The sequence below is a fragment of the Chelon labrosus genome (assembly GCF_963514085.1).
Source record: "Chelon labrosus genome assembly, chromosome: 10".
Taxonomy (NCBI): domain Eukaryota; kingdom Metazoa; phylum Chordata; class Actinopteri; order Mugiliformes; family Mugilidae; genus Chelon; species Chelon labrosus.
Genome location: NC_140360.1, coordinates 26056073 through 26128161, shown reverse-complemented (window position 1 = coordinate 26128161; position 72089 = coordinate 26056073). Strand labels below are relative to the sequence as shown.

At 41.0% G+C, this 72089-nt stretch overlaps 1 protein-coding gene across 1 annotated transcript; it reads left to right on the top strand.

The window, feature by feature from the left end:
* Positions 1 to 15336: 15336 nt before the first annotated feature.
* On the top strand, positions 15337 to 67867 carry LOC311494319 (PDZ domain-containing protein 4-like; the record flags this gene model as incomplete). Its single annotated transcript, XM_084553308.1, has 17 exons — positions 15337 to 15830; positions 39471 to 39524; positions 48214 to 48316; positions 49530 to 49770; positions 49868 to 49952; positions 53490 to 53588; positions 53881 to 53943; positions 55772 to 55873; positions 60243 to 60727; positions 60816 to 61011; positions 62157 to 62580; positions 64019 to 64439; positions 65062 to 65129; positions 65271 to 65617; positions 66085 to 66225; positions 66814 to 66926; positions 67624 to 67867. Exons 1-17 carry the CDS (start codon positions 15771 to 15773, stop codon positions 67865 to 67867), a joined length of 3246 nt encoding a protein of 1081 aa, XP_084409434.1. The 5' UTR covers positions 15337 to 15770.
* Positions 67868 to 72089: the final 4222 nt, after the last annotated feature.

The window sequence follows — 72089 nt, the reverse complement described above, 5'->3', positions numbered from 1 at the left end:
CATCTGTTCCTGGCCAGTGTGCTATGATTGGTAGAGTGTGTAGTATGTAGGAGTATGATGTCTCCAAGCCAAGAATTTTTATCACTACCTGACACAGAGATTATCTCTTCAGACATCATTCCAAAGAACAGAAATTAGCAATATTAATTAACAACAGACAAATGAATGATGTGCCGGGTATGCAACAGGCTGGATCTAATTATTCTGTATGTGTTGTGTTTAAATAATTTATGGCAAGCAGGATGAGTGATGTTTAACAAGTGTTTTTCTTTGTGCAGCACTCTGAGGGCGGAGACTCAGAGATCCAGGGGATGTGTGGTCACAGGTGTTACTGCGTTACTGGAGACCCAACATGGGATCTTGTGTGTCTGTGATTGTGCTGACAGAGGTTTGGCCTTGTTCTTGACAGTGAGGTACTCAGACCAGGATCTACATTGTTGCATTTACATGCACACTAGTACTAAATAAAAATACCTCATGTAACCACCTCAGTCTGAACAGACAGGACTGAACAGAAGGATAACCAAAGCTTCAAACTCAAGAAATCCATTTGCCTTTGTGTTTTTTTGGGGGGAGGGGAAACATCAGGTGGCATCAGTTTCCAGGAGGGGCAGATACAACCAGATGTTCAATGTTCAAATGTGAATAAAGCTGGAATCAGTGCAGGCGGCAATACTGAAAACCACATTTGGTTTTCGGGGAAAATCTTCATCTGTTATATTTCTGTCAGACTGGATGCTCTACAGAGGGCAGAGGCACTTTTCAAGGTGGAATCTCTTTGAATCAGGTTAAAGAAATGTGACCATGTAGATGAAGCCCATGGTAACAGGGACTGGTACAATCTCTGCAAAACATTTTTGCTGCATAACACAAGCATTCTTTGTCATGCATGTTTCATTTTACATAAATAACATGTACATGAATAGTGATTATTGTGTGACCAAATGTGGGTTAGGTAAGTGCCACTGTTTGTTCCAGTTCACACACACTCATTAGGCTCAGTGGTGATCTTAGGTTCTGGTAGGGCCCAGGCGAAGATAGGCTTGTGTTATCCTCCCAGTCCAAACTATCTTAATCTGCCATAGGGTAGATCGAAGGCTCCTAAGAGGGTGGTGGCATATTGTCAATGCCCTGTAGGGCCTTCATATGGTTTAAGGAGGTTTAGTGGTTGTCTTTGCAAAATATGACAAAGGTAACCTAGTAATCTTTTCCCCACATGGCCCTATCTGCATCGTTTGCCTGTCCTGATGGTGGGCCCCTGATTATACCTGCTAATAGAATCCTCTGAGATTTATCTTACATGTAATGGTCTTTTACATCTTTGTATCATTAATAGTTGGTCCAAGCTTGATTTTAGGATAAAAACAAATCACTTTACTTATTGTTACTTCTGTTGCACATGAAGGAACCTCTTCTGCTGAATCATTGACCATGGTGGTTCCAGTAATAACTGGTGAAAACAGTCTGGTTTATTGGATAACAACAAGAATCCAGAACAGAACCAGCCTAAGGACCAGCGCTGATTCTGTGGAGTTACGACATTTAAATGAGTTTGCACTGAGACATATTGAATCTAAAAACACATTTTTTTTTTTTTTTAGCAGGTTGTATTATGTGCTAAAAGTGTTTATATATATAAACACTTTTAGCACATAATACATCAAGAGTTTACATGCAATATGATTTAATTACTATTATCTGGTGGTGGTGTGAAGACCCATGTATTTATTTTAATGTTAAATTAACACTGTTAAAGTTCTGTGACCAGTCATCTCCTCTCCTCTCCTCTCCTCTCCTCTCCTCTCCTCTCCTCGTCTCTATCTGTCTGTAATTGCTTGTCAGAACCCACAGCCTCTGTCTCTCTCTGAGTGTGATTTAAAGGCAGAGCCTCCAATCTGCTGCTGTTGAACTGTCAGCCTGTCAGATCATCCCCTGCTGTGTGTGTGTGTCTACAGCATGTAGCCTGTTTGTGTAATCGATGATGATGTCTATACTGTACGTGTGTGTGTGTGTGTGTGTGTGTGTGACCTTTAGCCTTCAGAGTGTGTACTGAGCCGGCAATTGTTGAAGATTTCAGTTTGTCAGTTTGTGGAGATTACAGCCAGTGTATGTACTGCTGAACTTTATTTATCTACACACACGCACCCACGCATACACACACACACACTGACACACACACTCGTCTCGTCTTGACTTGTTCTCTACAGTATGCTCTTTGAGCACTGTCTGAAAGCAGAAAATGGATTTCAAAATGTCAAAAACGAAAAGAAAACGACACGAAGACATCTGAATGTTTCAGTGGAGTGTTTCTACAGGAGCAGTGTTACTGGTCAGTGATGAGGACATTCTGTCAGCTTACGTTTTATGGACAGAAGAAAACAGTGTATAAGTCCAGTATTTCAGATCTGCTAAACACAGCTGGTGATAGTTCTGTACATAGAGATTTGTTTCTGTATAGTAGTATATTATAAAATTATTCAATATAAAACTATTTAACACAACCGCAATGCTAGAATAATTACCTGCCATTGTGTTAACATAAGCCAGTGTTAGTGCTAACTATAATTCATATATATATTAGGGCTGTGAATACATAAAAATATGTAAATGCAATTATCGAAGTGAATTCCTATACTGAACGTGCGATTAAAGCAAATTAATTGCACATTTTTAATGTATCTTAATTAATCTTATCAACGTAGGAGTGGACAAATATGTATGTTATTATCGTTGCAAAAAACTAAACAATGACAAATACTGTTCAAAATATTGTTGTGGAGGTGTCGCAATTCATCCAGCTGCATATTCCATTGGGAACTTCATTCACATTGACAATTAGATGATAATTTTAAGACTGTCAGTCTTGTCTGGCTTTGTGCTAAACTTATCATTCAAAAGACACATTTCTGTTTCTGTTCTTTTCTGCTTTTTTTTGCTTTCTTCTTCCCTTTTCTTCTTCTTTTTCTTTCAGGATGTTTGGCGGTTTTGACACTACAAATTATTTACTACAACTGCACTTTTGACTCTTCCTGCTTTCCACATGTTAAACTACGGTCAGGCCGAGGTTAAAACAACCAATAGTGGATTTTGAGTTAATGTGTTATTTATGCATTCATTTTGGCAGCTCTAATATACTATATATTAATAATATTCTGAAAATATATATTGCTAAAATATAGCATGAATTTAAAAGAAAGAGTATGGCATCATAGTGTATCAAAGCTACAGTGAGATCTGCTGCTGGAAGATTCTAAGTCTAGAACTGAATAGACTTCACCTTGACCAAGGAGAAGCAGGTCTCTGTCTGGTTTGCCTCTTTGTGTAGAAGGATTTATACTGCACCAGTGTAATGGGCCCTAACACATCTCTAAGAAGAAAAACTATCCTCTTTGAGGACCAAAGAAGACCAAGGAGTGCTGAAGTCATAGACTTCCACCACAGACAGCTCCCCTTGACCTTACTGGACATTTATGTGGTCTAAAAATAATCTGCACATGACCGGCACAGCAGCAGACAGCAGAAGATGCAGTTAGAAACAGGCTGGTGAAAATAAAAAACGTAGAAACATATAAAACATTAATCATATAAATACGAAGTTGGAGTAAAAGCAGGAAGAAATGAAGCACACATTTACAAAGAACAGAGCCTGAACTGCAAACCGGCTTATACGTGTGTTATACATACATGTATATGGGTTATGTACACACAAATATGTTAAATGTTCGTGGGTACATGACGCACACACAGACACATACACACGATCACACGGTGTGTATGCTAAAGTGACAGAGATAAATAGATGTTTGGGCAGCAGGCTCACTTCAGTGCACACATCAGCAGTGACTTTCAGTCAACAGCGACACACACATATACACAAACCACCGTGTGTGTAGACAGTGCTGATTCCATGTCTACCTGTGTTTGCATAGTATGTGTGAGTGAGCAGAGCCCCATCAAAAACAGTGTATGTGCATTTGGGTTTAAAGATACGTGTGTTTGAGTATTTTAACCTGTGTGCGCGTGTGTGTGTGTATATTATAGGTGAGCGTGACAGAGTGTAGACACTGCAGAGGCGTCCCCTCTCTCTCTCTCTCTCTCTCTCTGTCGGTGTAATTACTGTGTTGAGCTGATAAAGTGCTCTCACAGGACTCACCGTCGGCAGGGGAGGAGGAGGAGTAGAGGAAGATGAGAGGAGGAGGAGGAGAGAAGGGAGAGGTGGATGGATAGTGGAAGGACAGGAGTGGAGATGAAAGAGGGAGAGAGCCATAGGAGTCAGAACATGTTGTCTGATGGAGAGAAGACCACTGCAGGGGGTGGTGAAAGGAGAGGCAACGCACAAACACAAAGGATGTGAAAAAGGGTGGGGGAGAGGAGGAGCGAATATGAAATGAAGGATGGAGAATGAGAAGATGAGGAGAGCGGAGTTGCATTGATTCAGTGCTCTGACAGTAGTCTGTATTTCATTTGGACAGAGCCACACCATAAATACACGCACACACACAGGGTCGAGTTGAAAACACGGTTAGGATTAGGGTCAGTATTAGGGTTAGGGTTAGGGTAAAGGTTACAGTTAGGTTATGGTTAGGATCTCAACATAGTTGAGATGATTAGGGTTAAGGTAAGGGGCTAGGGAATGCATTATGCCAATGAACGTCCTCACAAAGATAGTCATACAAACATGTCTGTGTGTGTGTCTATGTCTGTGTGTGTGTTTATTCTCATAAATGAACTCAGCAGACATTTATATGTATCTGGTTTAATTTCATTTTGTCCTCCCTGTGTAACTCACACAACATGTCACAGAAACATTCATGCATTACTTCCACATTAAAATGAAATGAACATTACAAACTGATGACCATGCGCTAATATGAATCAGTTTTTAATGACTCTTCGTAAACACTAATGCGTATGTGTGTGTCCTGTTATAAGGTATTGAACATTAAGTGTCTGTGTGAACACTGAACAGCAACACCAGCAGGACGAATCAGGACTCTGATCTTATTACTGAGCTGCAACAGCAGATATCGACTTTTAATTTATTTAATTACCAGATGAAGCTGATCACACAGGACACGCAGAGGTTGCACAGGTTATAGGAGCAGGAAGCATCCCCCTGCTGTTGCTAGGCAACTGCAAAAGTAGTCAATGTCAATAGTCAAGTTAAATTATGATTATCCTCCATGAAATCCACACATTTTCATATTCTATGTGCAAACTTTCCCGAACAAACAATTTTTTTTTTTTTGTTAAAGTGGGGGTTGTGTTCACAACAACAGATTCACTTTGAATAGAGGGAGTACTATCCTCTTGCCTTGTTCCATTCATATTGTTTAGACCATGATCACAACAAGCGGGGAAAACTCAAAATTCTAAGTTGGGAAATTCTGGCACAGATGACACAGACATGTCAACAAACCAGTGGGGCAGATGACTCCAGTACTATCTTTGTAGTGGATGTGCACCTAGAGCCTTGGGAGGAAGCCTTACAACTTGGGACAAGGCCTTGTTTCCCAGCTTGAGCAGCCCCTGTCCATTGAGAGCTGAATACAAATGATTTATGTGTGGTTTAATAACAAACAGCACATTAAAGTAGTAGGCTCTTTATCTGTAATGACTACTGACCTTTGGGTGAAATGCTAATGCCATGCCTTATGTAAGCTAACCAGCGCAGTAAATAGCTGATTAGAATATCATTAGCTTTGTAAAACTGTACTGGGTAAAAATCAAATGTGGATCTAATGATGGTCCTAACTTAAAATGGATACTATAATTTATCCTCAGGGAACATGACAACCTATATAGGGAGATTTAACGTTTCCTTGTCCTCATCATGTCAGTGTAAAAATATCACAGATCCTTTGGGATCTGCTATCTTGCTACTTTACCTTGAGAGGGCAGTATCATTCACCACAAATGTTTTAATTCATTCAAGTGTTTTAAGCTCATGCTATTATTTTTTTCTTTTTTTTTTTGGCATACCAATGATGGCCTCATGACGCTCCAATGATCCGATTCTTTGTCAGTCTTTTAATATCTCAAATATCTATTGTATGGCCATCCATTAGAGTTTCTTTTTTCTTTTTTATGATCCTAAAGGATGCACACATTGTATAGAAAAGTGGGAAGATGCTAGTACATACACTAATACTAGTACTGTGCCAAAAGTATTTGCTCATCTGCCTTTACACACATATGAACTTAAGTGACATCCCATTCTTAATCGATAGGGTTTAACGTGACGCTGGCCCACCCTTTGCATTTATAACAGCTTCAACTCTGGGAAGGCTTTCCACAAGGTTTATGAGTGTGTTTATGGGAATTTTTGACCATTCTTCCAGAAGCGTATTTGTGAGGTCAGACACTGATGTTGGATGAGAAGGCCTGGCTCACAGTCTTCGCTCTAATTCATCCCAAAGGTGTTTTATCAGGTTCAGGTCAGGACTGTGCAGGCCAGTCAAGTTCTTCCACATGAAGTTTGGAGGTCTGTAGTGGTTGGCGACCACTGCGCACTATGCATCTCAGCATCTGCTGACCCCACTCTGTCATTTCACGTGGCCTAACACGTCGTGGCTGAGTAGAATATTTAGTAATAAATATACAGCCAATAACCTGCAGCCGGCAATTAATTTCCCTCTCTGCGATGGCTTTTTTCTCCTCCTCCACCTCCCACTCCTCCTCTGCTTCTCCCTCCCACTCTCCGAGTCCCTGCTCATCCCCTCCCTCGTTTCCCTATTCTCTATCTGTGTCTTCTTTCGTATTGTTCTTTACCTGTTCATTTACCTGTTACCGCTAGTAGTAGCGAGGAAGTTTCACGACTGGACTTGTTGCACAGGTGGCATCCTATCACAGTTTCATGCTGGAATTCATGAGCTCCTGAGAGCAACCCATTCTTTCACAAATGTTTGTAGAAGCAGTCTGCATGTCAAGGTGCTTGATTTTATACACCTGTGACCATGGAAGTGACTAGAACACCTGAATTCAATTATTTGGATGGGTGAGGGAATACTTTTGGCAATATAGTGTATGTACTCTTATTACCTACATTAAGATGACAGGTATCATAATCAGTTAACATTAAACTTGCCAAAACATTGCATTTCTTGCAGTTTTGTGTAGTTCCCATACCACAAACACAGTCGATCAGCCTAACATAAACTCCGGATTTTATCCCTAATCCTGACCATGTTTTCACCTCAACCCTAATCCCAATTTTGGATTCTGCCCTTAAAATTTACTATGCTTTCAACTCGACACTAATCCCAACGCCCAATTCCAGATCCTGACACTTAACCTTAACCATGCTTTAATTATGCTCCTAACCATAAATCTAATTCCTGAGTCTGACCCTAATCCTAACCATGCTTTCATTTCGACACTAAGACGAGCCGCAATGCTGTCCCCAATCCTCACCGTGCTTGCACCTTGAACTCTAACCCTGAACCCAGTTCCAGATCCCGACCCTCATCCTCACCATGCTTTTACCCCAATCTGATCCTAATCCTAAAAGTGCTTTCCACCTCAACCTTAACCCTAGCCCCATTTCTGGAACCAGACCCTGATCCCGACTGTTCTTCCGCCTCAACCCTAACCGCATTTCTGGAGTCTGACCTAATCCTGACCATGTCATCTGAACCCTAAACCCAACCCCAATTCTAACTCTAATCCTAACCGTGCTTTCACCTTGACCCTAACCCAAACCCGAATTTTGACCTTAATTCTAACTATGCATTTACCTCAACCATAAAACGAGTCTTAACCCTCAAACAGTCTTGTAAAGAAGTGAGGAACAGCTACAAGGTCCTCACTTTGCACAATTGTTCTCACTCTGATGTTGTAAAACTGGAACTGGTCCTCAGAAAGATAGTTGTACAAGAACACAAACACACACATACAGAGCTGGTTTGCTGCTGTAATTCTGTAGTTAAATTGCTGCCGTGTTCACACTCCCTCCCCCTCTGAGCTATTATCTTTTGCCCTTTATGTCTCTCTCCTCATTTTCTTTTGCTGTCACTATGTGTCTCTCTCTCTTTCTCACACACACACATATTCCATAAAAGAGGACACGGCTGTCCAGGAAACAAAGAAAGAGGCAGGAAGCACATTGAAAGAACAAAAGAACAAATAAAGATAGAAAATGAGAAAAGAAAGACTTCAGAGTAGGAAAAGCATCACAATGTGAATTTTCATTGATTTTAGCTGAGATTTAAATGATAAAAAATGGCTTTTGGGTTATAAAAGTGAGGACTTGAACAACAAGGTGATAACTATACTGTTTCTTAGATGGATCAATGAAACCCACAGGTTTATCCCATGCAGAATACAGATTTTCATATTTATTATATCAAATAAAAGTTTTGCTTTGACAAAGGAATAGTTGAGACTTTAGACAGACCTGTTAGGACGATTGTTCTGGAAAACAATATCTCGACAATGGATCAGCTATACTTCTTGATAATGAAAGAGTTTTTAACGTCTCATTTTAAAAATCGTATCCTGTGGTGAAAGCCATACACTTAGCACTGTAGCATTACTTGAAATTAGTATTTTCATGAAACAATCTGTGGTGATTACAACTGTACATTTAGCACAAAATAACTACTACTACTAATTCTTTTGGGATTAATTCTTAAAGGTTTTGTCTAATCACTGACAGATGTGTCCTCTGAGGCAAATGACCATCAGAGCTTTGACTGAACAAGATTCAGGTTCTGATTTAGTTGGGAAGTCTCCATGAAATCAAATTAGACCTTTAAGTATTTTTGCATTAAGTATTCTCCAGTATCTGACCTGACACTGATAAAAAGGCTGGTTTGAAGGTCATTTCATTGGTATTTTAGGGTTTGTAATTTCCTGAAAAGTTATTTAAAAATGTTGATGACTCACCCTGCACTCAGAGGCGTGCACTCATTTTACATCTAATTAAGCATTTAAATTTTCATATCTCTCTCTCATTCACTAGCAACACTGCCAGATTTGGCTCTCAGCTCAAACTTACATGGATGGAGCCCATTCGGGCCATTGGATCTGACCGATCAGAGTAGACCGGGCATTTTTCGCATTAAGCTTTTCTATATTCATTAAAGAAATCAAGATTTGCCTGTAAAATAAACCTGAAAACACACCCTGACAAACAAAGAACAGACTTTAGAAACATTATTAGAAATGTAAGCCATCTATAAATACAAGAGGAGTCTCTCAAATAGCCATACAGGTTGGTGTAAGTCAACTCACAGACTCATAAATCATCTTCTTTCTTCAACTGACATGACAGACGTTAAGTCAACTTCTGCTGCGCTGACAGAAAATGACAGTGGCTGCACGAATACGTCCCTGAAGTCAAATGAAATGAATGAAAATTTCTTCTGATTCTTATGGTGGCTTGTTTCTTCCTCAGACAAGACGAGCTGACACACCTCATGTACTTATATACCGCTGTGATAGGTGCAATATGTGGTCTTTAGGAATCTTCTGAATATTTAAATAAATATACTAGTTGCATTAAATGTTACCAAAAAAAAACAAAACAAAAAAAACCTAACTGTTATCCCTAAAGGCTGCTGGTTTAGTGCTTTTAAAAGCGCTTTAAAAGAATTTCTAAGGTTAGTGTTCAGTGTTTAATTGAAGTTTTAGTTCAATTAAACAGTTCTATAGGCACAAAGTCTTGGGCTCAAACCAACAAAATGTATTGCCAATATTGCCAAACAGGAACATTATATGCATCACTGGACTATGAAACAAAATAAATCTCTTGCGTTATTATGAATTATAGCTGGCATGTTCACCTTCTGCTACAGAAGGAAGGATGCAGCCATCAAAAGTGAAACGCTGCATTAATTTAAAACATTAAAGTTGACATTTTGAGGATGTAAGAATTTCTCCTGACAAACACAACATGCAGACGTAGATAACAGTTTGACGGGCCTGTTTTAAAGCTCTAGAGAACACACAGAGCACACATGTTTACATGTGTGAAAGCTCAAAAACATTTGAATGTCACAGAGATAAATGAACAGGTAAAGAACAATACGAAAGAAGACACAGATAGAGAATAGGGAAACGAGGGAGGGGATGAGCAGGGACTCGGAGAGTGGGAGGGAGAAGCAGAGGAGGAGTGGGAGGTGGAGGAGGAGAAAAAAGCCATCGCAGAGAGGGAAATTAATTGCCGGCTGCAGGTTATTGGCTGACTGTGCTGCCGTGGAGGCTGTTGTTGTTCCAGCGCGGGGTGAATGCTGCAGAAGAAGAGAGAGCAGCGAGCAGAGAGCTGCAGATCTGTCTGCTCGTTGCCGGTCCACCACCTGCTCATTTTCACATCCCATCGCATATCTGTGAAGAGCCTGGGCTGCTCAGACAGGCAGAAAACACTGGACCTGTGTCATTATACTGAAGGAAAGAGGGAGCAGAAGGAAGAGGAGGAGGGGTACCGGTGTGGAAGCTTTGCCCACTCAAGGCAACCTTCTGTGGGAGGAGAATTCCCCCAAGGGAAATCAAGGAGTGGATGGTTCCTGAAACATCTGGAAAGGTGCCACTGAGCTCTTTAAGAGAGATTTAAAACGAAATTACTTGATTTGTATTGATATATTTATCAACAGGAGCAGAAAGACTGAGAGGTATTTGGAGTTTATATTTGTAGTCGTACTTTTTGAATCACATTTTTATATGTAATTTAAATTCTGAAGTGACGTTTTGTTAAAAATTTGAAAAAAAAAAACTGAACACTAAATTTTCAGTATTTTCTCATATGTTATATTAGTGCAGCAAACTCTTTCTCTGTGTGGGAAGCTGATTAGGTTGAATAAGGTTTTCTGTTATCAGCTAATCTGATCTGAATCTAATTTAGAATTTTTAGAAACAAATTAACATCAGCCTTTTTGTGTGGAGTTTGCATGTTCTCCCTGTGTCTGCGTGGGTTCTCTCCGGGTACTCTGGCTTCCTCCCACTGTCCAAAGACATGCTGGTTATTCTAAATTGGCCGTGGGTGTGAATGTGAATTGTTGTCTGTCTCTCTGTGGTCTCTGCAACCCTTCGCAGAACCAGCTGTTACAGAAGATGAATGAATGAATGAAATTAACATCAGCTTGTGTCTCACACATCAACCAATTTTAAGGATTTCAACCAAACTATATTCCCCTATTTAGTTTAAATTGTTCATAAAAGCTTTCAAATATCTAAAATGAATAGTAAACAAGAACAAACTTTTGTGCTGCTACCAAGATCCATTAGTCTAATAGACAGGTTGCAGCTCTGAATTGGATGTTTAGTGGAAACAGGCTGATGCATTCTTACTTCCTTCGCTTCTTGAAAAAGACTGATGGAATAGGAGATTTTCTGTGGGTATCAAGGGTGATCTGCCCAGAGGAACTGTAGCGGGAGAGATATCTCAGAGAAACTTTTCCGTTAGACAGCCTTTAACAGAAGACATGTGATCCAATTCAAAGCTCAGAGCAGAGGCATTAAAATTTCAAAGAAATTCTGTGAAATTCTGAGACAAGGCTGTGTCTGTTCATGTCTTTCATCCAATCAGTGTGTAAGACCAGTAAGAACCTCTTTCTCTCTGCTTTCTGTGTCTGTGTGTCCAGGAGCGAAACTAAGCCGGATTTAACCTTTGTGTAGAAATGACGGAGCAGCAGAGGAAATCGAGGGATGAAGGGAAAGAGAGAGGAAGAGAAAAGGGTGACGGTCAGAGGATCTAGCTCTCCTCTGAAAAAGACAACAACCTCGGACTGCCTTGCTCTCCTGGAGGAGGATTTTTGGGGGATTACATGCGGAGTAAAGTGAGTTTCACCTCAGATAGAGGGCGACTGTTTGACCCAGAGGTTTGACCCAACAAAGCCAGCCTTCACCTGTTGGGATTATCAGTGGTGGAGGAGGATTTCGGGTGTTGAAGAGTTGAAAAATGTGTTATTTTCTGGTTGGTTAAGGATGTGAGAACAGCTGGAATTCAATGGGAGAACCTGAACAATAGAAGATGAATTAAAAGACAACGTCTGAGCAAAAGATTGGACACAAGGATTTAGAAAGTTTTTTGTGCAGTGACAGTATATGGGAAGAAACAAGACTACATTTAACAGTATCTGTATGGGCTGACTACATTTTTTCAATAGAGGAAGAGACCAGAAATGACCTCACTGGCTGTTGGACAAAAAGAGCACAAACAGACTTGAATATAAGGCCCTGAATGACAACTCCTCCTTTCATGCCTGATCAATCATCCTGATTCTATCTCATTTTGCCGTTTTTTCCCCTTTTCTCTGCTGGTCTTTGAATTTACCCCTTATTTCCCATCTGACAGGAATCCTTTAGAGGATCGAGTTGTTTAAAGCAGGTGTTGATGACAGATAACAGCTGCAGAGAGGCTGACTCTGATGCACCCAGATAAGTGATGTTCACTGACAGAAGCAGCAGGTAATGCAGCCAAGCTCGGGCTGAACGCGCTGCTGCAGTGTGTCTGAGCTGTCTGTCATCTTCCTGCTGGCTAATTCTATCTCAAGGACCGTCTGTGGCCGAGCTGGGCAGCAATAAAACCAGAGGGAGGGATCCTGTGCCCTGCAGAACTCCAACATGTCAGACTGGGAAACAAATGTTGGGTAAAACAAGCTTCTAAAAACTAAACAACTTGCAAACCTCTTTCTGACATAGTAACATATCTTTGGAGTGGCGGTAAATGCTCTAAACACCAATTGGCTGTAGAGCTCGAATTTGTTTTTAAAGATTCTTGAGTTGTTGAATGACTATAGAAGCTCTGCAGCTAGTTTCAGATTGAACATTTTAAAAGAGCAGATCAAAAAAAGATCAAACAAGGTCGAGACTGAATCCAAACAGAAACCAAGACTGAAGACTGAAGTCAGTCTAAGTGCAGCAAAATCTAAAGATAAGACACTTTTTTTAATCAGGGTTTCCTCAGAATAGCACAGAAATCTCATCTGATGTTCAAATAAACTGCTGAACAAAAAATTTGAAAAGATTTTTGAAATGGAAACCATGCTGTTATAAAGTGAGAAAAAGACAATCACTGAAAATAAGAAGGTGGAAAATGAGAGCACACAAGTCAAAGTGAAATTAAGAGACAAACTGAAGCTTTGAGAGGAGAAACTGAACGGAGCCAGGTGTCTTCATAATAGTGGCCAAATTATTGATCCAAATCTGGCTGATTTAATTTGCAGACATAAAATTACCCTGCAAAGCTGCGGTACTTTTGACAGAAACGCTACAGGAATCAGTCAAAGACGATCAAGTTTTTACAGAAGCAGTTCAACTCAGTAAACTCATACTGCTTAAAGCACAAACTCTGCTTTCTCACTCCAAATTACACATTCAGGTGCATTCTGAGCTAAGCACAAGTTTACCAATGATGCCATTATTAGGAGTAAGAATTTCCTGAAATTTGTTAATTAACAAGATAGTTCTATTAGGTAGTTTGTTAGATGAGTGAGTTGAATATAAAATCACATTTTCAACTACAAGTTAAAGGAAAAATCCTTTCCTACAAACATGTGTCCAGGTGCTAAAAGCTGTTTTGCTCATTATGCTATTTATAAGACTTAAATCTACACCTTCAGTTCTGAAAGCACAATTTGTAAGTAAAGTAAAGATTTCAAAGCACAAGCAAACAGCTGGCCCATTGACTCAGTAGGGTGGGTATTTGGCTACAACATTAGACTTGACTTTAACCCAACACTGTTCACAGACTGACTAAATGCTTTAAATATTTATACTACAGCATTTCAATTCAAATCAATAATTTCCCTCAGAGGCTCTCTTGTCTTCTCGGTCTAAAAACATGCTGAAGCAGTTACAAACGCTTAAAGGATCTGCCAGAAACTAGCAGTCTATTTTTCCCGGTATCTGTTGTCAGTCTGAACGTCTTTTTAAACTGATGTTCACATGAATTATTGAACTGATCTGAAAACTGCTGGAACAATTTACAGCCCGGAGGAGTTTTCTTCTCTTCTCCTTCATGTCTTATTAACCATCACTGGCCTCGTTTCCACTGCGGCTTAAAACAAACCTCAGGAGACAAAACTCAACAGTTTGCTGTAGATTTCTTTTTCTTTTTTTCTTTTTTTTTTTTACATGAAAGTGCTTTGTAAAGATTTGTGTTAGATTATAGCTTTGAAGAAGCACAGCAGAGCGGGTTTCACTTTGACTCAGACAGGAGTTAACTACATATTTGTTTTAGCCTCAAGAAACATTTTTTTTTTTTCTAACTTTTGGTTTATAAAATGAAATATATCAATCATTTCATAAGCGAATAATAGGTCTTAGCTGTCACATTTAGAGCACAAAATTGAAACACCAAACAAAGTTTTCTCTTTGGCCATTTGAACTCCACACTGCACAATTTATAAAGCTGCACATACATTTATCCATCTGTCTAAGAGCAGTTACCAGCGGTGAAAAGCTATACTCGGTCATTCAGAACATTTTTGGCTGGAAAATCATCTTTCCTGCCTTTCCTTGGATATTTGATCATCATACTTCCAATAAACTCAGAAACTTGACAACTTCTGACTTTAAAATAACCTAAACTATTTAATATTTGACGCATTTTTCAACACCGAGTTCAAGTCCAAAATGCAGAGATCCAGATGAAGTGAAAGAACATCAGAAACATTCCCAAACTGGCTTCAGGGACTGAATGCAAGTGTGGACTGGATAGCACACAAACTACACCCCTCCTCTTCCATCCCTCCATCAGTTACTTTTCAACAGGAGTTTGGTTTTGGGCGCACCCACAAACCCAAACAATTACAAACGTTTCTGACTGAAGCACAAACTGGAGAGCTTTCACAATCTCTTCCTCTTCCTCCTCCTCCTTCTCCCCTGCCGGGCTGAAACAATCTGCTCGCATGAATAAGAATTAATTTTTCATCGTGATGAAAAGCTTCAGCATCTCGCCTCCTCGCAGCCCGCAGGACGCCCGATGAAAGCTGTTTTCAGTGAGGAGCAACAGAACGTGTCCTTCGTTATAAAAACATGGAGCTGAACAATGCCCTGCTCCTTTTGTTCGTCGTTTCATCGCTGTTTTCGCCTGTGAGCTCGAAACATTAAGGAATACAGAAGTGGGTTTTTCTCTTGTCTTCAGAGGAGAAAAGACGACAGAAGTGAACTCAGCTTGACTCTCAGCTGGGTTTTCATCAGAAGTGACACTTTTGTAAACAGGCAGATGTTTTTTCTTGGAGAAATGAGAAAAGCACTCGTTTAGAGTAACTTGATGAAGTGGCTACGTTATTTGTGGGAGGATTAACCTACTTTGGAGCATACTGGCCTAAAATTCACTTCACTTTGCTCAGGATGTCTCTGTTTACACAGGCAACAGTAGCTTCTATATGTTTACAGTAAACAGCAGAAGTGCTCTGACTGAGTTATTTGAAGATATATAGCAAAGATTTGACAAAGACCGAGGGACTACTTTGTCAACAGGATTTGTAAATTTCTCTTGGGATTTTTTCCAAAACCTGGAGAGAGACAATTGCCCATTTTGTCCAAATGAATTTATCTTAGCTCTGGGCATCAACACATGATCTCTTTGAGCCTCATCAAAGGTCAGAGGCTGATAAGGGGCAAACAATCACGACAGCACAAAGCGAGGACTGACCCGAGGCCATCAGATTTGGAGTTTAAGGGTCAGACAGACGGGCGGGATTATCAATACAGAGCGGCAGCCGTTTCCTGAGGGGCCTGCAAAGACGCAGGAGAAAAGACAGAAAGACAAAAAATAAGAAGACAACACAGGCCGAGATAAAAGAGGGCGAGTATCAGACATCATCATGGGCTGCAACATGTGTGTGGTCAAACGTCCGGAGGAGCAGTACAGGATCATGTTTCAGGTAAGAAATCTCAGCTACTAGTTTTATTGGGACTGATTCATCTTAAATGAAAAAAATCACAAATGAATTTCATCTAGTAAAGCACTGTTACCAGAGGCTCTGATTGTCTGATGACCTGTCAGACAGCTGCTGTAACATTTATATGAAACTCATCTTAAAGAGATTAAAAAAAAAAAAATGCAAATGAAAAGGTTAAAGAATCTACATTTCATCATGACTGATCAATATTCCCTAGATTAGTAAGACAGCGAACTAACCGCAGAAGCTGTAATTTCCTGCTGTTAGAAAAGGCAGTGAATTTATATAGACAGGAAATATACAGAATATAGACATGAAACTTACCATAGATATGGAACAAACCTGCTGATAGTGAAGGCAGTGAATTAACCACAGAAACCTGAATGTCCTTCTGTGATTGTGTATGTAAACTGCCCACAGACACTCAATTGTCCTGCTGTTAGTGAAGACAGTAAATTAAACACAGAAACTTGAATATCCAGCAGTTATTAAACACAGTAAACTACCTACAGACACTCAACTGTCCTGCTGTTAATGAAGACCATAAATTAAACACAGGAACTTTAATATCCAGCTGTTATTAAACACAGTAAACTGCTCACTAAAACTCAATGGTCCTGCTGTAAATAAAGGCATCTTGACCATCTTTATTATTTAGTATTATTTAACTTTTTGAAACGAACCCAAAATTGCTGCTTTCACTTAAGCTCTTGTTAACATATACACTATATTACCAAAAGTATTCGCTCACCTGCCTTTACTCATTCTATGAACTGAAGTGCCATCCCATTCCTAACTCATAGAATTCAATATGATGTCGGTCCACCTTTTGCAGCTATTACAGCTTCAACTCTTCTGGGAAGACTGTCCACAAGGTTGAGGAGAGTGTTTATAGGAATTTTTGACCATTCTTCCAAAAGCGCATTGGTGAGGTCACACACTGATGTTGGTCGAGAAGGCCTGGCTCTCAGTCTCCGCTCTAATTCATCCCAAAGGTGTTCTATCGGGTTCAGGTCAGGACTCTGTGCAGGCCAGTCAAGTTCATCCACACCAGACTCTGTCATCCACGTCTTTATGGACCTTGCTTTGTGCACTGGTGCACAGTCATGTTGGAAGAGGAAGGGGCCCGCTCCAAACTGTTCCCACAAGGTTGGGAGCATGGAATTGTCCAAAATGTTTTGGTATCCTGAAGCATTCAATGTTCCTTTCACTGGAACTAAGGGGCCAAGCCCAGCTCCTGAAAAACAACCCCATACCATAATTCCTCCTCCACCAAATTTCACAGTTGGCACAACGCAATCTGAAATGTACCGTTCTCCTGGCAACCTCCAAACCCAGACTCGTCCATCAGATTGCCAGATGGAAAAGCGTGATTCATCACTCCAGAGAACGCGTCTCCACTGCTCTAGAGGCCAGTGGCGGCGTGCTTTACACCATTGCATCCGACGCCTTGCATTGCACTTGGTGATGTGTGGCTTGGCTGCAGCTGCTCGGCCATGGAAACCCATTCCATGAAGCTCTCTGCGTACTGTACTTGGGCTAATCTGAAGGTCACATGAAGTTTGTAGCTCTGTAGCAATTGACTGTGCAGAAAGTCGGCGACCTCTTTGCACTATGCGCTTCAGCATCCGCTGACCCCTCTCCGTCACTTTACGTGGCCTACCACTTCGTGGCTGAGTTGCTGTTTTTCCCAAACGCTTCCATTTTGTTATAATAGAGCTGACAGTTGACTGTGGAATATTTAGGAGCGAGGAAATTTCACGACTGGATTTGTTGCACAAGTGGCATCCTATGACAGTTCCACGCTGGAATTCACTGAGCTCCTGAGAGCGGCCCATTCTTTCACACATGTCTTGTTTCACAGTCTGCATGCCTGAGTGCTTGAATTTATACACCTGGGGCCAGGCCAAGTGATTAGAACACCTGATTCTGATCATTTGAATGGGTGAGCGAATACTTTTGGTAATATAGTGTACTAACAATGTACTTTAACCTCAAGTAAGTACTCAAATACTATCCTGATTTAATGTAGCATACCACACCGTAGGAGTACTGCTGTAAAGGTGACAGTCATTTAAGAAACATTTAAGATCAAATATCTGCATCAGACTAAGTGCACAAAGTACACACAAACAAATGTCTCCCTGGGGATCAATAAATACTCTCAGTGATCCATTTATTGGCTATATTTTGTAATCTGAAAAGACGGCGTGAAGAAATATGTATATTTGCCTCGTAGAGGAATTGAACTATAAGTAACATAATTTTCACAAAAATGAAATAAAACCAGCAGCTGCTAGGAAGGAAGGAAGGAAGGAAGTAAATATAAACCAAGATCCTGTAACATTTTTTTTTTTTTTTTTAAATTGTTAATATTCTGGCAAAGTACAAAAGACAAAGAGAGAGGCGGAGTGAGTACAAATGTCTGAGTAAGAAAACAAGATTGAGGAAAGTCTGTGTGGCTAGTTGTGTGTGGAAACTATGGAACCATTCATCATTGCTGGTTGGTCTAGTTACTCTGTAAAGGTCATGTTATTCTGCTGAGGGTTGGTTTTGTCCAGTGCAGGCTGAAAGTCACAGAGGAGGTGAAATCCTGTTCGCACTCAGTTTGTTCAGTCTGATCTTGGAAACATAAAACACTGAAATTAATCTCCTCACTTCCCTGTATCTTTTTTCCTTTCCTGAACATTTGACTTATTCTTTTAATTACATCAAACCAAAACATTAATCTTGCAACTTCTGTCCTTATCATCACTATTTAGCATGGTTCAGTATTTTATATTGTAGATACTGATGTGTCTTCAATCCCCTTACTCTCTCTAACATCAGTATGCAGTCTGTCAAGACAAGATATAAATAGTTCAATAACCCACAGGTAATTCATTCATTCATTCATTTTCTGTAACCGCTTGTACTCTGGAGAGTCGCGGGAGTGCTGGAGCCTATCCCAGCTGTCATTGGGTGAGAGGCGGGGTACACCCTGGACAGGTCGCCAGTCTATCACAGGGCTAACACAGAGAGACAGACAACCATTCACACTCATATGACCCACAGATTATGTCATTAGTATTCATTTTTAGTGACTGAGTAGTGTTAGTATATACTCTAGAGGTATTATTTTTGTCAACCATTGACTGTATAAGTAGTGGAGAAAGGAGTACCAGGCTGTAAACATATTTATTTCTTCTGTGAAGTTGAATCTTCATGTGTGGTCACTCACATTAGGAACTTCTGATTCTTAGAAATGAGTTTGGGTCAGTATGAAAATGCTTAACCTGGCCATCTAAGCATTTAAGCAAACACTACCTACCTGATTAAGGGTGAAGATAGACATTTAAAGAAATCAGCTGACAGTGAACATCAGCCTTCCCTCTCCTGCCTGTGAAGTTTTAGTGGTGGGTCTGTAACAACATACAGTTTGACTGGTTTTCGTTGTACTGAGGAGCTGTCCATGGTGCTGAACTATTTGTAGGCCGCAACCAGTGCAGTTGAAACAAGGCCAACTGCTGCTCTCGTTTTCTCTCATGACTGACTGAACTCAGAACTCAGAACTCAGTCAGGATGATGTGGTTTGATCAGCCCAGGTTTGTGGCAAGTCAAATATCATTACATACAAGTCCTTTTTTTCTGACTTTACTCATGAAAACATCACAGTACCACTGAAGCACACACTGGTAACATTAAATGTATGAATTACTTTATCACCATGGGAATATACTGAATACACAGTATCTAATATGCTGCTTATGAATTTAAGATGTTGAAGCTAAATGTTAAGAGCTTTTATGGCCATCAAAGCTATTATTGCTTATAAGTGCAGTTTACTATAATACACTACTTAATGCCCAGATTACTTGTTGGGTCAAGTGAAGATGACTTTTCATTCAACAAACAAACTGGATAGATTCGGAAACAACCACATTTAGACAAATAAATCCTATTTAAACCACACTTCTCATTCTCTAAACGTCCTCACTTTCAACTAAGAACTCCTTTCTGTTTCTAGTTGCAGAATACATTCATGCCTGTGTTTCGTAAAAAGCTACAAGGCTGAACACAGTGGGAGTCAAGTGTTACACTCAAAACCCGCTCTCATGTATATTTATATGGATCAGATCCACACTGTTACACATGAGCACACCCTTGAATCTTTGTGTCTCCCGCTTATTTTGTTTTTTTTGCTTTAGGGTTAGGGTGTGATTAAAAAAAATAAAATAAATAAATCTCAGTCTTTTAAATTCCCAGTCTAATTTTAATTTTCCTCCAAAACAATATATAAATAAATATCTCAGATTTTGAGATCCTTTGAAGATTCCTTTGAATATTTTCTTTTACATTTCACTTGCACTTGTCATTAGAACCACTAATGATAATGACTTACTAATTACAAAATAACTAGTTAAACACAGATTTTTATTTTTAATTTCAGTCAGTCATTAAAGCATTAATCAGTTTTATGTTATTCTTTTGTCGCGACAAGCTTTCTTTATTGCTTTCCCCCCATTACATTTGGTATGAACCAAAAATAACTGAATGCACTCATACAAAGACCATAAACCCAAAACACACCAATCACAACGTGTGGATGATGGATTTTTACATTTGAATAATAAAATAATTCTTTGTAGATGTACATATCAGCTGTTCCCCATTCTAATGACACAGGTGAAATGCCCTCATATGAACTGGAAGTGTAGTTTGATCATGACGTGAATATTGCCCTAGTCAAAACACAAAGGAGCTAGTAGAGAGAAATAGTTCCTTGATGTCAGCATAGTAACATAAATCATCCCGGTTTCCGTGGTCACGCCTCCTGTCACCACGGTGAAGTGTGTGCTACACTTCACTGACTTGGAACTTGCTTAACAAAGCCTGGCACTTTGTTAAATCCGTTTCTATCATTTTTTTTTTCATGTAGGCGGTGACCAGTGATGGTTCTGCATTTTGTTTAGCAAAATTCTTCTCCTCCTTTCAGTTAAAAAAATAATGCACACATACGTTTTGATCTGACTGAAATGGTAAATCTCACACTGATGGTGTTTTGGCTGCTTGGCTTCCTTTGCAACATTTATCCTTCTCTCTCGTTTCGGTAGCGAGGTTCACAGCAAAGCCTTACACATATTGAAACACACACACAGACATTCTCAGAGGGTTTGGTTTCCACTCACACTGCTGGATTGTTCAACATTATTACCATCTCCACTAGGTCACCTTTGGAGAAACACACACACCTAGAGTTCACATTCATTATACTGCTGTGTTGTCCTGATTGATCTGAGCTCCCGGGGAGTTACAAGACTCCTGCAGACCCCAACACACACACATACACACAGATGGCCGCCTCTCCCATAGCAACAGTTATGTAGTTATCGCTTCATTATGCCAAACTATCTCACCAACACACACACACACACACACATTTTCTGAATGCCCCCTGTCACCTTGGCTGCATATGAAAGGATGTCGCCATCAGTGTGTGTGCGTGCGTGTATGTGTGTGTGTGATTAATTAGGTCTGTAATGGAGTCTGATGACCTCAGGAGATTTGAAGAGGAGATGATAAGCCATCACACACACACACACAGGGGTAGGTTCATTCACTCTGAGCATGTGGCTAATTTTAGACATTATATTACATCCTGCTTACAGAATCAATGGAAAGATGTGACAGGGTGCGGGTTATTTTCTGAGCAGAGGCACTGACACAAAGGAGAAAAAATAAAACCTAAAGGACTGCAGTGAGACAAGATGAAAGGGGAAGAAACTGTATCATCCAATGAATTCAGCCCCTTGCTTAGGTTGACCAGTTGGAATGAAAACCTTCAACTGCAGGCTCTCCACAGAACTGGACATGTGGTCGGCTGAGCTACGTTATAGAGACTCTGCCAGGAGAGTAATTCTGCCCTGAATTCAGTGGCTTATGCTGGGGGAGCTTAAATGCATCAATTTAAGCATTTAAGGGTTTTGATGAGCGGGCCAAACCACAACAGCTGACCTCCCATTGATTACACCACCATCTACCGGTCCTTTTCACCTCCCGCAGAGGCTACATTTCCACGGACAGCACTGGTGAAAACATTCTGATGAGAGATTTCAATATACGGCATACTGTATGTGTCTGAATCTAAATGGAATGATGGAGAACATGCACCATATACACATCTTTTCTTCACCTGTACAGTATTTAATTACACGTTAGAACCAGTCAGCATTTTGGTAAATCAGCTCCCAATTAGTAACTATTTGTACAGGAAGTATTGTTATTTTATATATAAGTGATAGTTGGGTTTTGATGTTTTGTTTTACGGTAAATGGAATCCAGTTTTACACTAAATCCGTTTCGATAAATAGATGGAAAGATGTTTTGTGACCGCTGCCAGCCAGCAGCCTGTGGTCTGTCCCACACCGTCTCCGGTGGCTTCAGGCTCCGTCTGTCTGACTGAAGCTAATCGGCTGCTGGGGAGCAAAGAACACCTCCATGTCTGAAGCGAAAATCAAACGTCAGGATTCCAAACCGGGCAAATCAAAGAGGCGCGTGCGTCCCTCAGGGCTCTAGTGGGGAGCTGGCAGGTGTGAGGGATTATTTCATTTGATTCCATTTCATTTGATTTCCTCGCTGTCCAGGCCTGTCTGGACACCACACAACTTGTTCAAACACATACATACACACTTGAAAATGTACAGAAACCCACACTCTCCTCTTTTCTTCTTCTTTTCGTTCTTAAAGGGGAATTACCGTTTTTTACAACCTGGACCTTATTTCTGGCATAAAATACTATCGTTTACTCACCCATATAACTTTGGTGTCATCTGGAGTCCTTCGGAATATATTTAGATCCGCGTATATCCATATAGTGGGAGTGACTGGGGCACCGAAACGCAGCCTCTAAATAACGCATTATCTGCCGCGAAACTTGTTCATTTCACCAATATTTTGTTATCATACGCTAGTGCTATTCCCCGTTGAGTTACCTGCTATCTGTTCGTGGATGTGCAGCGGTTTGTTGTTCTGTGGCCAGCTGTTCCTCTCTCTGCCTCCGCATCCTCCTTTCAACGAGCTCCTCATCCGTATACTCTGGCTCACAACAGTAAGGATGTCCATCATAAACAAAGTCGTCGTCCACAACCTCAGAATCGGAAAAATATTCAGCCATGTTGCAAAAAACTAGCAGTAGCAAATTACAGGTAAACAAGCCGCGAGGGGGGTGCGGTGGTGCTCAGAGATGATGTCATCCAGGTCAGAGGTCAGCAGGTCAATCTATTAACTCTGGACTTAACGGGGAATAGCACTAGTGTATCATAACATAATATTGGTGAAATTAACAAGATTCATGGCAGATAATGTGTCATTTAGAGGCTGCGTTGCAGTGCCCCAGTCACTCCCACCATATGGATATATGCTAATCTAAATATGGTTTGAACGACTCCAAATGACACCAAAGTTATATAGGTGAGTAAACGATTTTTATTTTATACCAGAAATAAGGTCCAGGTTGTAAAAAACGGTAATTCCCCTTTAAATATTTCTCTACATCTATTACTTCATCAGCTGTCCTGTTTCTTTTAAATAGGTTTGTCTCATCATTTCTTTTTTGCTTCCTCTTCCTGTGTGTCTTCCTGTATATTCTTATTTTGTTTCGTCCATTGGGCATTATGTTTTCCTGTTCCCCTCTCCTTAGAAATATCTTTCTATTTCTCATTTTTCCTTTATTGCTCTCTTCCTCCATTACCTCCTCTCCTTTCCCCTCCCCCGGACATACAGTGACTATTATTAAGACCGTCTTTCTCTCCCCCATCTGTTATTAATCTTCTATACTACCTATATTGGCTCTTTAAAAGACCTTCATTCATTTGTTTTTTGTTGTTTTTTTTTTTTTTACTTTACATCAAGATATTTTTTTAATCACTATTTTTTTTGCTTATACAATAATCTTTAAGGGACCTGTCCAGCGTGTACGCCCAATGACAGCTGGGATGGGCTCCAGGACAAGTAGTTACAGAGGATGAATGAATGAATGAATAATCCTTAAGGGGTGAAATAATGAGTTAACAAAGGAAGAGCATATTGGAGACCATAGTGCATCAAAGGACAGTGTGATAGATTATGCCACTTGGCAAGTCCTTCGATGTCATATAATGGATTTCAGAGCTCAGAGACCATGACTGAAAAAAACCTGGTCAGCTTTAATCTGTTGTCAGATCTTAGAAACAGCCAGACTCTGACTTGGATGCTGCATTATGATACATATGTCATGGCTCTGTGTTTTGATTCCTGTGTTCATGTTTTGAGTTTCCTTCATGTTTCATGTTTTCCAGTTTCTTGGTTTCCTGTCTTGTGTCCCTTCCCGCCTTTGTGATTGTCTTCCCCGTCTTGATTGGTTTCACCTGTTTCTCGTCACCTTCCTGTCCTGTGATTTCCCACCTGTGTAATTGTCTGCCCCGCCCTGATTGTTTTCACCTGTGTCTCCTCTGCCCTTGTGTGTGTATATATAGTCCTGCTTTTCCCTTTGTCCTCTGTCGCGTCATACTGTTTTTTACCGTTTCTCTGTGTTTCCAGTGTTTTCAGTGTTCTTGATCTCTAGTCTTGTGATATTACGTTTTTTGTCTTTTTGAAAATTTTGATTTTTGTTTTTGGAATACCTGCTGTCTCAGCAGCGCTTTCTGTTTTGGTGCCTGTTCAATACCTGGTCATTGATGACACTGTTCACTCTACGTGCACCATAATGGTGCATTCACACTACGAGTGACAAAAACCTGCAAGCAACATCACTGCAATTGGACTGTCACTTAAGCTCTCTGTGAGTTGGTTTTGGAATAGACGTTGACTGTATATATAATAAAGCAACAGGTGAAGCAAATGCATATGACTGGTTAATGCACCACAGCGACCAGCTCCACTTACATGTCAAATGTATTGTAGCTTGTTGCTCTCTCACTGCTAGTATGAACATACTGTAAGCAAGAGTATAAAGAGCACTACCCTGCTTTTTTCCGTTTTCATTTATTTTAGCCTTAAAATATATGTAAGCACACCCAACAACACAAAATTGCATCCGGCCAAACTTCCTGACATCTCACATCTCCAAAAACGTCAGCAAATTCTCAGCTATCTCAGTAAATTGAACTACAGATTTGAAGTTTAAACAACTAAGTTCCTTTAAGGAAAAACGTAAACCTTATTTTTGTGTCACAAAAACAATAATATGTTCATCTTGATACTACACTGCTGGGCACCCAAATACAGTGCTCGAAGATGACAATAAATCACTTCTGGGCTGCAAAAAATAGGAAAAATTAAAATATGAAGATTAAAGTTGTCCCGATTTTTCCCTGGGCCTGGTGTTTACATCTTATGTTTTTTCATCTGACCACAAAATCAAACATTTGATTAACTAAAAATAAAAAAGTAAGTTTTTTTTTATTTTTTTTTATTTTGGATTCCGAAAGGAATATCAAATGACACACAGACCCTTGGACAGCAGCTCTATAAATCCTCACTGTATTGTATTTAATTAGATATAGTGCAGAGTGATGATTGATAACAGGACTTTTTAAATGTTCACAAATTGATGTACACTTAGTTTTGCACCGTTCTCTCTAGAGGAACAGAGGTTTCAGAATGTGTTGCCACTGCTGCATAGTCCACACACTGAAGTCCTTGAACTGGTATCTTTTCCAGTTGTGTGTTTTGTGTTTTCATGTGGCCTCTTCCCTGGTTCGAAATAGTGGCAACATAGACACATATCGCTGCAGTGCTAACTACGTGTATGTAGCTCTGGATGTGAATCAGCATGCAAAACAGCAAATAGCAACAGCCTCGCACTTTGAGAGGAAACTGACAAAAGCTCTCACCTTCCGCTGCCTATTCGACACCATAGCTGCTAATAGGTGCAGAGTGGCTAATTCACAAAAACTCAAAGATCTGGATCTGGTTCACATTTTGCGGTGTCTCTTTTCAGCCTTCCTCACACCCTCTTTTCTTCATTTTTTCCATTCTTCAATTCATCCTCTTTTGTTTGTGTGCTATACACATACACATCCTCACCACTTCCCTCTTTCTTCCCTCTCATCTCTTCTTTCCCCAGTAACCTCCTACCTCGCTATCTCTCCATCTCCTTCTCCTTTCCTCCTCATTCTGCTGTCAGATTTGTCTCAATGGGATGCTGTTGCCGCGGTAACCCGGGTCATTAGGAAAACTGTATTTATGCTTTCTCACACTGGAGTTGGCAGATCTGCTGTAATGAGCACACACACACCCACACACACATGCACGCACACACACACTGCTTTCATTACAGAGGGAAGAGGAAACACACAGAAGGGAGAGAGAGAGTGAGATGAAACAGAGATGCCGCCATTTGTGTCATTAAGCAAAATACTACATAATGAAGTGTTAGCAGGCGGCTATCAAAAATTATGATCAAAACTAAACTGAAATAAACCGAGGGTGAGTGAAATAACAACTTCAGTTAAGCTCTATAAAAACATTCCAGGCATTCAGTTAAACCAAATATAACTACTGTAGCTTGATGCTGAAATGAACAGATAGCATGCAGAGATGTTCAACACATCACTGTCCTTTTTTCAATAACAATTTTACACATTTTACTGATGATTCCCAAGAATGAGCAATTTGCCATCAAACATTTTTACATTGGTGCTGTGTCTATATAGAGGGCGTAATGTCAGCCAAGAAACAGCGGCATCTGGCCAGGAGGTGTTCAGGAACAGTAATAAACTGTAGGCCATTTGTGTTTTGGAAGAACTCAGACCAATACACAATCACAGGAACAATTACTAGCATAAAAGTAGCATAGAAACTCATTTCAGGTCACTAAACTAAGACATTATATTATCTGTGTAGATAGATGCATTAATTCAAATACACAGCTGGACGATAGAAAAAACTTTCTGTTAAGCCTACAGCTTAAGCCTTCATCTTGTACTTTGTATCGGCACACAAACAGGAAAGAGAGAAAAGCAATATTTAATGAAGGTGTGTGTGCTGTACAGAAAATCAAAACCCGTGTTCACCAACCGTATCTGACAACCATACCCTGCACTGAACAGAGGGATATATGGCTGTTTGTCAAGTAATAGCTCCAACTCCCTCTGAAACCAACCAAGTTAGAAGCAGGCCAGCGGTTTCCTCTGCACTCAGCTCTTTATGCTAAACTATGCTCACCACCGCATATTTAAACCTCTCTCTGAAAGATGATAAAGAAGTGCTGCACCAACACGTTGAGGCTTTAAGTTGAATTGTGGAGTTTGACTAGGGTGGTCATGTTGTTGACAAGAGTATCTTAAAATCTAAACTCACTGCAGACAGTCTCTGAAATATCACAGAATAAGAAGTGTGTTTTCGGAACTTTGTTAACACTTTATTCACAAGAAGATGTTTTCCGATGTTGCTGCTCACATCAAGTCCACCTTTTTTCATCTTTTCAAACACTTGTTTGAACAAGAGTTTTGTTACATCCATGTTTCTGTCCCTCCTGAAAAACCCACAAACGTAGGCTGATACGATGTATTTATTTTAACCAATGAGAAATCAAGTGTTTACATAGTTACAAGATAATATATTCCTATTGAACCGATTACCTCCCTCAATCGGACTGAATTTCCTTCTGACTGGGCCATGCTATGCTACACAAGTAATTTCCCTGAAACTATGACCTACAGATTCATCAAAGGCATACACACAGAAACACAAGACGAAAGGAAATAGTAGATCCATGCTCTTACATTATAGTAACTTGACATCACTCACGTATTATTCTTGGTGAACCAGTGCTATCCTAGAGTCATCAAAACTTCATTAGTCTTAATGAACTGCCACCTCATTAGGCTTTCAGCAGAAGAGAAAAGCAGCACTCTGGAGACAGACTCAGCTTGTTTGTATTCAGCTGTGGGTCTGAGATGAATACCAGGTGGCAAACGTGTTGCTACAGAGAACTCATGCTGCACGCCTGCTGCATCCACAGGAGGAAAGGGTTGGAAAGCAGTCAAGTCATTTGGAATAGGCGATAGAAGGCTGAGGGTGACTTCAGCAGCTGGATGACATTTACCATTAACCAGCTTTGGGGATGGAATCCTCTGAAAGCTTTGTTTGATCAAATGATCGAGAAGTCAATAAAAATGAATCTAGCCGTTTGTCATTATATAGAAACAAATGTCCATGAGACCTCTCGACAAATTGTGAGCTGACAGAAGTTCCTGTAGAGGGTGAATTAATATTTAGAGATGTTTGGATTGAAGGTTTTGTACTGACAATACTGCTTTTAGTACCACATACGATGGAATAGAAATGAAATACCCCTTTCCTATCAGTCAATGAGTGATGCAAACATGCAATCAGCCCTGGCAACATAAAGTGATGAGTTTATTGACATTCATGACACATTTTTTCCCAGCTGTATATAACAGTTTCTAGAAATGTAATTAATCAATTGACACGACCTTCACTGATTATTAACACGCCTTGAGGCCAGATGGAGAAGAGTCTCTTTATGCAGTGACTATTTGTATTTGTGGTAAGAAAGCAACGGAGATGAATTAAAAGATGATAAAGTGACCCAAACTCCCACTACAGACGCAGAACCACAAAGGAACATGAAAACAAAACAACAAAAAGATGCAAACGGAGCACAAAACAGAGGTCCCAGAAGGGTTTATTTTCACGAGTCTATTTGCTCATAATCTTTTCATGTCTCAACCCAGATAAGCAGCAGAAAACCAAATCGTGGATTAACCATTAGAATCATTTGTAAATGTAAGCACTTGCAAAAAATCTGAATTTATTAGTGAACTAACCGTCTACAGCAAGCAAGATAAATAGACCTCTGTAAATGGAATATAGGACTACTGGATGTTTTCTACAAATACAGCATGTATTGTGGGGAATATAGAAGAAAGATCTCCAATGAAACATTTGTATGAGAATGGGTGTTTAAGAGACGCCGTCAGACTCTATTATGCATATAGACTCATTATGTGTAACGGCGGTTCAGATCATCAGACAGCCTGGGGGGGATTGATGGCATGGATCAGTGTTGCGTTTGCTCTGCAGTTATGAATCTTAAATACACAAGATGGGGGTAACCTATGTGTTAGTATTCAGATTTGGTCATGCAGCTAAACTCAGTGTGCATTATACTTCCTCGTGTACAAATCTCAGTGCAGACATGAAGCTCATAAAAAGCAGTAACGTAAGAGAGCTGCAGCATTTGTAAACTATTCAAATGGCCTGTGTTTCGTTTATCTGGCAAAGACCTCTTATGATGGTTGAGATTTCAACACGGGTTAATGCTATGCAGTAGCATGGTGTTATCATAAGCACCAGAAAACATCAGTCTGGATGGATAGGCCAGCATCTGATGTTTTACCAGTCAACGAACAAAGACTGTTAGAAATCATTTTTATGGGTCATGTTAAAATGTCACAGTAAACACTGACTCTGAGCTCCCTCTGAATGTCAGGGGTTCTCACCCTAACCTCTAAAGCTGAGCCCAGGCATTAATTGAGGAACCTCATTTTGGCCGAATGTTTGCAGTAGATGGACAGATAAATCTTTCGGCTCAGCTCCGTCTTCACCACAAAGGTTCAACACTGCATTTATACAATCAAAAAGTGAAAGTGTCATACTTAACAGAATAGAAGGTGTCTCAGACTTCAGTCCTTTCAAATTGTTACTATTAGTTAAAAAAGATATGTCCTCAAACCAACATTTCCGATGGTATCAGGTTTACAGGAGCTTGAAACATTTTCTTATACCTATTGTCCCATGCTAATCATATTTTCTCTTTTAACAAGTAGAAGTGATGACCTCTTGTGTGTTTGTTCTGCGTGACTGCAAAAATGCAAAGTTAATAAAAGAAATGGTTTTTGTATGTGACGAATCCGGAAAGCCATTTCAGTGATACATGTTTATGTGGAGGCATTTTCGTAGCGAGCTGCGTGGATTTACATAATAGGCACCAGACTGAGAATAAACCATGGAATAAATGCGTTTTGTAATATCAGTCAGTGTGCCAGCGTCCATCAAATATAGCTGAAAGCTAATAATGCACAGTTTAAATGATCTATGGCTTCATATCTGCATGCTCTGTTCTGTTTTTTCAAAAAAATAAATAAAATGGTAATCGCATGTTTGCTGGTACAGCCATGAGGGCAGCAAATGATTCTGAATTCCATATGAATGTTTCTGAATGACAGGCACAGTGTTCAGAGTTAAATCTGATGAACATGGCTGTCTGATGGACGGACTAAACAAAAATGATCACACAATGGGATGTTCTGCTGCTGCTGTCCTGCTAGCATAGGACGACAGTTTCTTATGGTGGCCATTTTGACTTGAAAAAACAGAAATCTAAAGATGTAACCTATAATATTGAACATATTTTCTCACGTCCCTCTTGTGATATCCACCCAGTCCACCCCACCAATTGATTTGTTTTTGTATTATTTGCCCAAGATATTTCGCCTTCATCTCAGTACTATGGTTTCATTTGTAGTTCTTAGCACTGAAAAACAATCTCAACATCAACAGTTTATAGTGAGTGTTCTTCTAATCTTAAATTCTTAAAGGATTAATCCTCTTAAAAGCACGATCTTGATTATGTATCAGGGTTTTCATTGACTTTTTGAATATTTCATTGCCTCACAAACATACCCCGATATGCTTGAGTGACAGCATAACATTAGAGGCTGGTATTTCAAAATTTGAAGTGGATCCGTTGGTGAGAAAACCTAAAACGCTCTGCTTGTGAATCAAATTCTACCACACCACTTAGTATGGCAGAAAAATTATGTCTCAATACATGGTCAGATGTCAGATGCAGTATTCCAAAAGAACTAGCACAGCCCACTGCCTCTTGTTGCTTTTTGCAGTATGCGAGCCTGGAGATTTTGTCATATCTCTGAGTTGAAAATGTAGCTCCACACTATTTGTGAACAGTATTCAAATATGATGCTATGGACTACTACCGATGACTAGGAGTGTCAAAGGTCAAAGTGCCAACATGTGATGGTGTAGTATGTCCTATTGGTCACATTTCTGGACTAAGCATATTTGCTGAAAATTGTGAGAATACAAGACATGGTTTCTGTCATCAGGACAGTCACGTCCCTTTAACCTTTTCTAGTATGTTTGCATTATTTGATAACAAAAGGTGCTGCTGATGAGAGGCAGGGTAATCCAAGAACACAAATCCAAAATACAGGTAAGAACCAAAACCAAGACAAAAACTAAGGAACGCAAGGAAGCCCAAGTCCAAGATAAACTGGGTAACATCGCAGAACAGAACAGAACAGAACAGAACAGAGATAACATAGCAGACAACTTGAGAGAGAGCAAAGGCACTGGCAGTTCTATATACACATGGGCAGAGGGGTGATGAGACACAGGTGAAACAAATGAGGGCACAGCACACAAGGAGAAACCAATGAAAGTAAAACAAGACAAGAAACACTAAGGAAGAACTTAACAAAAAAAATAAATAATTGAAAACACAGGAAAAGCCAAACAGGGTCAAATCCTCAAAACTCAGAACCATGCCAGTGTGTGAAACATGACTGACTGATTTAGTGTCGGACCAAGTAGATTTCATTTCCTAAACGTTAACAAATCTTAACCGCAAAGACATCAGGTCAGATAACAGTCAGGTGAAGGTGACAAACCGTACAAGGACGTGCTGCTCTGTGCAGTCTGTGACACAAACGGTCTGATCAGTCAGTCAGAGAACCAGGAGCAGATGTTCGTGTAGGAGGAAATGTTTTGAATCGTTCCTGCTCAGACAGAAACACCAGTGAAATGCCTGGAGGCTAAAATGGAAATGTTTGAATAGTGAATCATAATTAAGAGTGTTTTGAGGAAACACTGCAGGTTTCCTGCAGGTTGGAGCTCTGTGGAGAATATGTATGAAAATACATACACGTTTGATTTTTTTATTATTATTATTTATTTTTTTTGCCTTTGTGTTCTTTGACGGTGTCACACATGGACACATCTGCTTTTGTACTGTACTTTTGATGTTTAAGTTATTATTTATGCAGATATGTGAAGGGGTTGATTGTAATAATGACAATTTGAGCATAATGACTAGTGATGGAAGTTGGACCCAGTCCCTTGGTGTCAGCTAGAGGCTGATTCACAGTTTGTGGACTACGGTGGTTATAAGATTTTTAAGCCTTGGGTGTACAACATTACATACATAGAGTACATTTTCAGGAATAGAGAAACCTATACAGTATCTGTCACTGGTACTGTTTACATGGACAGTATTTCTTCAGTTGATTCTAATCAGAGATTCCAACTTATCTACATGGACACAAAATAAAATCATCTGATAAGATACATGTGTTTACATGGCCCGAAACATCACTCACAACAAAATTAATCTGACAAAGTGGTCCAAGCCTCCGCGAAGTATCAAAGCTGCCAGAAACATAACAGAAGAAGAATATTCTATTTACCTATAGACCTATTTATCTTACTTTACTGATAACACAAAGCCACGTTATCAACGCCGCTATACCCAATTACGACTACAACACTTGTGTGAACAAAAACGATCCGATCAAGTGTTTACATGGTTATTAAGTGCTTATATTTTTGTACTGAACAGATTATCAGAGGTTAAGACACCCCTCTCAGTCTGTTCAGTCCAGTCAGTTCTGAATTAGGTGTTTACATGAGGTGTTTTTATTCTGATTAGAGGAATACCTGTGTCCTTGTAGATGTAAATGCCTTGTTGATTGGATTTTTGATGTCACTGTCTGTATTTAAAATCTCTCCCAATCTTTCCCAAATATCTAAGATTTCCTGTCTACAATATTTTTTTCCTTCTCTTCCTTCCCTTACTTGCCTGATCTATGTGAACTGTAATTGGCTCATTATTGCTGACATATGTTTTTTGTAGAGTCACACGGCGGACTGATCTATGACCGCACTTCCTCTAGAGACTCTTTTGCCCGACTTGTCCTGGACTTTCTCTCTGAGGACTGCTGTTCTTTGTAGTTTGCAGTAATGGTCAGATTCGTTCCAAGCTTCAGTCCTCAGCTTGACTCCGATTAGAGTCTGAAAGTCCAGGTGATTGATAGAGGTTAGAGGTGAACGAGAAGAGAGAGATGAGACTCCTTCTCTCCCAGCCCCCCCTTCTACCGTTTTCCTACATTTTTACTTTGATTTCATAGTCATCGAGACCTAGACTCAACCTTCATCTCCTCTTTCTTCCATTCTCTCCCTCTATGACCGCTCCCAGTCTTCTCCTCCTCCTGCTCCTCTCCCTTGGGTATGATTATAGTATCTCTCCTTCCCCCTCAGCATGCTGGGAATGACAAATGGTTCCCTCATTCCATCTCTTTCTCCTGAGTGTGTGAGTGTTCACGCACTATGGAGACTGGGTGGGTGAAAGAGATAAATGACACAGGAAAATGTGATCACGTGGAACTATTTGTGTGTGCATGTTTGTGTGTGTGTCTGCGTGCTGCACATTGATAGATGTGGTGGAAGTGTGTGTTGATGGAATCAGTAAATAGTTAATGAGCAGGGAGGAGAAACATGTTGAATCCCTCAGGAGGTGATATTGATGGAGACTCTCACAAATTTAACAATACAGGACAATAAAAAGAGTCACCATTAGCTCCATATGTTCACATATGCAGAGATTAGAGGAGTTTAGAGCTGATGGGAGTCATTTTATTAAAAACAAAGCGGCCTTGTAAACTGAAGGCACCACTTATGTTTCAGTTTTGTCTTTCTGCCCGTCAATACATTTCCTTTAAATAATTCAGCTGCCTGTTTACCTGAAGAGTCCCATTTTGACTGAGATTGGTGCAACACGTTGGTCCAAAGCTAACCATCTCAAAACGGTTATGAGGGCAATGCCATAGAATAAGAGTCAAGTCAAGTCAAGTCACGTTTATTTATATAGCACACTTAAACGCAATGTAATTGACCCAAGGTGCTCACAGAAATAAAATATATACAGTAATAAAAACAAAAATATAAATGACAAAAAAAAATTAAAAAAAATAAAACATAAAATAAATGAAAATACAAAATAATAATAATAATAATAATAATAATAATAATAATAATAATAATGAACAGATTATGATTATAGACAAAAGAACATATGGTTACTGAAACCACTAGAGAAAGATGTACAGCAAAGTTAAAGATGCCAGCCAACATAACACTGGAAAGAAATAGAAACAAGATAAACAAACAAACAAGGGGAGAAATTAATGGACATCATAGGCCAAAGAAAATAGATGGGTCTTTAAATTTGATTTAAAACTAGTGATGGTGGGACAGGACTTAATTTCTATAGGGAGATTATTCCAGAGTCTAGGGGCAGCAACAGAAAAAGCCCTATCACCTTTCGTTTTTAGGATTGCATTTGGGACTGAGAGAAGATGCATTTAAACTTTTTATTTCAGTTGTGTGATGAAAAATCCAGATGAAATTTAAGATATTTTTTTTTGAAAGTTGTGGGACCATAGGGTCACAGGTTTGCATCCCACCTGCCCATTGCTGAGGCGCCTTGAGCAATCTCCTAACCCCCAAACTGTTCCAATTGTGCACACAACTGTATGAATGAAAGGATGGGTTAAATTCAGAGAAAGAATGTCTCCACGACGGATTAATAAAGGAAATATTGATGATATTAATATTAAATCAGGGTCAGCCCCACTCTTGGAAACTCATCTGATGCATTTGGTATCTGATAAAAAGACCAGAAGAAGAAGAAGAAGAAGAAGAAAGACTTCTGCTTTGTGTTATGCCGCCTCTTAAACACTGGGCCTCAAACACATTATTGTGGATTTTGTTTTCCTCTTAATAAAACTGTATAATTCTAGAGTTAATATCCATTTTGCATAAGGAACAATAATGTAGTGATCCAAAACCTTTGGTACAAGCATTGCTGGTACCAATGCTGACCACGACCTAAAGTGAGGAAGAAAAGTCTTTCAGAGGTTTTAGTTTAGGTGTGTTCTAAAGCTTTGTCATTTCAGCACTCTGGGATAGCATTTGCTTTACCAATTGAAATTATCACTGTTCCACAGAAATCATATGTTGACCGTCATTTTGTCTGACAAGTTCAAAAACAGGGCACACTGATGAAAAGCAGGGTACTGATGTTAAAATTTGATTTGATATTACAACCTGAAGCTGCTCCTGTTGATCAGAAATCAATGCATTATGCATTATTAGTCAATGCTGAAATAGTCTGGAACAAAGTAAAGGTAGAGTGATAACATTGCTTTGGTTTGTATAACATTACAGCGATGAAGGAGAATAGAGCATCACTTCATAAAATGATCAATAACCCATCTTAAGCACAGCAGGTCTCTGATTGAGACTCCCTCCTTCCAGCTGAACAGAAGCTCCATTAAATGGAGGGGTATTCTCGTAGAAAAGGTTCCAGGTTATTTCCAACAAAGGCAACCGTCAGCTCTTTCCTCCCGTTCAAATATTAATTTCACACTTCACTTAGCTGTGATTTCTGCTGGGCTAATGTGGCAGAGCTCAGTCGGGACAGCCATTATTACGTCTCTATAATAACACGTACACACGGCCATAATGAGCCGTAGTGCAGCAGGGAGCCAGGGAATGCCGTAATTATCACTCACAGAAAAATCAGCCGACTGCCAAACAGACAAACACAATGACACCAGTGTACTGAATAATCAAATCTGCCAGTGCCATCCATTCATTCATGTATCTACTAATCTATTAGACATGTACTTGAAGAGTAGATCTTAATATACTGTATATACTGGTGTTAAACGTCCTTTCATTACTCAACATCCTAAAGCTGCTAATAGCACTTAGTACTTCTGTTTTTCTTCTTCTTTTCTTTATTTACTTTTCTCTGAGAAAACTCAGAGAATACACCAGTATTCAACTAATATGACCACCTCAATCAGAACAGACTGGTCTGATCAGATGGAATATTCAACCTGACTGAGAGAGGTGGTGTGAACCTTTGTCAATCTGTTCAATATGAAAATATCAGCTCCTGATAACCATGCAGTCACTTGATCTGATCGTTTCTCTCTGGCAGGAACACGTAAATTTGTTCGCTGCATGTTTGCAGGTGATAGGATGAGTTTCCAGGAGGGACTGGAAACAAATGTTTGAAAAGATGAACGAAATCTGGATCATTTTATTGTGTTATTGTGGAGGTAGTTCGCCTAAGAATCACAGGCTGTTTTGCCCTGAGGGTCGTATTTTTCCTCCCATGTCAAAAACCCGAATAACTATGATTTACAGTCAAAATCATTTTCAGGCTACAGCAGCTATAATGTCCTGCATGAGTGAAGGAATATGATTGATAGGGTTATTGCATATAAAGATCATACTTGTGTGCAGAGTTAGGAAGAGAACAGTGGACTTCTCAGAGCACATCAAAATACATTTAGTTGTTGTTCTGTTATGCTGCCAGTCCACTGCTTTAAATAGTCATGATTTCTCTCCTTTTATCTTGATGTCTAGATTACTCCATCTTCGTTCATGATCAGTAATTCAGAAAGATGCTTTAAGGAGTGAACGTCTGTATTTTTCCATGTAGTCTCTTTTTGATAAAACACAACATGTATTATGAAGTTTTCTTTAAAAGCTATTTAAGTTAGCAATTTCTTCCTGTAGAATCACTCACTTTTTAAGGGACAAGTAGTTTAAGAATAGTTTTTTTTACAAAACAAAATCATACGGATTGTTTGAGGTGTTTAACCTCAGCTTTTTGTTTAAAAGGCAGATTTGTTTTGTGGAAGATAATTAGCTTCAATCACGGTCTTGTTTCCTCCACGTACTAACTGCTGCCAGCTGTGAACAAATGGCAACAACAGTACAAAATGCATTGGGACAACAGCCAACAGCATTGAACCCTAAACTGTAGAATATTGATAAATGACCACAAGACTGGCTGTTGTTTTCCATCTAGGGAACGAAATAGAACACATTTAAATCCAATCATTATAATCTCCATTTAAACACTCACTGAAGAGCAAATGTTTAACACACCAACACACAGTTGTCTCCTTGAGAATTGAGTTTGTCAGGGTGGTGATTCCAGGGTGACCTGTTTAATGGCAGATGAAACACACACAACCAGCGAGCTGACCACAACAGGCCTGATAGATGATTGTGGTCATTGAGTGGCTATTGACCGACTCAAGCCTTATGTTCAGTGACATGCACACATAAACGCGCACACTAACACACACTGCCAGACACCCTGCAGAGGACATGTAATGCATAACAATCAGCTCAGAAACAAAGGCAGGGAGGAGGAGAGGTGTGTGTCAGTGTGCGTCGATGCAAGTATTCATGAGCTAGTGTCTTGAGTGTGTGTGATGGCGTCTCACCTGAGGTGAAGCAGGTTAGGCTGAGCGTTCTGAGGCTTTCTGCCTGTGTGTCTTCAGGCATTAGTTTGATGAGTGTGTGTCTGCACACATTAACTTGACAAGTGACGATTCTGCATGCTTAAAAACCTGATAATACACACACTGTGTTTTCATTATTACAGCACACACACACACACACACCTGTAGAAATACTGATCATTCTCATAAATAATTACCGCCATGTTCATGTGTTTCCTTTCATATTCCCCTTGAGTGACGCCTGTACGCGCTCTGTTCTGCTTACAGCTATATTACTTATGCTAATGTGTGCCGTTGGTGGCTCATTGTATGCAAGCTAGTTGTTGCTGCTGATTGAGGTGGGAGCCAAGCAGAGGTGAAAGACTGCCCTGTAAATTAACATCTGTTCTGCCTGAAGTTTGTGCCCTTGAGCAAAACACCAGGTGGGTTTCATTTGATGAGCCCTTTGTGAGCTTGTCACTCGCTAACATGCTGCCCGTTCTGTAAGGTCTGAGAGAGTGGGGGAAGGAAAATGGAACACACTTGATTTTAAATTCACCTACAGTGCTGTTTTGTCCACTGTTGGGACATGTTTAGAAACAGGTTCTCATTTGGACATCAGGTTATACATGAAAACACTCTCTTTTAGCTCTGTTTTGGTCTCCGCCAACTCCTGAGAAAAATAGCTGACTGTCTGATAGACAACTGACTTCAATGTTTTGACTTGTTGATGTGAGTGGCTTGTAGTCAGGAGCTCCTTTTTATTTAGTGAGAACAGATGCCTGCTGCAACTAGAAGCACAGAAACTGTCAATAAATGTGGTGTAAAACCAAAAAAAGGAGCTGAAGTTGGCTGAAAAGGAGCTGCACAGTTGTGGAGCTGCACACTTGAAATAATGTTCAGAGTTTTTCATCCAGTGTTTCATCCCGTGTTAACACAGAATTTTAATAAGTCTAACTTCAGAACTACTGAAACCATAATGATAATCATTAGGAGAGGAAATGTGTTCTTGTAAATTAAATATGCAAATAACGTCTTTTTTAAGACCTCATTAGTGAATGTTTTACACCATTTCCTCAGCAGAATAACGGCACATTAACGGTGTATGGCGTGTTTTAAATCAATACAAACAGACCGCGGATTATTTTGAACCCAGTATTGATGAGTATGCATAACTGATTGTTGATTGGTTGGGGTTAGAGTTAGGAACTGTTAAAAGGTGCTCACATTATGGAAAACATGGAAGTCAGCATTACCATTTTATGTTAATTAATGTGCATGTTAGCACATTATTTGACTTGGTTTTATGCTTTTATGGATGAAAAGAGTGGATTTATTAGGCCGGTCTGTACAATGTGTACTGCTATAAGGACCACAGTGGGGACATTTGTTTGATTGAACTGCATCGTGTTTGCAGCTAAACTAAGCTTAACGTAAATAAAATATATTTATGCTTAAAAAAAAATATGAGAAAGGAAAAAAACCTCAGCACTTCAGCAGACTTAGATACACGTAATAGACAATTTTAAAACCCAGGACAAGAGAAACCCTTTTTCATTTCCATTTGTGAAAGGAATGTCTACAGGAACCTGTTTTGCTTCCATTGCCTTGCATACATCTGTCTACTCCACAGGCCAATGTGTTCAGTTCCTCTGATCAACTTGAATGTGGTTGGAGTTTACTGGTACATATTTTCAGTTTCATTACTGAGCTCTACATTTTTTGTAACTCCGGACTAAATGGGGAATAGCACTAGTGTATCATAACAAAATATTGGTGAAATGAACAAGTTTCACGGCAGATAATGCGTTATTTAGAGGCTGCGTTTCAGTGCCCCAGTCACTCCCACTATATGGAATGACACCAAAGTTATATGGGTGAGGAAACAATTGTATTTTATGCCAGAAATAAGGTCCGGGTTGTAAAAAAATGGTAATTCCCCTTTAAATAAATGCATTTAATGTTTTGTCAAGTTAACTCATCAGAAAAATAACTGCAGTACCTGTGTGGATATTTAAAAACGTTATTTATACTGAATTAAAATCAAGAAGATGGCTGATATTTGTCTTCATTCTACAAACACCAAATAAATCCCACACCAGCTTTTCTAACTAACTGTGCTGCTGCCAAATGTACAAATGCAATAAATATTGGGTTTTTCCCATTTTTATGTCAGCTTCCTGGACTTCATGCTGTCTGGCTCCAGCCTCACTAACACCATCTGTCTCTGTCTGCCTCTCTCTCTCATTAGCAAAAAGGATGGAGTAACTCCCTGCGGCCGATGGACAGACATGGAAACGCCAAGGTAGAACACACTTGAATGTTGCCATCTATCAGCTCTCAGTATTTCTCCTCCATGACTGACTTCTCTTCCTCCTCGCCCGACTGTCCTCCATCCCTCCATCCCTTCATCCGGCTCCTATCAGTCATCTTTAATAAGGTCCCACTCCCATAAAGCTGATGATAGATAGAGAATATTTCCTGCCTCTCTGCCGCCTACACAGCCTTTAATCAGTGATTTATCACAGGAAGGTGTGATGAGTGTGAATCGTCTTTCTGAGCAACATGTAAGCTCTCTCAGACCTTTACATCTACATTTAAAACTTGGATGCTCATGAAACCCCCTAATAGATTTTACACCTTTTCCTACAGTATTTTTTTTTTTTTTTTAAATAAACAGATAAATACAATTTCGAAGCGTGAAGACGTTCTGGAGCTTTCTACCGTATCGCATAACCTTCATCGGCAGCCAATACATCTGAGCACTCACTGACTGACTCCTCATGCATTTTCACTGAAAAGCTGAAGTTCAAAGTTCATTACCGACAGTGGGAATTAAAAAAGGCTTTTGGTAAACAGTATGGAACTTCAACTTTAAATCATATGGAAGTAATTATTATGTTAATGTAAAATATGCAGAGCAGTGGTGTCTCTGACCTCATCAATCCCCTCAGGGTAGCTCCATGCTGAGCACAGCGGGGAGTGAGAATAATAAATTCCTGCATTATGGCCCTAATATGCATGAGAAAGTACATATAGAGGCCGTGCTGCTGAAAATTACCCCTTTTTTAATTGTGTTTTACTGTGATGGTTACCTGCAATGGATGCACTGATTTAGAACTGTTGATGATTTAAATGTACTTGGCTTCAAATGACACTGGAAAATCTAATGAATTGACTTTACTTTTAAAAAATAAAATAAAATTATGCACACTCATTGCCTCAAAAACTAAGTAAAGTAAACATAACATAGGTGAACTGGAGCTAAGTTGTTCAGTTCAAGTACTACTTAATTACTACTACTTAAATATGTAGTACAACTAACATTAATTCCATTTAGTGTCCACTACTTGACACAAATTGCACCCTTCTTAAATCAACTTCAGAATTAATTATACTTACTCAATAGTTTAGAGTTACTTAACTATATCATATAAATGTTGGAATCTACACAATCTGTAACGGGTGGTGTACGGACCCAATTGCAGCACAAAAGGACCAATGGAAAGAGTTCAAAGTTTTACTGAAGCACTTGCAAACAGTATAACAAACACAATAGCAAGCGGCTTGGTCAAGGCAGGCAGGGGTTCGGTACCAGAGAGACGATAACACAGGCAGACAATCCAATGAGGAGCAGGCAGCAGGGACAATGGAACCAGGCAATCAGTCAGAAAATTCCTGAGAAACTGAGAACTCCCTGTCCTCAGGCTGTGAGGAAGGTGAGTTCACAACTGGCGCGTCCTTTCCATCAGAGGGGACTGTCTCCTCCTCAGACGAGGAGTTCTCCCATTGGTCAGGTGCAGTGGAAGGACCAGCAGCAGGTGTCCTATGGTGAGGGACCCTGCCGATGTTGATGGGGGAGGGCTGGTCCGGATGGTGCTGGTGAAAGTCTCGGATGAGACCCAGATCCACAATATGACGAGCAGGAACCCAGGATCTTTCCTCCGGACCGTAGCCCTCCCAGTCTACGAGGTATTGGCAGCCTCTTCCACGTCGCCGAGAACGGATGATGCGGCGCACCGCGTAGGTCAGTCCCCCATCTATGAGGCGAGGGGGGGGTGGGGGTGGAGCAGCAGGCACCAGCGGGCTCTCGCTGACCGGCTTGACCTTTGACACATGGAACATCGGGTGCACCCGCATAGACCGGGGAAGCTTGAGCCGGACTGCCACAGGGCTGATGATCCTCTCAATGGCGAATGGCCCGACAAACTTGGGAGCCAGCTTGTTGGATTCCACACGCAGAGGAAGGTCGCAGGTGGAGAGCCAAACCTTCTGGCCCACCTGGTAGTCAGGAGCTGGAGAGCAACGACGGTTGGCTGAAGAGGAGTACCGGTCTGCTGCTTTCAGGAGGGAGGCCCTAGCACGGGCCCAGGTCCGACGGCAGCGGCGGATGAAGGCTTGGACTGAGGGACAAGAGGCCTCCCCTTCCAGGGCTGGGAAGAGAGGAGGTTGGTAACCGTAGGCACACTGGAAAGGGGACAGTCCCGTGGCGGAGCTGGTCAGGGTGTTGTGGGCATATTCGACCCACAATAGATATTGGGACCAAGAGGATGGGTTCTGGGATACCATACATCGGAGTGCCGTCTCCATTTCTTGGTTCATCCTCTCAGTCTGGCCGTTGGATTGAGGGTGGTACCCAGACGACAAACTGGCAGTGGCCCCCAGGAGGCTGCAGAACTCCCGCCAGAACACTGAAGAAAACTGGGGCCCTCTGTCTGAGACCACGTCCACAGGAATCCCATGAAGGCGAAAGACATGGTTGAGGAGCAGCTGGGCTGTCTCTTTAGCTGATGGGAGCTTAGACAGGGACACAAAGTGGGCCATCTTGGAGAAGCGGTCCACGATGGTAAGAATGGCCGTCTTCCCATCCGATGGTGGCAGGCCCGTGACAAAGTCCAGGGAAATGTGGGACCAGGGGCGATGTGGCACCGGGAGAGGCTGCAGGAGGCCGGATGGGGCTCGGCGCGATGGTTTGTTCTGGTTGCAGGTCTGGCAGGCACTGACGTACTCCCGGGTGTCCTCCAGTAAAGTAGGCCACCAGAAACGTTGCAGAAGGACATCCTGGGTTCTCTGGATCCCAGGATGGCAGGACAACTTAGAAGAGTGGGCCCACTGGAGTACCTCCGACCTCAGAGCCGCAGGCACAAACAAACGACCTGTTGGGCAGGCACTAGGACCAGGCTGGCCCTCTGTGGCTGCTCTCACTCTCTCCTCAATCTCCCACGTCAGGGATGCCACAACGCACGGGGATGGGAGGATGGTGTCTGAAGCACTGGCATCATCATCCTCCCTCTGGAACTGACGTGACAGAGCATCTGGTTTGAGATTGCGGGAGCCAGGTCTGTAGGAGAGGGTGAAATTGAACCTGGTGAAGAAGAGGGCCCAACGTGCCTGCCGAGAGTTGAGTCTCTTAGCAGTTCGGATGTATTCCAGGTTCTTGTGATCAGTCCATACCAGGAAAGGCTGCTTGGTTCCCTCCAGCCAGTGCCGCCACTCCTCCAGGGCCAGTTTGACAGCTAAGAGCTCCCGATTCCCAATGTCATAATTTCTCTCGGCTGGCGAAAGACGCCGAGAGAAAAAGGCGCAGGGGTGGAGCTTCTGATCGCTGGCTGCTCGCTGGGACAGCACCGCCCCTACACCAATGTCTGATGCATCCACCTCCACGATGAACTGCCGCTCGGAGTCGGGGACTTGGAGGATGGGCGCAGAACTGAAGCGGTCCCTATGCGTCTGAAAGGCAGCATCTGCAGACTGAGACCATCGGAAGGGAATCTTGGAGGATGTCAGGGCTGTGAGAGGGGCAGCAATGGAGCTATAGTTGCGGATGAAACGTCTGTAAAAATTGGCAAAGCCCAGGAAGCGCTGCAACTGCTTACGGGTTTCAGGGACTGGCCAAGACTTAACTGCAACCACCTTGGCAGGATCCATCTCCAGGCGACCCTGGGCCACAATGTAACCCAGGAATGACACATTCTGTGTGTGGAACTCACACTTTTCAGCCTTCACGAAAAGGGAGTTCTCCAGCAGGCGTTGGAGGACAGTCTGGACATGGTGGATGTGTTCTTCAAGGGACTTGGAGAAGATGAGGATGTCGTCTAAATAGACGAAAACGTACTTGTTTATTATGTCCCTGAGAATGTCATTGACCAAGGCCTGGAAGACTGCCGGGGCATTGGTGAGGCCGAATGGCATCACCAAATATTCATAATGTCCAGTGGGTGTGTTGAAACCAGTCTTCCATTCATCCCCCTCTCTGATGCGGACAAGGTGGTAGGCATTACGGAGGTCGAGCTTGGTGAAGATCATGGCCCCTTGAAGTAGTTCGAAGGCTGAGGAGATGAGGGGAAGAGGGTACCGGTTCTTTATGGTGATCTCATTGAGTCACCGGTAATCAATGCAGGGACGCAGAGTCTTGTCTTTCTTCTCCACAAAGAAGAATCCTGCCTCAGCAGGAGACGATGAAGGACGGATAATACCGGCAGCCAAAGAGTCATTTATGTAAGTTTCCATGGCCTCCCGTTCAGGACCAGACAGGGAGTACAGACGGCCCTTGGGAGGTGAAGTGCCAGACATCAGGTCTATGGAGCAGTCATACGGGCGATGAGGGGGTAATGAAGTTGCCTTAGCCTTACTGAAGACCTCCTGGAAGTCATGGTACTCAGCAGGGACTCTGGACAAGTCAGGACAAGAACTGGGGTGCATAGACTGCTGGGGTACGGAGGCTTCCTTAAGGCAGACCTGGTGACAGGAGTTGCTCCAACCGAGGATGGCCCCTGTGGCCCAGTCAATGTGGGGGCTGTGTCGACGGAGCCAAGGGTAGCCCAGGATCAGAGGAATGTCGGACGATGACAGGAGGTGAAACCGGATGGTCTCGTGGTGGTTACCAGAAAGCAGCATGTGGACAGGAGAGGTCTGGTGAGTGACAGTCCCCAGAAGATGGCCATCAAGAGCTTTAGCAGGTATTGGGGAATCAAGCGGAATCCTCTCTATTCCCAGCTGCATGGCCAAGCCCTCAGCCATAATGTTGGCATCTGCACCCGAGTCTATGAAAGTGGGCAGGGTGTGTGCACCACCAGGAAGCAGGAGCTTGACTTGAAACAGGGGGCGTAAGCTCAAGGAGGAAGACTTAGCTGCCGTGTGACTCACCAGGACTTCCTCGCTCACTGGTGAGCCCTGTCTTTTAATGGGCAGCGAGAGACAAAATGTCCAGCTTGACCACAGTACATGCAAAGATTCCCCTTGCGGCGGCGCTCTCGCTCTTGAGGTGAAAGCTTGGTGCGACCCAACTGCATGGGCTCAGGCTCAAAACAATTGTCTGTAACAGGAGAAGAGGAGCCGGAAGCAGATGAGGGATCTGGCCAGCGGGCTGAGTCAAGGCGACCAGGGATGTTCTGTTTCCTCTCCCTTCTCCGGGCCTGGATACGGAGGTCCAGCCGGGTGGTGAGCTCAATAAGTCCATCAAGTGTGGAAGGTAGAGGATAGGCAACCAGTGCATCTTTGATGTAGCCTGCCAGACCGTGCAGGAAAGCGTCACGCAGAGCAGCAGTGTCCCAGTCGCTCTGTCGGGCCTTGGTCCGGAAGTCGATGGAGAAGTCGGCCACCGACTGGTTTCCTTGGCGCAGGGAGAGCAGATCACAACCGGCCTCGGAACCGAGAGCTCCCAACCCGAAGACCTTGCGTAGCTCCTCAGAGAAAGCCTGAAATGATGTACAGGCGGGAGTCCGCCTCTCCCACTCTGCTGTTCCCCAGAGGAGGGCTCTGCCGGTCAGGTTGCTAATGACATACGCCACCCTGGCTTCCTCGGTGGCGAACGTGTTAGGCTGCAGGCTGAAGAGTAAGGAGCAGGAAGTCAGGAATGGACTGCAGAGTTCAGGACTCCCATCATATCTCTCAGGTGTTCCCACTCGAGGCTCGGAAATCATCCTAGGCTGTGGCAGAGCTGGAGCAGGAGATTCCGGTGCCGGAACTGGAGCTGAAGGAGGACGAGTGGAAAGCAGTTTGGAAAGCAGCGGAACCCACAGATCAGAACCAGCCTCCATGTTCTTCAAAGTTTTACTGAAGCACTTGCAAACAGTATAACAAACACAATAGCAAGCGGCTTGGTCAAGGCAGGCAGGGGTTCGGTACCAGAGAGACGATAACACAGGCAGACAATCCAATGAGGAGCAGGCAGCAGGGACAATGGAACCAGGCAATCAGTCAGAAAATAGCAAACAGGGATCCGGAGAGCGGAGGCCGAAATCTTGGTCAAAGACAGAAGGCAGAGACGGTTACCAGGAGGCAGACGAAGCAGAAGAATCAAGGACAGGCGAGGTCGGTACCGGGAAGTCAGGCAGGAGAACGCTGGAAAGTCTTGCATGGCAAACAACAATCTGGCAAAGGAGTGAGTGTGGAGCTGGTGCCTATATGCTGGGCTGATTGCATGAGATGAGAGGCAGCTGTGTGCACAGGTGAGCTGAGTAGACTGACGAGGTGGGCGTGGCTGGCAGGCTGAGTAGGGCAGATCCAGGGTCAATGGAAAAATACTGAGAGTCTTGTGACTGAACTGTGACACAATCCTCTAAAAATAATACACTGATGGTCATTTAACATGACATAAAATGAACTCATTAAAAACGCTCTCGCTAGTCCCTCAGTTCTCTTCATAAATTTGTTGTTTTTTTCGTCAAAGCTTTAGCGAAACAAAGCATGTCCAAATGTTGAAAAAAAAGCTTGTCATCCAAAAACTTTTTCTAAAGGAACTGAATTTAAAAACAACAAGTTGGTCCAATTGTTCCAACCCAAATATCTTAAGTGCAGATGACAAGCTGACAAAAACTAAGTTAAGGTCACTAAAATTATCTGAATAAATACCAGAGAAAATCGCAATTTTTCTTCAAATCTACAAATATATAGTCGTAATATGACTCACTCTAGACTCTTCAGTGACTCCTTTTTTGCAGTTTTTAATCCATGCCTGCACTTTAATAATATCTATGCTGATAAAATAAGCTATAATATTAGCTTGTGCCAGTCTTGTTTAAAGCATTGATGGGTGTTTCTATGGTAACCTTATTTTCCCCTGCTGTATTTCTGGGAGTCCCTGTCAACCTCTAAAAGTCTCAAATTGCCAGTGTGCCTTGTTTTTATTTATATGATCCCAGTCAAGATGTCCAAAGAGTTGCCTCACTGATGTAACAAAGAAGGGGAAGACAGAGCCGTCACTGGGAAATGGAGGAGATTATGAGTAAAATGAAACAGATACAGAGTGGAGTGACTGATATGTTTGTGCAGATGAACATAAGTTCATAAGTTCCAAATGGACAAAATGATGACCATGCCTATATTTCAAGAAAACAGCAAAGCATTTCAGAATCAGGCCGATAAAAGTTGATTTATTATGTAAAACCAGAGAGACCGCAGGAGTTAAGATGTATGCAGTTACCTTGATTCATTATTAGTCCACCTTCGACCTTCACTTCTTTTTTCCTCTGTTCCACCTTTAGTTTTGACTTGTTACTTATATGCCTGATTTCTAAATGTGGGCTTGATTCATTAATCATGGCATCTACTCTTCAGATGCATTATTCCTTCTGCCTCTGCTCCTCATTTGTCAGTGCTTTTAGCTGAAATTTCAGGCAACGCTGCTCATCAGCAGTTATTGCTGAACCATCACTAACCTTGAAATGTAATTTTCAAGAGCCATGAATGTAAAATATTATGCTCGGGTTATTTTCACACTTTGTTTCAGAAGATAGAGTATCTCCAAACTGCTGGACAAATATCCATACTTGCTGATATTAAATGACCCCAAAGAACGATGATAACTCTAACTCTGACTTGATTAATCTTCAAGGAAAAATTACTTGTACCTGTGAAATGCGATGGACATCACTCCCTAGATGATGAACCTTAATTATTTCTGACTCATTCAAGCAGCAACATCTAGGGCTGAAAAATATCCTCTCTGAGAATATAAACTGATCAGGCATAACATTATGACCACCTTCCTACTATTGTGTAGGTCTCCCTTGTGCCTCCAGAACAGTTGTGACTCATCAGAGGATGGACATTTGCCTTCTGGGGGTGTCCTGGCCTTTAGATCCCCAACTGATCAACCCATATGGCTCAGTGAATTTGGAGGCCAGGTCAACACTTTGTGCAGTTTTCTGAAGCACAGCCCTGCTGCTGGTGAATAAAATGTGACTAATGCATGGTGCACTGGAGGAACGCGTTTTAATTTTGATGCAATTCACTGCACACAACCAACCCTGCATGTCATTAGTGTTACATGCATTAAAACTGAAGCTCTCACTATGACTATAATCATACAGCAGCATCCAGTCATACATAAAACAGAGCTACAATAACTATCCCCTTCTAATTATCTAAGCATTAGTTCCAACATTGAACACACATGTAATTTTATATTATGTTGTATCATAACACCTCTTTGCTCCCCTAAGTGTTATGCATAATTCTTCACTCTGTTTGTGATACCTAATTTTTTCATATGTTACATGATGGCAGCCTCACCTGTAATATAATGACTGTCATCACTGACATAGCCTCAGTGCTCCTGTTTGTTCTTAGAACAGTAACCTTGTGAGCATACTGAATACCCACTAGGCTGTTTGTAATGAATCTTCTCTATACCAATTATCAATCTCCCATGTGTCATGCATCACCTTCTGTCACTCTCTGCAGTCCTCTCTGACTCTCCTACCTCACCATTCTTGCTGTCCCTCTACACAGCTGGCCTCAAGCAGGCAGGTACCCTCATCTGAGCTGGGTTCTGCTCAAGGTGTCAGGCTCTTGGTTCTGTAAAGTGTCTAGAGACAATTGTCGGTGCTACATTAATAACATTTGAATTTAATTGCTGTTGGTAAAGCTGATCTTTCCTGTATGGATCAGCAGGAATGGAAACTAACCTCGGGCAATGCTAATTGTGAGGAAGAAATCCTGCTACCTTAACATACTTTAGAAATAACAAATTGTAAATCTCCTCTCTTCAGGTCAAAGGAAGAAGACCCTCTCAGCTCCCACTAGACAGACCACAGAACTCCCAAGAGCCTTTGCAGCAACCTGGGTCAGTCCGCAAAAGCCACAGGAGGAAAGGTAATCAGTGACAGTCTATCAGTCACAGTTGTGTGCTCGTATTTTCATCCTTCAGTTGGTGCTTTTACCTCCATTCACTTATTTCTTTTCTGCTAAATTTGAAGCTTTGAGCTGCTGTCAAACAGAAATCCCTTTTCTCATCTCATCCTTTAATATCACCTCTCTTTCTCACTTCTTAAACAAACCACTTTCTTTCCCACATTCTTGCCTCATTACTTTTCTTTAACTGATGCCCTCTTACTTGCCTTTTTTCTCCATCTGTTTCATCTTTCTTTTCATCGAGGCTCTTAAAACTTTGTCTTATCTTTTTCTCTCCTCAGCTTCTTGAATATCAAATAACTGTTATCAATTGTCAGTTGAATTTTGCCATATTTTCTGATTTTCAGGTTTTCAGAGTTTTATCATATGGTATCATCGGTCTCCTAAATTGCACGTTATCCTCTTCATTTATTGAATGATGAAAATTAATTTACATTCAGTACAATTCTTCCAGCACTGTCTCTTGTTGGTTCACTCCCTTTAAAGAGGGCGATTAAGTTCATGTTATATATGTGTTGTTAAACACACTTTTAGATTTACGTCTCTGGTCTCATGCGACTAAGGTTTTCACAATGATCTGTGTATCATATCAGCCAACCCTAATATGTTACTGAATCAGTGATTCAGTTTAGGGGGAAAGACTGGGGTCAGGTTTAAAACGCCAAAGTGTTCCTGCTGCCTAAACTTAAAGCTGAACTCTGGAATCCTGGTGTGTGAAACTTTTGAACTTTGGACAATTGCCTTGCTGAGTCAGTGCAGTTCATAAATGTAGAAAATAAAAAAACATTGCCTTTGAATGTGATCCAGATATGTGAACAAGCCTGTCCAAACTGAGAGTTTGAACTGTGATGAGTCTCCTAGGAAATAAGCGATTATTTCCTTTGCACCACTGAATTGACTATGAATTATGATTGACTATGAATTATGATATATCACTATGAATTGACTTTGTCTGAAAGTTTAAATTTCATGTCTCAACCATCTCTGTTAAAGCAGTGGTTTGAGTAATTTGAACTAATTTATATCACTCATACTGCACCATAACATAACAGGCTTGTTCCAATCATTCATTCATTAATATGTTTCTAAAATTTTAGTTTTTAACTTTCTTCTCATAGTTACAGTTAAACTCAACTCAGTTCTGTTGAGGTAATGATCTCCCCTCCTATCTCAGCAATGTTAGTGTGCAGCGGTAACAGGTCCGGCAGCACCTCCATCTCCTCCATAGCCATGGTGGCGATCCCCGACTGCGTCGACAACGCCACACAGACAGACATCAGCTTCCAGAACATTGTAACACTGGGGAGAAGCAGAGGTCACCACCACCACAGCCGGGGAGGCTCTTCCTCTCCCCCGCCGCCTCCCCCCTCTCCTCCCCTCCCTCACCTGGTGGAACCGTACGGGATCAATGAGTTGTATGTGACTTATGTGACTTGTCATCTTTGTTTTTGAAAAAAGGATGTGAAAGACCGTTCGGTATAATGGTGGTGACCTGCCTTCCCTCTCTCTCAGCTGTGTGTTTGAATACAATGACCCCAACGACTACTTTGACGTCTCACACCATGAGGTGGACAGGCAGGATGACCTGGAGTACGAGGTGAGAACGCTTCAACTGTAATACCTTCCACAAAATGTCACTAATTGGAAAATGGTAGGCAATTTTTCATTTGCTGAGACAGTGCTGTCAACCTTTTTCCAAGTACTGGCCCCTTTGTAACAAGCTTAAATGCTTCACAGCCCTCCTTCCTTAGAGGAACATTTGTGACTCAGTGAAACATACTTGCACAAAGTCACGTGCAAGTGAATGAGTCTGACGGATGCAACTGGAATATAAAGCAGGGCAGTCAGCTGTGGTTCTCCATTTCATGTTTGGAAAGACTAATGTTCTGTGCACTGATAAGATATTTTTACTGTTATTATGTGAAAGCAGGAAAGAAAAAAATGCAGGAATTCAAAAAGAAAAAAGGAAAAAAAAAAACAGCACGTGTTTTAATTTACCGTACAGCTCTCTATACTGACCTTCTAATGGATCACTTTTTAGTGTGCCACTGAAGCTCATCCTTTCGAAATCAAGTAATTGTGATGTTTGCTTGTTGTCAGCTTTGTCTAACTGCTGTCGCCGCATTTGTGTACAACAAGAAACGTCCAATCACTGGACTTATAATTCTGGGATATGCACGGCTTCATCTCCATAAAAACAATTCTACAACAACAAAAGATACTGTGGTATTTACACCCAAAATGACAGAAATAACATGTTTACAAGAGTTTAAATAATTATATTTAAATATAACATATAATTATAACTAAATATAACATGGGGTCTATATGAAACACAATAGGGCCTATAGGAATACAGAAAAATGTCTTCTCTTCACAACACATCTGTATTATACTGCATAGGCAAATATCTGATTTTAATGAGACAATATATATTTATAGGACCTAGAAATTCAACAAACCTAAACGTGAGAAAAACTGTGAGAAGATACATTACAGTACATGCCAAATTGAAACACAGTTCTGTACCAATGCAGCCCCGTAGCCCCGCTATCATCATTATAATTCAAGGACTCTAGAGGTAGATGTTCATATAGGCTGCTGATGACACATTTGTAACTTCAGGGAAAATATAAAATGTGTTCCTATCTTTAAGACAGTTTAATTCTTATCTGGTGAGCAGTAAGAAGGTGTAGGAAGAAAGAAATTTAAAGCAAATTGTGAGATTTAGGAGGAAGGCAGGGGTAGAAGCGGAGGAAATAAAGGACAGAGAGATAAATAATTGAACATAAAAATAATAAAGTTATTAATAAAGATGAAGTGGGAATGGATAGGAGAGAAAGAACTGCAGAGATTGCAAAGGCGAGGAAATACTGTAAAATTAATGAAAAAAGAGAAGAAAAATGGGAAGCAACAAAGTAGGAACTATGAAATAAACAAATGCTAGAAAGATGAAAGAAAAGAGACAAACATATTTATGCTCGTGCAACAAAATCATCCTTCAGAAATCCCACTGAGACCTAATGACTTCTACGAGCCATCGTGTTTGGCGCAGAAAATCAAACTGAGTGAAGGTCAGTCTTATTTTCTGTTCATAAATGCCTAATGGACCCCTGTCTTTAGCTGAATGGCCCCTTTTTCTGCTCCATTGGTTTTCTGCTGTTTCTTGAGACAAACAACAGTTTGGTCATTAAAGAAGTCAGCGTAGTGGAAACATTTCTGCCATTTCTGGTTGCAATATCAAAGACTTCCTCAGTCATTCACTTGTCCAACCCACCTATCACTATACCCTATACTCACTAGCGTACCTGCTCACCTCCTGAATTAATTCTTCTCTCAATTACATCCTTCATTTCCTTCCTAAATCGCTTCCTCTTCCTTGCTACTTTCCTTTACTGATGCCCTCCAGCTGAGCAAGTTTGGGTGATTGCTAGATACATTATGGTCTTCTTTGATGGTCTTATCTGGTCTTTTTAAGCTCCAGCCAATCACCAATGGTTTAAAGTGGTCTTTGAAGACCCCTCTCTCTCTTTCCATCATTTTTGAGTAATATATGCATTGGACGAAGCAATGATCAGCCCTCTGGATGGTTTGTGCAGCTCTTCATTCATTTCTTTTTCTTTTCCTAAATGTGCAGTTCAACCCTCAGGTTGTATGAGCTGGTCTTTGGTCTTAGCTTATCCAACATAGCAACTTTGCCTGAAATTGTAATCTTATCCTGGGTTCTGCTTTTGTTTATACTGTCATGACTGAGCAGGTCCTATAAAATCAACTGTATGGTCTCATGATTGGTCAAAAAGATATGCTTTTACATCTCAGTTTATTGTGATGTAAGCATTCATTGTGTTAAAGTAGTTACTAATGATAACATCTGGTAATAATCCCAATAACGGGTCTATATATGCTGGTAAAGACTGTCAGGTTGACAAACCAGCTTGATGTAATTTATTCAGACATTCGCATTAAACTGCATCTTAGACCTATTACGTGTTTGGATTTTAAACTAAACAGCATGATTGTTTTAGCTGCATTTATGCTATCACTGGATTTACTTGCAGACGAATCATTTGCACCTAGCTGATCTTGGTGAGTTCAGACAATAACATATTACCACACATCGTGAGGAAGACAGCAGTGGCTGAATTTTTAAAGTGATTGAAATGACAGGTTGGCCTGCAGCCATAAGAATGAGTGCATGTAAAGTCTCCATGCTGGGATGGGACTCGTCACCGTGGGAGACAAGAAAATTACAGAGGAGCTTGCTGCAGATTGAGGATGTCTGTCTTGTAACACGTGTACTCCTATGAAAGTGCCTCTTTCCATGAAGCTTTTTCTAAATCTGACCAAACAGCTGAATAGGAAAGTAACGATCAAAAAACGGATTATAAGAAAACTGCATGAAAAAGTAATTATCCAACACAAAGCCCACTCTCCTTGGTATAGACGTTCTGACGTTTGACTCAAACATCCACCCTTTCTGGATGTCTGGTGTCTGTCTTTATTCTCTCTCACCTGCCAACAGATTCAAGTTTCTGTAGACAATCATTTGATGCAGTGTAGATGCTCGATAATCCTAATCTTTCTAAACAAAACAAAAGTATCTCAAAAGCTCTATACTAAATAGGCAACTAACACCAGTTTTCCCAGTACACACAGCTGCCTCGAATGTCAGTAAAAGGATGCTTTTCAACCAGTTCACCTGATGGAGACAGACTTTGAATTGGTGGAATGGATGAGATGAATCAGGGAGCAACCAGGAAGTTATCGTAGAAACAGATTAAACACAGAGACAGAAATACACGGAAACACTTCGGGCCGTAACAGCATCATCATCAGATTTTATTGAACCTGTAGGACCAATAACTGCTTCACAAGTGACAGTTATAAGACAGGGATCAATGCTCTCTTGAGTAAATTGCTGAGCTGCTGATTAAAAATAAAATCTGAGGAACATTCTAGTATAGCTGGTTTGCAGGCATGTTTGCCTTTTAGCTCTGCAACTGTCCACCATTTAACCCTATGAGTACTCACTGTCACCAAGCCTCTGATTCCTGCTGCCCATATGAACAACAGTGCTGAAACCTAAACCTACCAGCCCAGACTAGCTGACACACTTCTTTCCTGTGTTCACCAGGAGGTGGAGCTGTACAAGTCCAGTCAGCAGGAGAAGCTGGGTCTGACGGTCTGCTACAGGACGGATGACGAGGAGGATCTTGGGATTTATGTTGGAGAGGTAAAGACAGAGGGAACGCATGTACTCTTCTTTCTCTCCTGAGTGTATTCAGTTTTTAACTGACATACTCATGTTTAATTTACGTATAACTTCTGCCAATTAATCACTTCATTTACTACTTCATGGTTTGATTCATTTATCCATCCACTCGGCTATCTTAAACGTGTTTAGTAATTCATTCGTTATTGTTTGTCTCTTTCTTAAGTCATATATTAGTCAGTCATCTTTAGTCATTAGTCATCTTTTGAGTGCTTTGTTTGTCTTTATCTTTTCTCTATATCTGTCTCTTAAGGTTAATCCCAACGGTATAGCAGCCAAGAACGGACGCATCAGAGAGGGAGACCGAATACTACAGGTACACAAACACAACATTTACATTTGATATTGTTGAGGATGAATTAAGTTTTCCTATACAGCCTTTTAATCCAGTCAGCAATGATGTAGCTGCTGAAAAAACTTCACTGTCATCTGAACATTCTCGTTAAATAACGTACAGAACTTTTGATACTTTCACAAATCAATAAAATGCAACATTTCATCAGTTATTTATTTTTTTTTTAATTTTTTTTTTACACTCCCTTCAGTAATAAATATTTTATCTCCTTTTACCTGATTTGAATTTAAGGTCAGTATAATGAAGCAACACTAAACCCATTACTATTCATGAAGCTTCAGGTTTGACCTTCAGGTAAGTTAACTACGTTTCCTGTGGAATGAAACCACAAACTCGTCCTCTGCCAGATTAACTGACTCAAAATAGATTCAGATCAAACTATGTAAATTTACACCTGGAACCCCCGGGACACTCCGGTCCAATCAGAGCGAGCTGTCAGCAGCCCAGTTACTGCTCCCCTAAAAATAGACTGCCAGAGAGCGACGGAGGGGAGACAACACTGTCACCCTCTGTTACACACTGTTCACTGTTTGTCAGACAACAGAGGCCACTGGAAAATATCAGTCAATCCTTCAAATCCATCAAAATGAGGAGACCTTTTCTTTAATTGTTCATTTAAACCTGCACCCCACTATTGAAACTTTGTTATACAACTTTATCACAGTAACAGCTGCCTCTTTGATCGGGCTGCAAACATAAAATGGAAGAAGGAACCAAACAGCAGTCTAGTAATATAGAGGATATTATCTATGATGTGTGAAGGCCTCAGTGACATGAGCCAAATTGTTGTTGCCAGAACATCTCCTGGCCGATAGTGGATAACAGAGAGAGAAATGATAGACTCCGTGTTCCAGCTTACAAGACTCTGCAGCTAACATCTTGGAGCCAGATAAAACTGACACCTTCACAGCTCACGTAAGGTTTTGGCGAGTCATAAGTCTTGGTGGCACATGACAGATCAAGATGAGGCAGGGTCAGTTAAACTCTTGTGGATCATCAGTGATATTTTACATAGTGTGTAGTTTACAGCACTGTTAATTCAGTCAGGAAGAGGAGATGAACTGTTGCAGTTTTATGGATTTGTTTACTTTGTATGCAGAAACCTCAGTGAGAGTTTAATTAAGAGTGTTTTAATATCCTGTTGAAACAGTGTTATTGTTTCAGCTCTGAGGCTGCACTCCCACATGAGTTGACTGTTCGTTCTGTGGGAGTTTGACGCTGGAAAACAAACATGAATGACTATTATCATCCTAACATTTCCGCTCTTGTTTGGAGATATTCTCCTCTGACTGACGATCTCGTGAAAACAGTGCCAGGTTAAAGCTAAAGTTGGGATGTGATAAGAATAGACCGGCGGCAGCACCTGGCATTGCCATGGCAACCGGGCAGCTGACGATGTCACCACCAGTTCCCATGACAGCCGTCGCCACAGAGATAAAGGTCTCTCTGGACAGATGTGGTGTCTCCCCGCTAGTCTGGGGAATGTCATGCATGTTTTATATTTATTTTTGAAGTCAGATTTTTATTTTTATTTTGCAAGAAGAGAACTGAAGAAACTCTTCACATGAAAAGGAAGCATTTTTTTCTCTCCTCAGCATCTATTCAATTTATTCAGTTATATTGAACAGGAAGTAGAAAACACTGGCTCCAGTGTGGAACGAATTATAGTGACCATTAGAAAATGGCAAGTGAGAATTACAAGTATACTGTAATTCAAATCCACTGGTTTATGTACTAATATAACTTTTATTAATGACTATAAAACAGCCGATCTCTATCCTCTCTCTAGATTAATGGTGTGGACATTCAGAACAGAGAAGAGGCAGTGGCCATTTTGACCAGAGAGGACAGCATCAACTTCTCCCTGCTGCTGGCCAGGCCTGACATCGAGGTGACACCACAACACACACAATTAACAACACAGTCCAACAAAGTACAAACAAAAAGTAATCCAATAATTAAAAAAAAAACTTTAATGGAACCAAAAACACAGGAAAATGGGAAAGATGAGATCCATGACAAACACACAAGAAAAAACCATAGGAAACACAAGAAAACCATCTGGGGTTAACGGAGAACCATCCATGGAAAACACAGGCAAAAAAAAATAAGGAAAACAGACTAAAAAGGGGAAAGATGAAGAAACAGGACCATATATACACAGAGAACTAATCAGAAAACAAGACATGCGGGAAACTGACATCACATTACATGGCAGGATGGGAAGCAAAACAGAAAAACCAATGGACAACGATCTACCCCCAAACTGAAACAGGAAGTAATGAACACGCACAAGAAACAAAAAAAATTCAGAGTGAAAACAGAAGAACCGATACAAGTAAACCCATTGTGGGGTTTGGTTTCAAATTTCAGCGTGTCCAATACCTTAAATTGCACCTATGTTCAAGCAGTTACATGAGGCCCCACATTCAGATTAAGTCTTTACATGACATAATATTACGCTGTTACTACTATTACTATTACTGATGTAGTTGCTAGAATTACAGTAAATACTGAAGCATAGTTCTGAAGGTGGTAGTGTTGATTGCAATGTGTTTGCTTTTTCCCAACCCACAACACCAAAAGATATTTAGTTTGTAATAACCGAAGTGAAGTATTTGAGAAGTTGGAACAACCTAACATCTGTGATACACAATCTAAAATAATAAGTAAACCAATCATTCCATGCCATTTTCAACTTGGTGAATTCCTCCCTGTAGTCCATTGCAGCTCATTCATGTCACAGTCCAGAAATAGCTCTGAAGCTTCAGGTTGAAAAGTGTCTCTCCTGTTTCATCACTCAGCTTGCCTGCAGCCCACTTTATAACCTACTTTCCTGCCTGTTTCTCTGATGCTGCCAACAGGAAAGGAAAAAGTCATCAATTCATTGGGATGTCATGTGTTCACCGAGTCCTGATGTTTATTTATCCAGCGGGCTGTAACCAGTGTAGATGGAGAACTAACAACTAGATTTGACAGTAAATGTGTTTTCCCACTGACCGTGACCTTTCTTCTAGTTCTTCCATCAGTCCAAATCTTACATTTACAACAGTCAGAAACACACATTTACTGAGCACATTCACATTCCAAACAGGAACAAAGCCACCGTCCTTAGCGATCTGATGGGATTTCTCCACACACCACCATCAATCCAAACTTTGACTGGGTGTATTCTGTCATCTTCTCATTTGGACTTGTTTGCAGTATGTATAGCTGTGATGTAAAACTGAGTCGAGAGAATAATGTATAAAAGAGGTCGAGTCTTGGGTTAGGGTTACGGGCAAGAATGAATAATATGAAACTTTTCCTGAACAAACATGTATGCTTTGCTATATCAGTATGCTGACTTTAGTTCCACTAAAAGTTTAGAGGAACTACTGATCTGAAGAAAATTTGTGGCACTGAAAATAAGATTTCTTTCACTATGAAATAAATCTATTCTAACACAACAGGTAGTGGCCTTTAAATCTAGTGTTTTCCCTTTGTATTCTTGTGCGCACAGAGGAGTAGCTAACTGACTTCTGAAAGAAAGAAAGAAAGAAGAGATAATAAAGATGCAGAGAAAGTGCCATCAGCAGCAGATTCTGAACGGACAGATGTGACCGACAGGATGAACATTAATGCATCATTAATACCATCCTGACTAAAACACCCCAAAATAAGTGTTAATGAGGGAATGATGTAAACCTGTAGGCTTCATTTTTCAGCAGTCTCAAAACATCACGTATGAATAAATACAGCACATAATTACAAATGAATTAATAAATGAAAATAACTGTTCTGGCTCTCTAACCAACATACCTTCATTCACTCACATTCAACCTTTTTTCATCTTAACCATCATGTACATGATATACGTGATAATGGGGGCTGTGTACATTTTCTCTGTGTTATTATACACACACTCACACACACACACAGGCATGATAAATGTGTCTCGTATGACAGCAAGTCCCAGAGTGTGTGACCACATCTGCTGACGGAGAAAGAACTGCAGCACGGCACATCCATACACGTCACTTTAAACACACACACGCATACGATATCACAGATGAATGTACACATTCTGTGCACATACGCACACACACCAACCAGACGAATGCATCGACTGTCAGTCAGTCAGTCCCTGTTTAGCAAACTCTGACACTCTCGCCAGTCGGATCATCCTGTAATGTGAGAGCAGGAGATGATGGATGATTTCTCAGCAAGCAAATAACAAATTAGGAAACGGTGGCAAGAGAGAGCGAGCTTCAATAAAACATGGTAAATGGGAACAGTGAATCCTTCTGCATCAGCAGCTTCTGCAAAATGCGCAGATTTAAGCACCGACGGATGAACACTTGAGGGTCATTGAATCAATCTTCTCTACATGAACATGAAACCTGTCCTATCAGGTACGGAGCCCTGAGAGAGTCCAACCACAGACAAAGCGCATTCAACAAATATACTTCAAAGATCATGCATGAATGCTGTTATTACATTCGAAACGACTTTGTAATTTTGAGTAGATTATACAGCATTAGAGACAAACCAGATGCACGATGCCATAAACAATACCGAAAAGAGACAGAGAGAGGTAATGGTGTCAGACATGGATGAACCAATGATGGTATGAAGGGATGATGGATGAGGACAGGAAAATGGAAGAGTAGATATTTATCCCATGTGACCTAGTTCTTTGAGTCAAGGTTACACACACACACATGCACGCATCTATCACAGACACACAAGAAGATGCACTGATGTTGGTCCGTACGCGACACAAATTCCAAATGATATTTTGCTTCATTAATAAAAAAAACCCCTCTCAATGAAGAAGTAAATCTATAATAAATCTAAAGCAGGCTGGTGGGTATTATTTTAAGCAGAGGAGTAATCCCCATTTGGGGCTCCAGTAAGACTTTGTGGTAGCATGTTAATTTGACGCATTTTAATAGTTTCTAGGCAACAATACCATGTTGACATTAAGTCAAACATTCCATTTCTGAAAGAAAGTAGGTTATAAATTAGAAGCTCTACATTTGTCAATAAATCATATTAAGGTAATATGAATCAACAAAGGATGTATTTCTCTTGGCAACAACAAAACTGTTATAGCTGCTCCCATTAAATAATTCCATTAAAAAACACAGAATAGAGTTGGCAGCATTTTTCTGCCGTTGCTGAATTGACAATACTGGAAATATATAACTTTTAAATCTCTGCTCTCACTGATGCGTGACTCCTTGAAGCTCCTGTTAGACCCTCAGCTCATTTTTGTTCTGCCTCTTCTGGTTCTGCCCCTTTTTCACCCTTTCACTTGTGTTCTAAGAGGCATTCAGTGAGTCTCTCTGGGACTTTCAAATGATAAAATGTACAAAACAACTTTGATTGCATGTTTCTGTCCATTGAGAGGTTGATGTAATATGGAGGGATGATATGCCTCCATATTGTGCTAAATTAACTGTTTACATTCAACTGTCACTAGGGGTCGAACGACTTTTTTTAAAGTTGACTAATATGTGAAGGAAATCGAGTCGACACCAACTAGTCGATGACATCACTCATAAAAATACAGCAGAAAGTAATGCTTTGCAACAATGAAATCTATATTCTTGACCTGAATTTTCTGCAACGTAATTGAAGCTTGAACATGTTCTACTGTCAGCCCCACGTCAACACCATAAACACCATCAGTGTGACACTTCTAATATGTGGCTCTTGCTCAGCAAACCCTTAGCTCTATCATAACTTCCATCTCTGACATGGTGCATTCACTGACATCAAGGACAAAAAAACATGCTCTACAACCACAGCAACAATGTCAACAAATAGAACACAACAGAATTGAACACACGTGAGCTACATGAGCTTATCAAAACTATACGCTGCAGATATGTTTAGCCTATTTAAATTGGCACCATCAGTAGCATTTAATAGTATTTCATTGCGTGTTGTAAGATAGGATAATGTAGCCAGGATAAAAGAAATGTGATATATCTCCAAAGCCTTTTCCGTGTATAGCACCTAAAGGTCTAATAACTTTAGACAGTGAAGTATTTCCACACTTGCTGAACTGCTAGTTTGCTGCAATGACCCACTGGGCTCCTCACCTGTCTTCTGTTTATAGAAACATTAAATCTCTATCTTCCTGATACGTGCGTCAAATGCAATAAATCACTGTCCACTATGAATTGAATACGAATTGTTGCCAAAGTAGTTTTGTACCTCTGTAACATTGATGTTTAAGTTATATTATTATTTTCTGTCTTTCCTTCCAGAATGACAACCCTGTTGATCCAGAGGAGGTCATGGAGTTGACTCTGGAAGGAGGAGACTTACCTGCAAACTGTCGTGCCTCCTCCTGCTCTATCAACTCCTCTCAATTCTCTGGATATTACCACCTGCGCCGTGGAGGAGGAGGAGGAGGAGGAGGAGGAGGCCTGTCCTGTACAGCGGGAGGTAGAGAGGTTGCAGAGGGTGAGGTGGATGTAGAAGAGGAAGAGGATGAAGAGGGAGAGGAAGGAGAGAGATTAGAAAAGGAGGACAAAGAACCACCTGTGCCGCTCCCTCCTCTGCTGAACTTGGCTCCTCTGCTGTCAAACAGCCAGGAGCTGGACAGTGGAGTGGGCCGGACTGACGACAGCACCCGCTATGAAGAGTCATCTGAACACGACCTACTGGGTGATCAGACCAGCGCCTGCAACACCAACACCACAAACACACCAGGCAGTACCAGGAAGTTCAGACCGGGACCCAGCCCCAGGTAGGTAATCATGAAAGCAATCAAATATTCTGACAGTGATGATTTCAGACTAAATGTAAAATAAATACCATTTGATTTCTGTACCCAGGCCCAGTCCCAGACCAAGCCCCGGCCTCGGTCCCAGTCCAAGACCAAGCCCCAGCCCCGGACATGGCAGGGGAGACACCACTCCCCCTTTCCTCCACCTCCGAGACCTGCAGCTCAGCTCAGAATCCCTGGACTGGGCCGCTGGAGGAGGCACAGCAGGAGCAGCATACAGCCCCCATCACCATCATCACCACAAGGTATTTTAAGATGAAGTCACCGGGTGACTCATGTGTTTCAGCGCTTAGAAAACCCTTTCAGCAATTATCTAGAGTGGTGCATTTCAGTTGTCTCATAGCAACAGGATACGTGACCAGTGCTTCCACTGTGTTTAGTGCTGGTAGAGGATTGTTACTTTTCAACATTTATTGTGTTGTTTGGCTTATTTTAATATAGCATTTATTTGAGTTAATGGATTGAATGGACTTTACTTCTTGTCTCCATTACTGAAACAAGAAAATTAAATTACAGTTGTGCAACTCTACCAAAAGGCTAACATGCCAGAATGCTACCCTAACCATGTTTAGTAATCTTTATCATATTAATCCAGTTAGTTTGGCACATTAGTACATTAGTACAGCAGTATCAGCTATGGTAACAGTAGTAAATAAACAACTAGACATTGTCATGTTGTTGCATTAAACAATTGTTTGTTGATGTTACACTCAAGGAGCAATATCACCAGTAACCACTAGATGGCTGCCATTTATCAGTTCATCGTTTTTGGATGTAAAGGCAAATACTTTGGTATTAATAAAAAATAAACTCCTCACAATCATCTGATCCGGGAGATCACATATATTATATTTTAGGTGCAGCAGATACAGAATAAAGAGCAGTTGCATTGCAAAACATACAGTTCAACCATTGTACTTATTATAACAACTGACAGAACCCACTATTGTTCTTGACTAGTTCCCTCTCGATGGAAAGCAAGGCCAGTTGTCAGATATCCCTGGCTCCAATTGGACTATATTCAGTGGTACAAGGACAAACATCTATAACACTGACAAACAGCTATCAATATCAATATCAATACTAACGCTCAATACTGAATGCTGTTGGAAAACAAAATAATTATTTTCTTCCTTTGGCGGCATATTGTCACAAGGAACTAACTACCCATGCCAAATGTACTGAAATTATGTTGCTAGTGTTTGACAGAATAAAATGTTGCAAAATTGTAAATTGTATTGTACAATTTCATTTGTGTAAAATGTCTACTTGCAGACTTGCTGATTGAGAAGAATCTGTTATAAGAAAGTAGTTATTGCACAATATTGTTAAGAAAGACTATGGATTGATGCTGGTACCTGGCTGCTAATTTCTGACCTCTGCCCAGCAGCACTACCACCACCATCTCCACCAGCCCCCCCTGACGATGATGATGATGATGCCAGGCCTGACAGAGGAGGAGTGCCAGCGTTACCAAGAGCTACTGGAGATCAAATGCCAGTATGAGAAACATAATGAAAAACGTCAGAGGGAATTAGTGAAAAATGAACGAGAGGACGTTGAGGCAGAAGGTGAAGACCAGACGGAGACAAAAAAGGCAGAGACAGAGGCACAGGGGGAATCGTGTTCAGTGGTGGTGGACGTGAACTGCAATGAGACGTTAAGTGAGCACGAGATGGCGCTGATTGAGGAGGAGTTACGCCACCTGGAGTTTAAGTGCCGCAACATTCTCCGAGCACAAAAGATGCAGCAGCTCCGAGAGAGATGTCTGAAAGCCTGGATGATGGAGGAGGAGACGGTGGCAGCTGGGCCAGGTAACCATGACAACAACTGATATAGGAATGTATGGCACAAATAATGAAGTCTGACATCATGTTTTATGAGTTTGGCATCCATGTCAATTATAAATCAATAGTTTTTCAAAGAAGAAGAGAGACAGTCGCAACTCTGGGATAAGGAACAGTCACATAACCCTAACCCTCACAACACCTGAACCTAATATTTTACACATTTTTTTGGAACAGATGAAACAAATAAGATATTAATGGGCTTTAGTGGTGCAGGTAGAGCAATTTTTTCATTTTTTTTTTTCATTTTGGAGTGTTTATGCTAAGCTAGGCTAAGCAGCTGTAATTTTTAGACACGAGTGTCCTCAATCTTCTCATCCCATCAAGAAAGTGAACTATTTTTTCCCTCCAGATTATTAATTAGATTATTAATTAATTAAAGTAAGAAATTACTTTGATATTACTTTGATACATTTTTTTTAACAAACCATTGCCAGTACTGGATATTGTTCAGTTATTGTCCAGGGCTGCGCTCATGCATTCAAAACTGGAAAAATGTCTCTCATACAATTCAGCTGATATCACCTCAGGCTGAGGTTTGGAGATATTTTTATAGATCTAAAGCAGAAGCAGGTTCTGATAAACTGACAGGATAGGAGTGAAAACTCCTCATTTACCCCAAGCGAGTCAATAAAACATCTTAACACCCAACATTGAACAGGAGGTGTTGTGTTAGTGGTGACAGACTGAAAAAAAACATGTTTGCAGAAAACAACGGAGAAGCAAAAGAACATGTACAGGGTGAACATCAGTGAGAGCCTGGTCTGAGGGTGATCCTATGGAACTATAATATTTGAAGAAAAAACACTGAAGAAATGATAGATTTTTCTATAAATGTGTAATAACAACAAGAATGTGGAAAACTGCTCACATTAAAATGTTGAAAATTAAAAAGATGTCTAAAATTAAATTAAACACTAAAGTGTAAGTATGTTGCACAGTGACCATAGCTCAACTGCAGTTGATATATTGTATAAAAACTGCGTGTCCATAGATCAGCCATAAGATGGCAACAAATACTGTCTTTTTGGCTGCCTTAGAACAGGCAGGAAGGAGTTGTAAATGTTTAAGCAGAGATTTAATGTTTCAAATTGTTTACTATATTCACAAAGATAGTTGAGAGTCTTAATTTCCAGATTCCAAAAATCTGAATGAGTGAAGTTATTACTTTGCATAAATAATCTCTGATGCCCAAACTGAAAAGACAAAAACCTGTGGCAAAGACCCAGTTCTGAAGAAGGACCTATAGGATCATACTTTATACCTGATAATTCAACTGTGATCCAAACTCTAAAATACTTGGATCAAATAGGTGATGTGTATTGATTGAATACACAAATAGTTAGACTTTTTAGTGTGTACATTTAAAAGAAAATAATAAAAACAAAATGTATTTTCCTTGTAGATATGGATAATGATAATGATGACAACGATGATCCTCATCGCCATGAGTTGTCAGCCATCAATGAGCTCCCAGAGCGAGAACGATCGGACGACAAAGACAGCACCAGCGCCTACAACACCGGAGGGGAGAGCTGCCACAGCACACCATTGGTCAGCACAGAGCAGATCCCACCTCTGCAGGAAGATGAAGACGAAGGGGGGAGACGACTGATGTCTCCTCCTCCTCTCCTCCTCATCGGTCGCCTTCCCGCTCTGAACTCCCCCCTCACACAGAGGCGTCACAGGCGGGACATTGACAGAGAGAGACGTCACTCACACCTCAGCTCCTCTTTCTCCCCGGGCACCTACAGGAAGTATGAAACAGCCAATGGCAACTTGGCAAATGGCTCAAGCTCCACCCCCTCCACACCTTCCAAGTTCAGGTCTGTTGTTGACACATACACTAATCAGGCATAACATTATGACCACTGACAGGAGAAGTAAATAACATTGACCATCTTGTGACAATACAATATTCTGCTTGGAAACTTTTGGACCTGGCATTCATGTGGATGTTACTTAGACATGTACCACCCACCTAGACCAGACCAGGCACCCCCACTCCATAGCAATGACACTCCTTGATGGCAGCAGCCATCCCCAGCAGGATGCAGCCTGACACAGACACACACACAAAAACTCTTTAGGAACAACTCAAAAAACATGAAGAACAGCACAAGGTGTTGACCTGGTCTCCAAATTCACTAGATCCCAAGCTGATCAAGTATCTGTGAGATGATCCACAGAGGCCCCTCTCCTCAACCCATAGGACCCACAGGCCCCCACTAACAACATTCTGTTGCCAGACACCACAGGACACCCTCAGAAGGCCCATGTCCATTCTCTGATTGTCACAACTGTTTTGGAAGCACAAGGGAGACTTACACAATAATAGGAAGGTGGTCATAATGTTATGCCTGATCAGTGTAGTTATTATTGACCTTATAAAACTGAATTTATATTTGATTTAAATAATATTGGTTATGTGCTTATTGCCATCTTCAGATCATTGACCAGAGAGGCAGGGTCATCTAGAAGGGGCGTGGCTGATGGAGGGCGAGGCTCCAGATCAGGTACAGTGTATGATTCTCAAACTCAAACATCATTTTCTCTTTTCTGCTTCGAAATTGTTCTACCGGGTAACATGCAGAAAAAACGTGTATGGAAGTCAGGTCAGTTTTAACCTTTAATGACAGCGACTGTTTTCACTGCAGTTGGAGCCACAAATAGGCCCGAAGGTGGAAGTGCAGAGTCCAGTCCTTATTTCACCAGAAGACACCACAGCCACCATAAACCATTAGAACGCTATCAAAGCTGTATGACGCTGCCCTCTGAAGGCCTGGTGGACCCTCTGGACAGAGTAAGAGACAGAACTAGGGTGGAGGGTGAAGAGAGAGGGATGGGCACGGGCAGCAGTGGCCCCGCCAGCCCCAGGAGCGTGAACAGCGCCCCCTGTGGACTGGAGGACCACCATGTAGGTCCATCACGGTTAGGACTGGCCTTACCGCTTGGACTGACTCACTCCTCACCAACTGCCTCACCGCAACGCATGGAATGGAAGGTAAATGGTGTGGCAGCCCTTCACATGATTACTTTCACAACCCTGGCTGGTTAATAGATTTACTCACTACAACACATAACACACTGTGTTTCTTCTTTTACTTTTCATCATATTTACTATGACATTAAAATTTAGATATTATATTTAACAACCTATAGACTTTCTTCTGTATTTTACGTGTAGTCCTGCTTCATGTTTGAGGCATACTGTATGTTGTTGTCAAAAATCTAGGTCATGACATAACTTTAAACCCTAAAATGAGGTATACAGGACTTAACAGCTAATAGCTTTATACAACTCAGAGTTTAGTTTTTTAAACGTACCATAGCCTAACAGTCTTCATGGAACTATTTAACCAACAACCTTTCTTAACCCAGTTTAAAGCCTCGAGAGTAGAAGGGATCTAGAAGTCTGAGGTTGAGGTCTGCCTTTAAATGCCCACTTTGATGCGTCTGCTCTGTGTCCAGGTGAAGATCCGCAGCGACGGCACTCGTTATGTGGCCAAGCGGCCGGTCAGGGATCGTCTCCTGAAGGCCAGAGCCATGAAGATTCGAGAGGAACGCAGTGGCATGACGACTGATGATGACGCTGCCAGCGAAATGAAGCAGGTAGAGACTGCACCATCAACACAGAAATCTGCATTATTCATATTTACAGGGTGTAAGTTTGAATTAAACAAAACAGAAGACTGGACCTGCTTACACACTTCATTACTCAAATTGTAGTATTGTTCTTCTTTGAGAAAGAAACAATTAGAAATCCCAAGAGACGTTTCATGCTGGCGCCTGTAGTTATTATCATTCTGACTGATCTGATTCCATATTTGGACAAAGCCAATCAATAATGTATGAGGCAGTAACATCAGAAGCACACCGAGTCACCTATCTATCTTACAAACATATCTAGTTTTACAGTTTTATAGTGTTAAAAAATGTCACCAAACAAAAATTCAGGGAAACGTCACTAAGTTGTGGTCTTTTTCTGAATCAGTGAGGTAGAGTCAACTAATTCTCTTTATGCTTATGTCTATAAACACACACACACACACACACAAATGTAAACATATGTAAAATATCACTTATAGCCACTATGACATTACTTACATTTATATCACATCTCTTATTTTTGCACTGAGGTTATGACATACTTCTTCTTAAAGCCAGAAATAAACGCCCTCCAAACTGTCCTCCAAACAGGGCCGATACTGGAGCAAAGAGGAGAGGAAGCAGCAGCTACTGAGAGCCAGAGAGTACAGAAGAAGAAGAGAGTTCATGATGCAGAGCCGCCTGGACTATCTCAGAGGAGACAGGTAGGCAGAGAAAGATGACCGGAAGTAACAAAACAGTGCGTAATTTATTCTCACTGCAGATTACAGCAGTATTATATTTAAATAAATTAGGTAATCTTGACGTACATACAAGGTTGTTGTTTTTTTTTATTTGTTTTTTTAAAAACAAAGATTTCACTGAACACTCAAACAAATGACTGTTACAGACTCTAATGAGCGTCATTACCACCAGCGGTGAACTGCTGGGAGCTCAGCATTTGAAGGGCCTGGACTCAAAATGAGGAATGACACAGAATTTAACAAAGTGTATGACATGTTGTATAAAAGCTTTAATAACTTGTAAACAGGGTGTGCATCTAGTTAAATAAAGGTATTTGAAAATCGCCTTCCCCAAAAATATGGCTGATTCCTTCTTTTCTTGACCTTTTTCTGACGCAAAATTGTAATAACTGAGTCAGAGTTTCTTGTGGACTGTCGAGCAGTGAGCAGGAAGATAGAACATGATTGCACAAGTTTGAACTTGGAAAGGACGATGACCATGTTGCAAATGACTTCTGGGAATGGAGTTCAAATTGTTTAAACCTACATTAAGTCACCCATATGAGGCAAACATGCACAGAACACCTGTATCTATCAGAACGGTACAGAAAAACAAACTTAAAGGTTGCAATTACTTCAGACTTTGCTGCCCTTCTTACACACTTTGTTTTGTTGCCAGGGACATGTCATCATCAATGGGGTGCGCTGAAGACCCCCGTTCATCCCAGAGCACCCAGGTTTACCCCCAACAGAACTCCCCCAACAACAACATCTTGCTGCTGAGCCAGAAGAAAATCATGAAGAGGAGGAATCGCCGCATCCTCGACAACTGGATCACCATCCAGGAGCTGCTGGCTCACGGCTCGAGGTCGCCGGATGGAAAGAAAATATACAACCCCCTGCTGTCTGTCACTACTGTGTGATCTGAGCAGGATGAGGGGGAGGAAAGCTGGAGACAAGGGGAGATAAAAGAGCAAAGTAAATGGACAATATAAACTTGGAATTAAAAGATAAACGATTTAGATAAAAATATAAAAAGAAGAGAGAAGCTTTGGCTTAGAGGAACAATCCATTTAAAACTGCTGCCTGGCATGGCTTTTATAACTGACACAGTTGTCATGACAAAGAAGGAAGGTACAAAAAAGGAAGACAGGCAGCAAGAGTAGAAAATAAACCTATAAGTGCAGAGAAGGCTGAAAAGGTTGAGCTGATACTGCACAATCAGAACTGACCCTGAAAAGCTGAGTTCTTTTACAGTTATTCAGGCTGACTCTGTGAAAGAACAACATCCCGATCATGATCCTGTGTCTCAGTAACAAACACTTGAATGGAACCACGTTCTCAACCTCATTTCCGACTCAGTAAAGATGCATTTAAAGAGGGAGCAGACATTTCAGAAAAAATAAACCACTTGTTCGGTTTCTTCATCTGTATGCGTCCCTCTGGATCTAATGACCAAACTGCATATTTAAGGAAAGTTGTCCATCCATCCATAGTTATCCCCTTATCCGAAGTCATGTCACAGGCAACAGTCTGTGCAGGGTATTTTAGACATGCTTCTCCCTAGCAACATTTTCCAGCTCCTCCTGAGAAATTCTAAGACATTCCCAGGCCAGATGAGATATGTAATCCCTATGGTAAATTCTAGCTCTGCTGCAGGGTCTCCTCCCAGGTGGCCATACTCTGTAAATGATCCCAGGAGGGATCCTCACCAGATTCACCAGCCACCCCAACTGGCAACTTTTGACACAAAGGTGCATCCTCCCCCCAGTCAAGTGGAGAGACATACATTTGCAAATGTGGGAGATCCTCGTTAATTCAGTCTATTTCAGGACTTGGATTTTGTCCATAAATGTGGAGAGGCAGGAGGAAAGATGAGAGAGACTGAAAGATAAGAATGGAAAGGATTTCTGAGATGATCCAGCGTTTCAGATGCGGCACATCTGAAACGCTGGAAACAGTAGCCAGGTGGTTAGCACTGATGCCTCACAGCGAGACGGTCCCGGGTTCGAATCCATGGGCCGACTGGGCCTTTCTGTGTGGAGTTTGCATGTTCTCCCTGTGTCTGTGTGGGTTCTCTCCGGGTACTCCAGCTTCCTCCCACCATCCAAAGACATGCTGGTTAGGTTAATTGGTGATTCTAAATTGGCCGTAGGTGTGAGTGTGAGTGTGAATGGTTGTCTGTCTCTCTGTGTTAGCCCTGCGATAGACTGGAGACCTGTCCAGGGTGTACCCCGCCTCTTGCCCGATGACAGCTGGGATAGGCTCCAGCAGACCTCGCGACCCTTAACAGGAATAAGCGGGTACAGAAGATGAACTGAGGAAGGTAAACTTGCTCATTGCTGCCTCCCCTGGTTAAAATTCCTCATTAACTGCAGTGTGACATGAGAATCCAGTCTCACTGAGCGACTTTCCTCTCAGAAGACAGTAAATACAGTGATACCGGTTCAGGGGTTTAAGTATTATAAGTGCACGGTGGAAAATGACTAACATATTCAATACTATAAACGGAAGGAAAAAAGCCCACTTTTTTACTCATTCGTCCGTGAAGTTCATTTGTCACAAAGAGTGTTTTTTTCTAAATCGCTTTCCCAGATTGAGAGTCATATTTTAATTTCTATATGTGTATGTTATCACGTGTTAAATTGTCAGTATTAAACGTACAATTGTTGCTTCAATTTTTTATAAATTTTGTACGTTTTGTTTCTGCAGGACGGTTCACAGTGTGGCTGGGGCTTCAGTGTACAAAGACACGTTAAAGCGGCGTAATGACATGCATGTATGTAGTACTGAGGTGTTACTGGATATAATTCTGATCTAAAATGATGTAGTGAACAAAGACATTTTTAGTGGTGAAAAATGTGAAAGTGAAGAAAGCAGACAAAATTAATATTAAACTGAAGTGAAACGAGAGACATAAAAGGCTCCTGCTCTTTCCTTGATCTGTATTAAACATGGGGTAAAAGATTGATGTGTTTCCCTACGTTTGACGGGTGCTGCTGACTGAGCGCTCTGGCATCCATTCAGAATTGTGATCTTAATTTACAGGTTTCACTCATAATGAGTATTGTCTAATTCAGTATTTTTACTTGTAATAAGCTATTTTTGTTGCATAGTGTTTAATTCAGTACCACATGTCAATACTTCTTCTATTACCGTTTCAAACTGAATTTAGACGAATCTTTTGTAATCTAGACATCTGAAAGTAACAGGGGGCATTCATCTTATTATCGTGATTCTGCATTTGCTGTCCTCAGTATCTGAAACAGTTTACTCCTCCACATCAGGATGGCCTATTTTTAAATGTAGTCTTGATATTCACCTTTGTTCTTTGGCATTTAATTTAGTTTGAGATACAATTCTTTTTTCAAATTAGTTTTCTTGCAGCTTCGATTGTACAGACATTTAGTCAGCTGTAAAATTGGCTTGACTACACCGGCAATACAACAGGAAGCAAGCTGTAAAGGTTTGATAAAACTAGCAGAAATCTTATCATTTAGTTAGATACTGCCTTCAAATGGAACTGGTGAGCTTGTGTTTTTAAGACATAGGAAGTCCCGTACACACATCAATGGACCATGCTGAAAATTGCCACTTCAGGGTTCATGAATAACACAGGTTGTGGATATTTATATGAATTTTACTCATGGGCATTATTTGAATGCAGTAAGAGGCCAGAAAACAAAATAAAAATGATAAAGAAAAAAAATACACTCAGAGAAAAACAGCATGACAAAACATAAATAAAAGCAGAGCAGACAACACTTAGCATAATGATCCTATAAAGGACCCAAATCCCCAGAATGAAAGACTAAAAGACCATAAACCACACAGCTCCAACTGCAGCTTGTGTCGTTTTGGAGCCACTTTGGAAAGAGGAAAATGAACTAGTTGAGTCTGCTCTGACTGTTGACCAAGACTGATGAACATGTGAGGTCTGCAGTGGCCTCTGCTGGTACAGGAGCAACAGGAAGCTTTCACATTTTTTTTCTTTCTCTTTCTCTCCCTCCCTCTCGCTCAAGAAATGAAAACTTGCACACGGTTTATTTAGGATGGAAAGTAGTTGGTCACAGACCTTTATTAGTAAATACCTGACATGTATTTTAAAAACACATTTACAATTTATTATTTTCTCTTATATATTAGCACACTATAGATGCTCCAGTGGAATTCACCACAAGTGTGAATTTGAATGTGCAAAACGAAGAAATCAAATTCAAGTTTGAATATCATCTGTCTACTGGACAAGACAGCACTACTGTTTCTTTCACTCACCATAACTTTGGTCCCAAGAACTAAGCACAGCGTAAACCCAGTATCGTTGATGCTTTTAGCAATTTGCAAATATTTTTTTGTTTGTTTGTTTTATTCATAAAAAACCTGGTGTGGGAAATATGCCAGATGGTTACCCAGGCAACCAGGCATCTTCCTTCTTCTTTCCTTTTTATAAATGTGGTCCCCCACTTTGTGGCAGTGATATTTACTTCTGAAAATATTATACACCCATTCCACTTAGGCCGTGTTTGACTGGGCCCTGGACAGGCTCAGATTAAAATCCAGGTACAGTCCAGCATCATCTACACATATATACAGAAATTTGTTGGTAATGCTGTATGTAGAGAGTAGACGCAAGATGATGCAAGTTGGTAGATGGAACCAGCGACCAGGACTCAATATGTGGAACACTGGAAGAAAAAAATAAATTACATTAGCATGCAATGATGTAGAGAGTCAACAGAGAGACCATATGTTAAAGAAAATCACCTCTATGTATTCACTCGCGGAGTGTTCTGTGGTGTCTAAACCTGTAGAACAGAAAGAACAGTAGAAATCAATTATTGACTTCTCTATTTGTTTGAATAATTTAGGGATAGAGACGGAAGAAAACTCACTGTTTCTGGTATTCCTGTTTCTGTAGAGGTAAACTAGAAACACAACCAACAGCACAGCAAGCGCAGTCAGAGATGTGGCGAGTGGAACAACGTAACCTGCACGACAGACATGTCAAATACTGTGTTACACAATGTTAAACTGCCATGAGACATTTAATCGGTTTGCTCATTCATAGATTTCATGTCAAAATATGTTCTTATGAGAACATTTTGAGAATTTAAAAGGAAGTCATATTGTTTAGTGCTAAGTTCA